The 71,340-nt window shown below is 50.5% G+C and overlaps 1 protein-coding gene across 1 annotated transcript; it reads left to right on the top strand.

Annotated features, from left to right (window-relative positions):
• The first annotated feature begins 30,241 nt into the window (after positions 1-30,241).
• LOC116815076 (integrin alpha-D-like) lies at positions 30,242-64,894 on the top strand. The gene is given in 28 exon segments (XM_075064694.1): positions 30,242-30,377; positions 38,212-38,326; positions 38,495-38,598; positions 38,807-38,871; positions 39,573-39,687; positions 39,946-40,076; positions 40,295-40,440; positions 40,537-40,617; positions 40,619-40,688; positions 45,582-45,732; positions 47,897-47,970; positions 48,264-48,393; positions 52,213-52,361; positions 53,165-53,305; positions 54,300-54,506; positions 54,695-54,825; positions 55,955-56,112; positions 56,272-56,426; positions 56,758-56,889; positions 59,582-59,655; positions 59,985-60,126; positions 60,292-60,425; positions 61,363-61,465; positions 62,905-63,033; positions 63,210-63,323; positions 63,525-63,617; positions 63,793-63,903; positions 64,094-64,894. Coding segments are annotated over 28 exon segments (3,315 nt in total). The 5' UTR covers positions 30,242-30,340; the 3' UTR covers positions 64,217-64,894.
• Positions 64,895-71,340: the final 6,446 nt, after the last annotated feature.

Genomic DNA, 71,340 nt, shown 5'->3' with positions numbered 1-71,340 from the left:
AAACATCTAGCTCAGGCACTATTCAAACCCATTTTTTCCTGTGCATGGGGCTGTCTACATTGTCTGAGCATCTGTCAAAGATGCAGTCCAAAACCTGGGCACATGGTGTCTGAAGAGCAGGACACAGATCCTGTAGGCCTGAATGGGAAAGGGTCACTGTCCTGTGGGCGTTTTGCGGTCCATCCTAGAGCAACAGAGAATTCTCTTCCTGCACCAGAATCCTCTATGGTGTTTCCAGATACCCCTATAAAAACGGCATCACCCCCTACTGACCTCTGTAGGCTGCATATTTCTGTTGCTTGTGTCTCAATTACATTTGACAGACCAGCGAGCCTACTATAAAGACAGGCTGGGCTTGTGGTTCAGGATTTAAACGGGACTCAGGAACCTAGGTCCTGCTCCTGGCTCTGCTACAGACTCCCTGTATGAGATCACAAAAGTTACTGAATCTCTCTGGGCCTTAGTTTTCCCCGCTACAGATAATGAGCCTTCCTGTGTCTACGTAGACTGAGTTCTTTAGGGTAATGGTCGTCTCTCACTGTGCATCTGTGCAGCACCCACACAGGTTGGACCCGGAACTTAGCCGGGCTCCTTGCAGCACCCCAGCCCCACAGGGGTCTCCAGCTCTCAGCCGGGCTCCGTGCAGCGCCCAGCCCCACAGGGGTCCCCGGCTCTTGGCCAGGCTCCATGCAGCACCCCGGCCCCACGGGGGTCCCCGGCTCTCGGCCAGGCTCCATGCAGCACCTGGCATGACAGGGAGCCACTTTCACCTGAGAGAGAGGCACCAAGTGCTTTCAAGACGGAGCAGGAGACAGCTTGGAGCAGGGTGGGGGAGGATAAATAAGGTTTATAGTGAGGACCCACAGACATCCATCGCTAACTGGGGTATCTCTAGCTCCCCCCATCTCTCTCTCACACATGAGTCATATCCATCCTCAGTCTAATTAAAAACCCAGCTTCCTCATGCCCAGCCTTTGAGTGAGAGGGCTGAGCTGAGAAATTCACACATCAATTTCACATCCTTTTTAGGCTGTAGATTTGCAAGATGTGCAGGACCGACACCTTTCTGAGATCAATTCCCCCTCCCCTACACCCTGACAGATCTTAAAATCTATATGTATACAGTGCCCCGTTTACACAAAGCCAGTGTTTGGGTGAGACAGCTCTGTAAAGTAGGGGCAGGCTATACAGAGGTTTTTCAGGTTAAGGGATCACTGTGCCATAGAAAGAGGTAGGAACACAGGACTCCCCAGACCGGAGCACCCTGAGGTACGTTTACCCAGTGCTGGAGTCCTAAAGAAAGAAGTGCTAGAACACCAGGTGTGGGAGGCCCCGGGAAAGGAGCTAGGGTAATGGGGTTGCTGGGAGGAAAATGGTTCCTGGTGGCTCTGGCCCCCGCATTTCTGTGCATGGTCCCAGCTGCAATGGCCTCAGAGGAGACCCTACCCGGCCCAGAGGATACTCTGTAGCCAGAAAGGGAAAGGAGACACCTAGCCTGGGTCTGACAGGGGTTCCGGAACAGCTGTAACACAGAGACACCCAGGCACCTATATTACCCCTAGGGTGACCAGATAGCAAGTGTGAAAAATCAGGACACTTTTTTTGGGGAGGGGGGTTACATTGCATATATAAGACAAAGCCCCTGATGTCCCATGTCAGAACATCTCATTGAAAGGGGTCATGAGAGTCTCTGCTGAAAGGTAAGAACTCACCAATTGTTGTGAGATGTTTGTATAGGAAGCAATTTTAGAGCTATGGGACAGCTAGGCTATTGTGTCCCCAATCTACCAGGAGCGAAACCCACCACTGGAGATGGGTGAGGCTGAGAGTGGACCCAAGCAACATGAGAACAATGGACACCTGTGGCAACAGACAACGGTTGCTATCTGGACTAGATGCAAGCTGGAGATTTCCAAAGACAAACACACACACACACCCGGAGAGCATTCAGAAGAGAGCCCCCCCCCGGCCCCAGCTAAGAGACTGAGACTGTGATTGCATAAAAGCAGACGAAATGGTCCAATATGGAAGAAAGACTCCATCAGTCTCAGGACAGTTGGATCTCAGCTTTTTGAACCGGACAACAACTACAAGATCTAACCAGAGGGCAAGAGCTACTTTAATCGATGGGAAAGTAACTTGTCAATAATCACAGGCTGTTGTCACCTTCAGGGCTGCAATTCAGAGCAGCGAGAAGTTGTGTCATCGCTTGTCCTGTAACCTCGAGAGCCTTAAAATGCTCAACTGACGTAGCTCCCTGTCTGGATGCTCCCAGCCAGCAACTCTGACTCCAGCCCCCTGCGTGTTACAATACAGCCATACTCTGGTCTCCACCAGCCTGGGTTACTGCTAGCCAAGTGACCCCAACATACCCCCAGTCCCGAATTTCCCCAAAACCTTCTGCTTTGAAATGTCCAGCACTGCCCTGGGACAGTCAGAGGAGTAATACAGACCACAGGTCCCTACTTTCTTCTTCCCAGGTGGGTGACCCCCACCCCACCCCATTTCTTCCCACCCCCCCCAACGACCCCCCTGAATTCCCTGGCGTCTCACTTCGCACCCTCCCACAGTGTCTCCCACCAAACAGCTGATCAGCGGGTGGGTGCTGAGCACCCACTTTTTTTTTAAAGCACCCGTGGAGTCGGCATCTAGGATACAGGCCCTGGCTCCTTTAAAGAGATAAAAGCGCAGCAGGTTGTTTCTTTAACTGGTGGCTGATTTAGACTAAAAGCAAAACAAGCTTATTTCATCAAAATGAGCGAGGTTTTAAGCGAGTTCAGGGGTCAGGGATAAAATCAGAAATGGTTACAAGCAAATGAAGTAAAAACCCCTTTCTAGTGACTCAGGTTTAACAAAACTACAGTCTTGGTCCAAAGTAAGATTCTTACTACACATCCTTCCAGCTAGATGGCTGCCCACCCACTAGTCAGGATCTCCCACAAAATCCAACATGCTCAGCTCCTTTGGCATCTTAGATGAAAAATTCCTTGGGGGACTTTGCCTCTCTCCTTTATAGTCTAGGGCATTTTTGAGATGTATCTTCCTGAGAGACCGATTCCCCAGCTGTGCGGGAAGGTGCCAGGGAGTCGGATGGAGAACTTTCCAGCCTGGTCTCTTCCCTGCAGTTGCTCTCCACAATGCAAAGTGGATTGATCTATTCCCACAGCCTCAGATATGCTCATGAGTGGCCACTTGACTGCGATTGCACCTGGATCTCATGGATATCCTGGACCTAGGCAATGGAGCATCCTGAAGATAAAAACCTGAGGTCTCAAACTTGAGTCTGTTCTCAGGGAAACCAGTTAGAGAGCACAGAGGCGTTAGATTCAGACGTAGTATCCCATACTGGGGAAGTGATGTTCTGCAGTTTTCTGGACTAGTTGTGTTTTCCTAAACACCTATGGCTTCATGCCCAGGTGACGGTACATCACATTAGTGTAGTGTAGCCAAGAGGTGGTGAATAGGTGTATAACAGAGGACAGGTTTCTGTCCACCAGGGTGGGACGGAGTGTTCTAGCCTACCAGAGATGGTAGAAAAGGTGACCCACAGATGCTGCTATGTGAGAGATCAGCATCAACAGGGAACCCAAGAGTTCTCCTAGACTATGGACTGAACTGACTGATTGTGAGTGCACTTGTCCAACTGGAGGAGACTGCGCCAGGGCTGTGAACTCTTCAAAGTACTTTCCTTTGCCCACCAGCAACACTCATTGTCTTACTTGGGTTCAGCTTCAGCCCGCTGTTCTTAACCATGAGCTGATCTCATCCAAGCATGGCGCATTTTTGATGGTAGTGGTCTGTTGGTATGTGGGCAAGAATTTTAGAGCTGTATTTCGTCTGCATATTGCTTGTACTTGAGTCCATCTGACCAGTTCACATAGCAGTTGCATGTAGATATTGAAAAGGACTGGACAGAGTTGATCCTTATGGGACTCCAATGTCTTATGGGACTCCAATGTCAAAGTCCCTCAGTCCCCATGGTTTAAACCTCTGAGTGGACTTCCCTTGTCGCTGACTGGCTTGGGCAGTGGCTTCCCATTTCTAGCTCTCACTACATAAAGGGACATTTAATTGCTTCTTCAATTTAGTCTGAAAGAAAGGTGCTTAACACTCCTATCAGCTTTTCCAATAAATCAAAGACCCATTTGATGGCAGCTATTAGCCCTTCCTTGGGGCACATTTGTAAATAGCGGTCTCCTTTGAATTGAGTGGCTAGTCAATATTCAGGGTCTTGTGTTTTTTTTCCATTAGAAGGTAAAATTGATGATGGAGTCAGGTATTCCTTTGATGCAATCCTGTTTGTTTACCAAGAACATATGAAATCCTGTTTCCCTGAACACAGCAAGAACCAAACAGCAGGAGACAGTTTCTTTGCTCCCAACACCCACCCCAACCAACCCTTACCCCACCCCCTTTCTAGCTAGCACTCTGCCCAAAACCTCACTCACCTTTTAGTCAGGGTCAGGCTTTCAGTGCTTCTGTGGCTAGTGTTTCCTTGCTGACTTCTGTTTCCTTCTGTTCACACACAGAGCACCCAAAAACTCCTCCCCCGCTCACAGCTCAGTTTCTGGCTGGCCTTTCTTTCATGACCTGCATTTTGAGCAGCAGCTCCTATGGTTTCAGCTAGCCATTTCATAACGGAGCTTGATGGTTCATTTCTTACTTGTATCCTGAAAGACGGGCAGTTTGAATTAGGGTTTATCCAACCCAGAACAATACCGTCCCCTCTCAGAAAAGCCATAATTTAGCAAATTACCAAGATGCAGTCTTAAGTATTTCTATATTGACACAGCATCTTTCTGTCAAGATGTTTTTCACACCAACTCAGATTTGATCTTACAAAATATTGTACTGGAGATGGAAGTGTTCCTGCTGTGCGCAGACAGCATCACCTCTCCATACTACAGTAAAAACGATCTTCCACAGTGGCTGTGTTTGCCGAATGATTTTCCAGTCTATGCTGATATCATGGTCTTCTATTTGGGAATCTCTCTGTTGTTCTGGAGTCCACTCCTGCAACCCCCCATGCCCCCCTTCATGGGTCCAACAAGCGAGTCAGGAACATTTGCATTTCTGTAAGTTATAGGGAGAGAGAGGAGACAGCCACTTCTTCCTAATGTCACTCATCCTCCTTGAGCACCAATTCCTTGCTCTCTGCGCAGGGCAGTGCTTGCCATTCACATCTCAACAAGGCCCTCTAAACACGCTCCCAGCCCCATGCGGGATTGTGAAATCATATCTCTGCAGCGCTGCTAATCACGCAGCAAATTGCCTCTCAGGATTCCTGACTCTAAGGAGCCATTTCAGAGACACATGGTCTGTCCTGATCGTAAACGTCCTCCCATCCAAACCGGGCTGAAAACGTTCTATAGATTTTACCACTGCCAGGAGCTGCCTTGGGCTGGTGCCGTCATTCCTCTCTGGCAGACTTGGACTTTGGCTGTAATAAACTCCAGCCCTCTCCAGTGCTTTGTGTCAATGCTGCCCTCGAGCCATCTGAGTCCAATACGAAAGGGGCTTTGAAACCTGGGTCGGCCCAGACAAGAGCAGTCACAGGAGCCTTTTTCCAACTCTGAGAAGGCTACGTCGCATTCTGCTGGCCACTGGAATGCCTCACCCAGCCTATGCAATGGGTTTGCAACACTGGCACAGCCACAGCCAAATCTTCTGCAATAGGAGCAGAGCTCTACAATGGGATTTGGGCCATTTAAACACCCCCAACCCAGCCCTTTAGCTCAGAAAGCAGAGAGAGGCTTTATGCTAAAGTTCAGTTCTTGCAGATGACTTACCCCGAAGAAATGCAGAGAGGTGGCATGTAAGGGTGAAGTGCTCCCTGTTCAATACAGGGTCTTAGACAACACTCATTACGGGCATATCTGAGTGCCTTCCACTCATACATTCTGCAATGGGACTGAGAGAGAGGGATGGAACAGATACATAGGGAGCATGTGGGGTGGGGAATGAACAGATGCAAGGAACCCGTGACATGTGCTGTGAGCTCTGCTTGCAGAGGCAACAAAGGTGTGAGACCCTCTCGTATGTGCACGCGCGCACACACACACACACAGCTGTATACTTGACAAGGCAAGATCAAAGAAATGCCCCTGATGCTTGGAATGAAAGGTAGAGAGCTTTGGAATGGTCTGTGGTCACTGGGGAGTTTGTTCCAGCCTAGGGCCAGCCCCTGAGAAAGTTCTGTCTCCAGCACAGATGAGCTACCTCTATTGTATTATTATTTATTAGGAGAATGATAGTAGCAATTAGGACAGCCCCAGGCACGGCCCAGACCCCCATTGCACTGGGCACCGTATAGTATTTATTAGATGTATTATGGTAGCACCTAGGAGCCCCAGTTGTTGACCAGGATTCAATTGTGCTAAGCACTGAACATTATTTACTGGGTGAATTGTGGTAGCGTATAGGCTACCTGCCCATGGACCAGGACCCTACTGTGTAAGGAACTGTACATCTATTAGGTGTGTTATGGTAGCACCTAGCAACCACATCCCCATGGTTTCAGGCACTGCACAGAAACAGAACAAGACCCAGAGGGGCAAACTTGGCAACCCTGATCCTTATCCTGAAGCTTGAGATGTTTCTCAGTTCCCCGAGACCAGGCCTTGGAGCTAAGGACCAAGCCTTTGAACCAGATTCAATATTCTCAGGGTATGGAAACTAAGCTGGATTCAGGTGGGCATGAGTTTAAGGTGCAGTGCTCCACTTTCAGCGTGGGTGAAACCCAACAGGAACAAGACCCTCCTTTTCTGGAATCGGAGCGTCCACACATGGCGTCGTTCAGGAGTTCCTCCATCGGCTTCCCTTCAGGAGCGAGTGGACAGGTCTGATGCACACCCAATATCCTGCACTGCAGCGTTCTGTACCAGCTGTTCTTAAGCACCAGAGCTTTGGGCAGTAAAGCCAACAGGGACTGTCCCTCATGGGCTTCCTTGTGCTGACTGCAGCAACTTCCTGAGTCAGGGCACCCACTGCCCTAGATTCAGTCCTTGCAACCAGGACCAAGCTCTGATTGCAATGGGATCACTGCTGAGATTTCTCCTCGTTGTGGCTTCCCTGATGCTCCATAAGGCTGGAGCTAGGAGCTCTCCCCTGCCTGGATCTGCCCCCTTGGGTTGATCCTCTGGCAGTTAATAAGCTCTCCATTCGAGCTGGCTTCATGGCCTTCCATCCCCCAGTTGGGGCACTGATAATGAACCTAAGCAGTAGCACCAAGGGTCTGCCGTCCTTCCCAGGCCACCCTTCCAGCCCCAGTCTCTCACACAGAATGCTGACCCTCCAGATTGTCTCCCTGGATCCCTAGCTCCTACCAAACTTGGAGTCTGTCCCCCAGGCTAGAGCCTTATTCTCAGTCTGCCTCCAGGCTATCTGCCCCTCCAGGGCCTGCCCCTGGAGTCTCCTTCTCTCATGCCACCTGCTTCCTAACTCAGCTCCCCCAGGGCTGGGTGTGTAGGAGACACAGGAGTGGCTGACCAGGACTGAGCCCAACTCCCCTTAAAGGATCAGCCTTTAAGCCCGTGACACCACTCTGAGCACACTGGTGGGTTTTCTGCTGTCTGTTCAGGATAGCAGGTTGGCTGAACCCTCTCTCATACTGGAGGCATATATAGGAACTCTCCGCCTGGATCCCAACAAGAGCAGTCAGGGACAGGGTTCAGAGCAGGGGCAAACCTGTGTTACCAGATTTGCCCATTACTTTGGGGTACGCTAATTTATTAGTGTTACTCTTCTGGGAGTGGCGGTGGGTTCTGTAATTCTGTCGATGTTCTGCTAGTATCATGTGTGTTCTCATACGGAGCTCTACTTCTCCCTTCTGCAAGTCCCCTCCCGATGGAGCTATCCTGCAGGACCTAGGCTCCCCAGGGCTGGGTTCCTCCAGCCCCAGAAATGGATGAAAACGCGCACACACGCACGCGCACACACACTCTAACAGAGCAAGTTTCAGTGGACTGGGTCAAGCAGCATTTTCAAGCTGCCACCCTTATATGCCAAAGGTACTGCACAGGAATAGAGTAAGCCTGAGCGGGCTGGGTCAAACAGCACCTCCAGGCTGCCCCCCTTATATGCCCCTGTACTCAGCGGACTAGGTCAAGCAGCACTTTCAAGCTGCCATCCTCGTATATCACAGGTTCAGCATGTCCCTATCCCCACTTTCACATCACAATTGTTCTGGTAGTAACCCACTTGATGAGCAAACCCCACAGGATTTTTGGGCGCTACAGGGATCTTTAGCTTAGGTAAGAGAAGCGTTGCTGCAGAGTAAATGGGGAAGCTAAAACCACAAAAGAGTGAAGTTCGCGGCGGGGGAACGATCAGCTTAGCCATAAATGTTATTTATTGGATAGTAGTGATAACTACACATGGAGAGCCTAAACCAACACAACAGTTACATTATTAAAGGTTAATACCTGAGGTAGAAAGGAAAACAGAGAGAGATAGAGAGAGAGCGCGCACGCGCGAGCTGGGATCTCACCCACTCCATGAGGCTTGAACTGGTCAGGGTTCCCAGGTGATGGTGGTAGCTCAGGATCCTGAATGCTGGAGACAGGCCCAGCCCCCAGCATTATCAGTCAGGAGAAGATGGAGTCCCAGTGGAACTGATGAATAGTTTGGATCCAAGCATCAGAACACTTACTTGAACATGGATAGGGGGTTTTGTAGAGAAAATACAGTGGTTCAAGGGAAAACACCATATTTGTTTTTGGGTAGACTGATGACTCAGGGTTTTTCTTTAGGCTAGACAATAGAGGCTGATCACTCTTGGCTATAGGTGGCGTTTTCTTCCAGGGAGCTCACAATGCAATTAGGCTGCTTCCGTATTTTGGATACCAATCAAGAATTCATTACTAGAATTGGTCTGATAACTGCTGAGCTGGGTGTGGGCAGGCATAGGTTCATTAATATCTGGAGCAGAGATCCTCCATGATGCTGTGCTTCCCTGCTTTTCAGGTCCCAGAGTTCAGTGTGGTTCTCTGTTCTCCATTCTGTATGCTAATGGAGATGCCTTAACCTTGCCACCCTTGTCAGGAGGGGTCTAGGTGTGTCTCCCAATGCCCTTCACTGCTCTCTGCAAGTCTTTTCTCTGATCAGTCCTGGTTCAAGCAGAGACTGGTGGTGGGGGTTGGGGGGTGCCTTTCATGAGTCAGACAGGCTGAATACTGTGCCCTGGTTCCCCAAGAATACAGAGCTGACCAGTATTACCTGACGCTAGGAGTAACTGAGGAGTCCATAGTCAGGTCCAGACCATGGCCAATATGGAGGGTCAGGGTTCAAGTCAGGTTTCAGGATCTGAGTCAGGAGGCAAAGTCCAAATCAAGCCAGGGCCAGTCATGGCAGCTACAGAAGACCCACTCTGTTGCCTGGACAGATCTTGAAGTGCCCCTTGGGTTTATATAGAACAGGGAGCCAATCAGAAGCCTTGGTGCTGCCTGTCAAACCCTTGAGGCAGACCAGCCCTTTGTCTGTGTCCACAGCAGGTCATGGGAGGTGGAGCAAAGGTTAGTGTTAATTGCTGCTGGGTAGCAGCCTGAAGCTGTTAGCTAGGTGGTAATGTTAGGACCCTGGGTTCTAGCCCCCACAGCCTTACATTTTACTGCCCCCCACAACTAGGGTGCCTCCTTCTGGCCTCAGTTTGGCAGTTTTGTAAGATTTTATGCCAAAACCTCAACACAAACTGTGGACCCCAAGCACAGAAGGCTGCAATGAAGTTGGGCGCATGGTCTTGGGATGCAGGCCCCCAGGATTGCTCTTCCAGAGCCGTGTCTGATTTTTAAGTCCAGTATCTCATGCACCTAGTACTCATTATGTCCTCAGACTCATACGGGAGGGGGCGGTGGTTGAGCCTGGTGCCCCGCCCTGAACTTTTAGGGAGCTTCCATGGACCCTGACAAAGCCTGCTGTTCCTATAGCAACAGTACATCCCAGCGCACCGGTTACACCCTGTGCACAGCTCTGCACAACAAACAACACCTACAGTCATTTCTAGAGAAAGTTGCTCTGTGTAATGAAGGGCAGAGTCACAGGCAGCAAACAGGACTACAGGACACAATGGATGACAGGTGCCCTAAAATCCTAACCCAGTCCAGAGTTCAGCACACTAACAAGTTCCCCTCTTGGCTAACAAAGTAGTGCTGCCCCCAAAGCCCTCCTCCAGCATGGCTGAGACCCTCCTTCCATGAGCTCTTCCCTGTACTTCTGGTAGTGCCCCAGCCAGGAGCGCTGAGCCGGGAGTCCCCGCTGGGCTGGGAAGGGACAGGATTTCCTCTTCACCTGCATGGCTGCTCGGGGCAGGGAAGGAGATCACACCCATCCCTGGGTACCTTCTGGGTTGGGATTGCCATGGCTGCAACACTGTGAAATTTCAGATGTAAACATCTGAAAACCTGAAACCAACCAATTTTAAAACCCTCTGGCCACAAAATTGATGAAAATGGACCGTGAATTCGGTAGGGCCTAGCAATAAGTGTCTCCCACCTCCCAGCGGGAGAAGCGTCTCAAGGGATGCTGCTTCTGAGAGACCTGCCTTTAAACAACAAGGCCTAGAGAACATAATACCATGTCCCCAGGGAGGGGCTATATTCCACCCCCCACCCCGGCCCACATCCCACTGGTGGGGAAGCCTATATTGGATACATCTGATCTGATTTTTCCTAACTCTGATGCACCGTGGAGCAAAGGAGAGGGTCTGTGCAACTGGGTTCTTCCCCTAGCCCCCAACCCAGACAGCTCCAAGGCAGCACAGGGAAGCCCCTGCAGCTGATTTTCCCTGGTGGGTGCAGAATGACAAGTAGGCCTTTATTATTCCAATCTTGGGGCAGGGCGCCCTCTGCTGGGAGATTAGAGGAATGTAAATTATCAAGGAGATAGTCGGCTTCTCTTTCTGCCAATTCCCATTTTGCAGGTAATACTGGGACAGTATTTCAGAAGAGAAGGTTTATGGGGGACTCACAGCAGCCATCCAGGCCAGATGCAGCTCTCCTGATACAAGAGGAGGTGGAGGGTTGAGCTAGACAGTTCCAGTACTTGTCCCCTTTTGCAGGGTTAAAAATGGACAAGTGTCTTCATATTGGTCTGTGAGCCATCCAGGCCTCCTGTGTGTTGGCATCTCTGACCCTCTCCCCTTGCAGGATCTGCAGCCCATATCCCCCCAAAAAGTCCCCAGGAACATTTCCCATGTTGCCCCAGCAGAGAACAGGGCCAGCGGCTAAAATCAAGGGAGTGCTCTCTGTACAGAGCCCTCCCAAAATCATTTAATGTCAGGCTTTTGTTAAAAGCAAGGGAAAAGATTCCCCAAAATGGCCAGAGAAGGAGAAAGAGGGGATGGCTCAGGGTTAATTCCACATGTCCTGAACATCTGAAGGGACTGGGGGAGGGGAAGAGATATTATTACTGTTGTAGGAGCAACAGTGACCTGTAAGCTCTGTATAACATGTATGTTCAAATGGTCTCTTACACTCCCTCTGCCCCTTTTGTCTCCTATCCCTCTTTGAATACCTGTGAAGTAGCTTTCCCGCTCCCGCTTACTCCTGAATGCATGGGTTACTTGAACAGCTGGAAGATCAGAAGAGCTCCCAGGTAGACAAAGTGTCTCTGACTCTAATTAGGCAGCGCTCACACACCCAGTGCATGGGCACTGTCTGAGGTGAAGTGTGACCAACCAGATGTGGCCAAGTCATCTCTAGTTGCAGGTCATGAGAAGCAGGTCCTTAAAAGGGGAAGGGGCCATTTGTTCAGGAGTGCACTCACAAGCTTGTACCTCCAATGAAGACCCTTCTCCTGGACTGCCTGGCCAGTGGTTTGCCATGTTGCATTCCAACATGCCTTGAGAAGACTCACCTTCATTGCACATCCATTGCTGCACTGTGGGACACTTACCTTGAAGGATCCTGACATCTCCAATGCCATGCCTGTCCTGGGATATGCGTATGCAAGTGTGAGTGTGACCCCTCCACCTTCTTTTGAGCTTAGCTATCAGTACAATAAACGTGCTGCTTTCTGACAAACTCTAGTGGGTCATTAGTCCTCCCTATGCTTACTAGCTGGCCCAATTTCGGGTAACAATTACAATTAGATGTTCTGAACATCTGGAGAGGGCTGAGGAATGATGTCACCTGCATAACATCTGGAGCAGCTGGCGAATGTTGCATGGGCTGAATGTCTGAAACTGCTTAATGAATGATCTGGTGAGCCCCATAGAGTCCCTCTGGGCTGTGGCAAGCTGAGGGTTCCTGTTCATCACACATGTCATCTAGATTCTTATCAGACCACGTGGGATGACTCTGGAGTGGAAGCTATGCCAGTTTATCACTGTATAAACAGGAAAACCTCAAGGAGGAGTAGAGAGGTTATTTTGCCCCTATATTTGAGCACTCCTGTGACCTCTGTTGGAATCCTGTGTCTTGTTCTGGTGCCCCAAATTCAAGAAGGATATTGATCAATTGCAGAGCAGACAGAAAAAAGCCACAAAAATTTTGAAATGACACTCAAGAAGATCAATCTATTCAGTTTAACAAAGAGAAGGTTCAGGGGTGAATTGATCCCAGTCTATAAGTATCCAAATGGGGAAGAAATATTTAATAATGGGCTCCTCAATCTAGCAGACAAAGGTATAACGTGATCCAATGGCTGGAAGTTGAATCTAGACAAATTCAGACTGGAAATAAAACACATGTTTTTAACATGGAGAGAAGAGGAATTACCCAGTAGACCAACTTAACAAGGGTCATACTGGATTCTTTATCAATGACCATTTTTAAGTCAGAATTGGACACTTTTCTAAAAGCTCTGCGCTAGGAATTATTTCAAGGAAGTTCTATGGCCTGTGTTACACGGGAGGTCAGGCTGGATGATCACAATGATCTCTTCTGGCCTTGGAATCTACGGATCTATGAACAAAGCCACGTCTCTGCAGAATGGCTCCAGCATCTATCACCACCATTCCCCAGCTCTCCAGTAGGGCTCTGCTGTCTCTCACCATGCCCTGGCTCTCCTGCACAGCTCCAGCATCTCTCGCCATGCCCTGGCTCTTCAGTACAGCTCCAGCACCCTCCTCGCTGGGGTCCTTCTCCACCTTGTTTCATTCCCAGGTATGTTTCCAGCTGGAGACATCAGCAAGCTCAACTCTCCATCCTTCCCCAGAGCCCTCTGAGTTCACCTGTCCTGAGCCTCCTGCTGCTGCTCTCAGCCTTCATCCCTCTCTGGCCATGGATGTCTGGCATAGGGGAGTTTGGAGGTGACGTTCCTGAAGGCCCTCTGCTTTCTCCAGCCTGATTTTGCTCCACTGCTCACCGGGGAACTCTCTCCTCTCCCTCCTTCCAGACATCCCCTTTGTGAGGCTCCCAGCCCAGCCGTGCTCTGCTCCGCTCCTGAGCTCTGCGTTCATGATTCTGCCTCCCTCTCTGGATTGTCGCTTGCTTTTGGGCTCTCAGTTATAGCTGCCAGGCCAGCCCCAACCTTCTCATTTCAGCAAAGGAGGTGCACCTGGACTGGAACAGGATTTAAAGGTCCAGCTACTTTGCTACACAGCCCATTTAAAATGGACTATTGGGGTCTGAGGGTTCTATGGCAATTGGCTGGAATGTTGGGATCTGAAGATTCCATGTCAGTTGGGATCTGGAGGTACCATGGCAATTGGGCAGAATGTTGGGGTCTGTGGATTCTGTGTCAGTTGGGTTGAATGTTGGGGCCTGGAGGTTCTGTGGCAGTCATACAAAGGAGATATTGGGATCTGGAGGTTCTGTGGCAGTCGTGGGAGGGGGATATTGGGATCTGGAGGTTCTGTGGCAGTCATGGGAGGGGAATATTGGGATCTGGAGGTTCTGTGGCAGTGGGGTGGGGGTGCTGGGATCTGGAGGTTCCATGCCACTTGGGTGGAATGTTGGGCTCTGGAGGTTCCATGGCAGTTGGGCATGTTATGGTTTGGCAGCTCTGTGACAGTTGGGTGGGAGACTGGGGCCTGAGGTGGACAGGGGGTCACAGGCGTGGGGTAAATACCATAGTCACTAATCCTGGAGGGAGCTGACAAGGCAGAAATGTCTCTAGGATTCATGGCCCCTGCTGTCACTGAGCTCACAGTTTTGTGGAGACTGTGGTCAAGCGCATACCTTGGGCTGAGACCCAACTCATTTCACACTAGGCCTAATGAACATAGCAAATGAGATTCACACACTAAGGTCCTGGCCTGTATACCATTCCCCACCCCCCTGAGCCACCCACTCCTCTGCCCTGAGGCTGCTCAGCATCCGTAGAGTGGAAAGGCTGCACGTCCCATTCCCAGGCCTGAGAACAGAGGGGATAGTTCCTGTCTATATAAAACCAGGGAGGCTCCTTTTGGCTTATCTCTGGGTCCCTCAATCCTGGAGAGATATAGACAGATGTAGGGAGCCTAGGGCAGAGCAACAGACATGATCAGAGGCTGCAGGGACCAGTTTACAAGGGGAGAATAAAGGAGCCAGTTCAGCGGGGGCTGAGTGGGAGATCTGCAAAAGGGGGTGGTGCTGGGATCCAAGGGTTTGAATCCCAGTCTGGGGGCCTTTGCCTCTCTTGCTTCAAGAACAAAGGAAATTCCCAGTTCCCTGGTGTAGTGGGGTGACCCCCCGCTCCAGCCCTGGAGGGGTTGGAAAAGCCCTGCTGAGGGCTGGGGCTGGGCAAGGTAAAACCCTGGCTGATTGAGGGAAGTGGCTGCAGCTGGGGCCTTGCCCCAAACTGAGCAACTGGGCCTTATAAGAAGGTCAGGGAAGCCAGAGGGAGCAGGCTCTCTCTGACTGTAGAGAGAGACAGGCCTGGCTGCTGGGGACCTCACCTGGGGGACCTAGAGTGAGGCAGGGCTGGGGAAAGGCCTTAGGATCTAGGAAGCCCTAGACTAGCAACTCCCCAGGCTGCAGGGCCTAGTTCTAGGCCCACCTAGGCATTGGGCTTGCAGAGGGGCAGCTGGAGGGTGGGTAAAGGCAGCTAGTCCAAACCCTTTGTTGCCTGTGATGAGCTGCTGATAGACTGCAGTCTGCCCCAGGGCACGGGGACTAAACAGAGATGGCAGTAGCCACAACTGAGGTGACGTGGGGACAGTGGGTTGGGGATTCCCCAGGGAGGGGAGACCCTGTAAGACTGTGGGGTACTGCAGGTGACAGCACCCCAGTTAAAGGGGCACTGGGGTCCAGGGAGGGACTCGGGGGCCAGAGGACAGGAGAATTATCAGCCTGCAGAGGGTGTTCCTGGGTTGAAGAGCTAATTCCTGAGGACAACCAGCAGGAGGCGCCGCAGCAGTGAGTGTGTGCCATGCTACACCTGGTCATGAAGTTTCACGACACTGAATCATAACTAGATTTCTCTCCTTAAATCTGTGATCCCTGGTTCTCTATTGCCCATCGGTAAAATGACACTGTGACGTTCCCCTGGTGTTATCTAGACCAATAATCTGCTAGGTCACTCCAATCCTTGACTCTGGGAGCCAACCTTACGCTGCTCTGCTCTGAGACTTCCAACTCCTGGGCTGTCTGCTCACAGCCTCTGGCATGTAAGCTGCTTGGATTGTGCAACAAAACAACACAAGCCAACATCTCTGGTCCCAGACACAACCCTAGGAGCCTCTGTCTTGTAGTGTCCAGTTATGCCGGCTGGATGCTGCAAGCCTATATGAGTTTGTCAATTTAACAAAGAAATTGGTATGTACCGGGCTTGTTATCCCAAGGGGTGTCTCTAACACGTTTCAGTTCAAACGCACTGCTTCGGTAGAATAAACAAACAGATTTATTAACTATAAAGATAGATTTTAAGTGATTATAAGTCAAAGCATAACAAGTCGGATTTGATGGAATGAAATAAAAGCAAAATGCATTCTAAGCTCATCTTCACACATTCAGTGCCTTTACAAACTTAGATGCATCTCACCATAGGCTGCCTGGTTGCCCTTCAGCCAGGCTCTCCCATTTGATCAGCACTCCAGTCGTTTGGTGGTGATGTCTGTAGATGGAGGAGGAAGAGCATATCAAATGTCTTTCCCTTTTATCATGTTCTTTCTTCCCTCTTGGTTTTGCCTCGCCCCCCTTCACAGTCAGGTAAGCATTACATCATCACAGTCCCAAACTGACCAAAGGAAGGGGAATGACTTACTCGAGACTCCAACAGATCCTTTGTTCTTGCCTAGGCCAGTGTCCTTTGTTCCTGTGAGGCTGGGCTGGGTTTGTCCCATACATACCTTGATGAGGTGTGAACTGCCTCTCTGCTCTTGGGGAGTTCTTGCCTGGGCTTGCTTTAAGCCATGAGGACACATTTTCAGCCTCATAACTATATACAAGAAATTACAACCTATAACATTACTATAACAACGATTATTGTAACATTACCATAGCAACAATGCTCATTACATCACGAGCCTTCCAAAGATACCCGACATGACAAACTTTGCATCGGATACCAGACGGTCATTTTATAAAGATGAACATGGAGGTGTCGGGTGTTCCCACAAAGTACAGAACGTCACGGACACTACATCAGAACAATTCCTCGAAAGGATAGGGTGGACTCTCCAATCAAGTTTGTACTGGCTTCTGTCAAAGATACAGTGGTCAAGATTTTCAAAAGGGATTAATAATTTGGGAGGGAAATGAAGGCACTAATAAAACTTCATCTGGAATACTGTGTCCAATTCTGATCACATGGTCCAGAAAGATGAATTCAAACTGGGACAGGTGTAGAGAAGGCAGTTAGGATGATCAGAGGTGTAGTAGGAAAAGAGCCTGAGATATAAGCCCTTGTATTAGAGCTGCATCCATTGTCATGGGCATACATGTCTTAGTATCCTCGTATAGTCTACCAGGTGCTATTACCATGCTTTGTCAACAATAAACCTGGTCTTTGTACCTTAACGGATCTTATGGTCATTGGGCGGTTCACTCAAGGCCTGCTGTGTTGGCTGTCTGCACAGAGCTGGGGCAGCACACAGGGAGAACACATACACACAGCTAACAACAAGAGGAATGGAGTACCTACTTTATGAGAGAAGAGGGAAAGAGCTTTTCAGAATTTGTAGTTTTTTTTTTAAATAATTTTGATGGATAATATAAATGTTTATTTTCAAGTAGGGCTGTCAATTAATTGCAGTTAACTCATGTGATTACCTCAAAATATTAATCATGATTTAAAAAATTAATTGTGATTAATCACAGTTTTAATTGCACTCTTAAACAATAGAATACCAATTGAAATTTATTAAATATTTTGGATGTTTTTCTACATGTTCGAATATATTGATTTCAATTACGTCACAGAATACAAAGTGTACACTGCTCACTTTATATTATATATTACAAATATTTGCACTGTAAAATGATAAACAAAAGAAATAGTATTTTTCAATTCACCTCATACATGTACTGTAGTACAATCTCTTTCTCGTGAGAGCTTACACGAGGCACTTTAAAAACTTGTCACTGTTTCTTTGTCTGACCTTTTCTGATGTGTCAGATTCTTTTTTATGTGAATGTTTCTCGTCTGATCTGACCCATACTTTATCCTCTTCCATCCTCTGCTCCTGACTATAACCTAGAGAATCTCTATCAATAGACTCTCCTCTCAGAGAAGTTTCAGTCCGATCTACAGTGCAAATAAGGGGTGGTCACATAAACACTACCCTATACCGGAAACCTACTGACTGCTATACTTACTTACATGTTTCCAGATTTCATACAGACCACATCACACGATTCATTGTCTACAAGCAAGCTCTAAGATACAATCACATTTGCTCTAATTCCTCAGACAGAGACAAACACCTACAGGAACTCTATCAAGCATTCTTAAAACTACAATGTCCACCTGGTGAAGTGAAGAAACAGATTGATAGAGGCAGAAGAGTACCCAGAAGTTACCTACTACAGGACAGACCCAACAAAGAAAGTAACAGAATACCACTAGCTGTCACCTACAGCCCCCAACTAAAACCTCTCCAGCACATCATCAAGGATCTACAACCTATCCTGAAGGATGATCCCTCACTCTCACAGACCTTGGGAGACAGGCCAGTCCTTGCTTACAGACAGCCCCCTAACCTGAAGCAAATACTCACCAGCAACTACATACCACACAACAAAAACACTAACCCAGTAACCAGTCCCTCCAACGAACCCCATTGCCAACTCTGTCTGCATATTTATTCAAGGGACACCATCATAGGACCTAACTACATCAGCCACACCATCAGGAGCTCATTCACCTGCACATCTACCAATGTGATATATGCCATCATGTGCCAGCAATCTCCCTCTGCCATGTACGTTGGCCAGACCGGACAGTCTCTATGCAAAAGAATAAATGGACACAAATCTGACATCAAGAATTCCAACATTCAAAAACCAGTAGAACACTTCAGTCTCCCTGGACACTCAATAACAGACTTAAAAGTGGCAATTCTTCAACAAAAAAACTTCAAAAATAGTTAATCACTAGGGGTATCTCAATGGTTCTCCAGGCGCCTGTGGATCACCATGGGCATTTCACAAGAATTAATACAGGCTGGTCTGGAAAGGTGCATGACACACACATCTTTCAGAACACCTACCTGTTCAGGAAGCTGCAAGCAAGGACTTTCTTCCCGGACTGGAAGATCACTGTAGAGGAAGTCAAAATGTCCATTGTGATCCTGGGAGACCCTGCCTACTCCTTAATGCTGTGGCTCATGAATCCATACATGGGGCAACTTGACAGCAGGAAGGAGTGGTTCAACAACAGGCTGAGCAAGTGCTGAATGACTGGTGAGTGTGCATTTGGCCATTTAAAAGTCCACTGGCGATGTCTGTATGGGAAGCTGGACATGGCTGATGACAATATTCCATAATTGTGAAGGAAAGGGTAAAAGCTTCACTCAGGGCTGGGAGCACAGGTTCACCACATGGAGGTTGAGTTCGAACAGCCGGAGACTAGGGAAATTAGAGGGGCACAGCGCAGGGCCATAGTGATCATGGATGCTTTGAGGCAGCAATTTGAAGCTGAAAGCCACTAATATTTGTTGCTATGCTTGGGATTGCGGTGTTTGTAATGCTAGGTGGTGATTGGTGCACATGATGAAAGAAGGGGCTTTAACATAACTGTATGTTGCTTTGCAGTGCTCTTTTTGCTTTCACTTAATAGAATAAAGATTGCTTTCAAACAAACACTATTTTTTTATTGAAAGACAACAACCAGAGGAGTGAGTCAAATGAAAAAATTCATCAGCAGGGAGGAGAATGGGGGAATGGAAGGTCTCAAAAGGAGGAGGGGTTCTGAGATGGCTATAGATTTGTGTATGTCCAGGAATCATACCCAGCCCTCTTCTTTGGAGTATGATGCAGCAGGTGCTTTACTTAAGCAGGGCCAAACTGCAGCGGGATGGGTGTTGAATGCAGTGGGTATTGGGAGTCCACACTGCTGGACTGCAAGGAGGGAGGAGTGGAATGCTGCAGGTAGACAGTGGAGCCAGGAAGTTGATAAGAGTGTGTTGTCAGAGTGGGGGAGGCACACAGGAAAGAGTTTTGTGACAGCGGCTACAGGTGAGGGTGGGCACGGAGCTGCTCAGTTTGAAGAGCTAGTATTGCCTGGAGCATGTCCGCTTGGCCCTCCATAACTGTTAAAAGCCGCTGCGTGGCTTCTTTCTAGTGTGCCACATTCTCCTTTCGTTCCCTCTTCTTGGTGTCCCACCACTCTTTCAGTTCCTTTTTCTCAGTGGCAGAGTGCATCATAACCTCATACATAAAGTCCTCCTTAGTTCTTCTTGGACACTTCCTAATTCTTCACAATCGTTCTGCCACCAGTAAGGGAGGCTGGCCTCCTGAGGTCATCTCTGTGAAGTTTAAATGCAAAATTTTACAGAAGCAGTGTTGTTTTCAACACAGAAAACACTGTTTCAGTGCTTTAAAACACAGCCAGTACTCTCACACCTGACACTAACTGGCAAACACACATAAACCACAAGACCCCCAAAATGGTGAGTCGCTGCAGGGGCAGGGTAGATCACTCTTCCCAGAACCCTGCTGTACACTGTGCACGTGGCTCCTGGGCACTTGGGGAGAGCCAGCACTGTAGGGGGGCCTGATAATCATTCCTGTCCCCACACTTTCCAGAGAAGGTGATCATTTTGGAAGATATTTTGCTGCTGAGGGTGAGCAGGGAATCAAGGGAGAGTCTTCTCCAAGCCTGTGGCTTCAGCCCTGGCCCCTATGCAGCTCGCCTGTGTGCAGCTGTGGTCCCTCCACCCTGGACGGCACAGTGGTGCCAGAAAGTTACCGTTAATGGAGCAAGAAACACAGTAGGTCTGCCGTGGAACCTGTGGCAGCAGATTGCCCAGTATCTCCATGACAGTTTCCTGGAGATCTCTGAGGGAGAGTCACATGAAGTGAGGGGTGTATCAACAACCAGTTCTGCTGCTCAAACTAGGCATGAAGTGGGAGACAAACCTGATTTCTGCAACCCTTCTGCCCCAACAAGTCACTTCAGAAATTCCTAAAATCAGATCCACTTATCAGGCGCCTCCTCTCCTATTTGCACTTCACCAATGTTCACTTGCTGTGTCTGGCTAGGCTCCTGCAGGGTAGAAAAGAGCTCCTGATTGCATGCATCTCTGACCTCCGAGTCATCCTCTGCCTCTGGTTCCACCTTCCCCTCCTCATCCAAGATTGCCTCCTCCTGGCTTGGTCGACTCTCTACTGGCAATGAAGCCAACGAAGTATCCACAGGGGACTTCGCAATGGAGGTGGGGTTACCACTGAGTATTGCTTCCAGCTTTTTGTAGAACCAGCAGCTCGTTGGTGCAGCACCGGAGTGACAGTTTGCCTCCCGCGCCTTGTGGTAGGCGTTCTGCAGCTCCTTCACTTTGACCCTGCACTGCAATGTGTCCTGATCACAGCCTTTTTCTATCATGCATCTAGAAATCTGTCCATAGGTATCATAATTCCGACGGCTGGAGCACAGCTGTGACTGGACTGCCTCCTCTCCCCAAATACCACTGAGGTCCAGCAGCTTGGCATTGCTCCAAACAGGGGATTGCCTGGTGCATGGAGCAGGCACAGCCATCTGGAAAGATGAGCTGAGACCACTGCACGCATCACTGAGCAAACAGGAAGGGGACTTTCAAATTTGCAAAGGAATGTACGGGGTGGGGCTGATGGTTGGTCACCTGAGGGCCGGGCAGTAGAGTTCAAACCAATGGCCAGAGAGGTGAGAACAGACATTGTGGGACACCTCCCGGAGGCCAATCGCAGTGCTGTAATCACCATGGTGTCTACACTGGCACTGCAGCGCTGTAGCCCCGGCACAGAAAACACTATTCCTCTCGTCGAGGTGGTTTTTTAGAGCGTTGCATCTGCACAGTTTCTGCGCACTAAGTGGTTTGGCAGTGTGTACGCCTTGGGAGTTACAGTGCTCAAAGCTGCTTTACTGCACACACAAACTTGACAGTGTAGATGGGGCCTTAGAGCTTGGCTGTAGACAATGGATCGTATGATGTGGTCTGGATGAAAGCTGGATGCATGTTGGTAAGTATAGCGGTCAGTAAGTTTCCAGTATAGAGTGGTGTTTATGTGACCATCATGTATTTGCTCTGTACTGTCCAGGAAATGGATCTCTTGTGTGGACTGGTCCAGGCTGAGGTTGATGGTGGGAAGGAGTTCTGTCACAAACATAATTAATGCATTTTTTTTTTAACGAGCATCATCAGCATGGAAGCATGTCTTCTGGAATGGTGGCCAAAGCATGAAGAGGCATACGAATGTTTAGCATATTTGGCACATAAACAAATTGCAATGCCATCTTCAAAAGTGCCATGCAAACATCTGTTCTCACTTTCAGGTGACGTTGTAAATAAGATGCGGGCAGCATTATCTCCTGTAAATGTAAAGAAACTTGTTTCTCGTAGCGATTGGCTGAACAAGAAGTAGGACTGAGTGGACTTATAGGCTCTAAAGTTTTACCTTGTTTTGTTTTTGAGTGCAGTTATGTAACAAAATCTACATTTGTAAGCTCTCATGAGAAAGAGGTTGTACTACAGTACATGTATGAGGTAAATTGAAAAATACTATTTCTTTTGTTTATCATTTTACAGTGCAAATATTTTAAAGCTGAGGGGAATTAACCATCAGAAGAACTCACTCAGGGCTATGGTGGAGTCTCCTTCACCGGCAATTTTTAAGTTACGATTGGAAGTTTATCTAAAAGTTCAGCTCTGGGAATTATTTTGGGGACATTCTCTGGCCTGTGTTGTACAGGAGGTCAGACGAGATTACCATAGTGGCCTTGGAATCAATAGTGGTCCATCACATTACTGTAGTCCAGCTGAGAGGTGGTGAATATAACTGAGGCCAGGTTTTTGTCCACCAGGGTGGGACGGAGTGTTCTAGCGAACCAGAGATGATAGAAAAGGTTACCCATAGATGCTGCTATGTGAGAGATCAGCATCAACAGGGAATCCAAGAGTACTCCTAGACTATGGACTGAACTGACCAACTGTAAATGTGCTTGTTCAACCGGAGGAGACTTTACCAGGGCTGTGAACTCTTCAAAGTACTTTCCTCTGCCCACCAGCTATACCCCTTGTCTTGCTTCGATTCTTCATCAGCCAGTTGTTTTTAACCATGAGTTGATCACATCCAAGCACTGGCCATTTTTGGTAGTAGTGGTATGTTGGTGTGTGCCCAAGGGTTTTTAGAGTTGTGTCTCATCTGCATATTGCTTTCACTTGAGTCCATCTGACCATTTCACCTAGCAGTTGCATGTAGATATTGAAAAGGACTAGATGGAATTGATCCTTGTGGGACTCCAGTATCTTTCTGGATATCAAAGTCCCTCAGCCTCATGGTTTAAACTTCTGAGTGGCCTTCCCACTTTACTTTCTGGCTTGGGCAGTGGCTTCACATTTCCAACTCTCACTACATAAAGGAACTTTTAATTGCTCCTTCAATTTAGTCTGAAAGAAAGGTGCTTAACACTCCTAACAGCTTTGCCAGTGAATCAAAGCCCCACTTGATGGCAGCTATTAGCCTCTTCCTTGGGGCACGTTTGTAAATAGCATCCCTTTTGAATTGAGTGGCTAGTCAATAGGCAGGGTCTTGTGGGCTTTTTCTGTGAGAAGGTTACAGTGATGATGGAGTCAGGTATTTCTTTGATGCAATCCTATTTGTTTACAAAGAACATACAAAATCCTGTTTCCCTGAACACAGCAGGAATCAAACAGCAGGAGACAGTTTCTTTGTTCCCATCCCCAACCCCCTTTCTAGCTAGCACTCTGCCCAAAACCTCTCTCACCTTTTAGTCAGGGTCAGGCTTTCAGTGCTTCTGTGGCTAATGTTTCCTTCCTTCCTTCTGCTTCCTTCTGCACCCAGAGCACAGAGCACCCAGAAAACCCCTCCCCTGCCCATAGCTCAGTTTCTGACAGGCCTTTCATGACCTTAATTTTGAGCATTGCTTTCTATGGTTTCAGCTAGCCATTTCATAACGGAGCTTGATGGTTCGTTTTTTACATGTATCCTGAATGAAGGGAAGTTTGAATTAGGCTTTATCCAGCCCAGAACAATAAACCCTTCCCTCTCTGAAAAGACACAGTTTAGCAAATTACCAATGATACAGTCTTAAGTATTTCTATATTAACACAGCGTCTTTCTGCCAAGATGTTTTTCACGCCAACTCAGAGCAGGGAGTCAATCAGGAGCCTTGGGGCTGCTGCCTGTTGAACCCTTGAGGTGGAGCAGCCCATTGTCTGTGTCCACAGCAGGCCATGGGAGGTGGAGCAGACACCCATCATAGCTGCTGCTAGGTGGTAGCCTGGAGCTATCAGCTGCCTGGTAGTACTACTGGTCTGGGTTCTTGACCCAGGGGGCCTCATGTTTGCTTGCCCCCACCCCAGGGCTGTCACCTGCAGGTCTTGGTTTGGAAGATTTATGCCAAAACCACAACACAAACTGTGGACCCCCAATCATGGAAGGCTGGTGTGAAGTTAGGCACATGGTCTTGGGATGCAAGCTCCCAGGATTGCTCTTCCAGGCCAGAGCCCTCCCAGCCTATAAGGAGTTGTGACTGATTTTTGAGTCCAGTATCTCTTGCACTTCGTACTCATTGTGTCCTCAGACCCGTACTGGAGGGGGCGGTGGTTGAGCCTGGTGATTCCAAATATGGCCGAGGTCAAGCCAGGAGTTCCAGAGCATAGAACAGAAACAGTCGTAGCGGCTACCAGAGAGCCATGCTGTTGCCTGGACACGTCCTGGACCACCCCTTGGGTTTTTATGGGACAGGGAGCCAATCAGGAGCCATGGGGCTTCTGCCTCAAACCCATGAGGCAGAACTTCCCATGGTCTGTGTCCACAATATAACTTAATAACATGGGGTACAGCTATTTCAGTGAGACCAGTGCCTGCAGCAACTTACACAAGCATTCCATAAAGTCTAAACACTACACACATTTGTCAAAATCTAGTACCTAATTTATCAATTTTAACACACAAGTGAGCCAGACTGGTTCCCAGCTGTGCATGTGTCAGTGTGCAGTGAGGTCTGGGGGCCTGGGCATGAGCTGGGAGCTGTTCTGCCAGAGTCACAGATGGGTTTTAATGTGGCCAAATGCAGAGCTGTACCTCCAGGACCAACAAGACTATCTTCGACATTTACTGGATGGGGTGACTGGAAAGCAGTGACACTGGAAAGCTCGTAGGGGGTGTGGTTAGGGCTGTAGGCATGTCATGGTACTAAAACAATCTGCTGCGGTGGAGCAGACATCACCAGTGTGGTGCTCTGCTCTGTTAATGTGGCCAAATGCAGAGCTGTACATCCAGGACCAACGAGACTATCTATGACATATTTACCGGATGGGGTGACTGGAAAGCAGTGTCTCTGGAAAGCTCGTAGGGGGTGTGGTTAGGGCTGTAGGCATGTCATGGTACTAAAACAGTCTGCTGCGGTGGAGCCTGACGCTCTAAGAATATGTCATGTAAATTGCACCTATTAAGGAAAATATAGTAGCAGATTCCCTGTCCTGCAATGAGGGTTCTGAGCCAATGCCTACAGATCAGCCAGTGATTGACCCTCCGCAGCTTTGCAAGAGAGAATGGGTGACCCTGGGAGCCCCTCGGTGTCACCTGGCAGAGGACCCCCCATACCATAACTCATACCAGGCCTGATGCACTCACTGCCCGCAACACACTGTTATAATACCTTCCACGACATTTTTTATGTAAACTAGTGACACACTGGGCACAAAAATCCACTGTGTGATGTACATAGGGGTTGTGTTCAGAGTTACAGATGTGTGCCGGAAATATGTTCTTGGAATGTGTTTGGGAGGAAGTGCCTGCCCTGAGTCTGTCCTAGACAAAGGAATATGGATTTACCTGTGCCACCGGCAGGCCAAAGATAATGAAAATACATTGACATAGAAGTTAAATGAACCAATTGAGCTAACAAGCAATGGAGGGAAGAGCTTAGTGAGCTCACCGGGGGACAGAGTCTGGCACTCCTGGCAATCATCTTGGCTCTTAAGGCAGAGAAAATGGGCTTTGGGGAAGTATAAGGAGACCCAAAAGACATTCTAGTTTCCAGCACATTGAGGACAACACCCTCTGATTCTGTGGCCACTGGGACCCTGGACCTGGGGAGAGCTAGAGATGCTGGTAACTGGGCTTAAGTGAGAAAACTACTCAAAGAAAGATTGTAACTCACTATGATTAAGTTTTAGGCCCTTGAAAGTGTGTTTGGTTCATAGCCAGACCTGTCCTTTTTTCTCTTACTTAGTATCACTTAAATCTCTGTTCTTTGTTAAATAATTTAGTTTTACTACAAATCATCTCTGTGCTGTTGTACTGACGTATGAAGAGAGTCCTCAGCTAAGCTAACAGGCTGGTGTGTGCACTCTGTCTCTTCAGAGGCAGCAAAGAAAAATTTCTGTGAGTGTCCAGGGAGAGGGACTGGACACTGCAGAGAAATGTGTCTGGGGAACTCAGGAACTGGGGTCACTGACTATTACCAGCAAGGCAAGGTAAAGACTGGCAGAGCCTTGAGGAGTTGGCTGGAGAGGTGGACAGATGGGTGGCAGGGAGCTGCCACCCAGTCTAATCTCCAGTAAAGCTCACTCCTTTTAAGACAGAGGGGTGACACAGTGGCACACAGTTGTTGGTGTCCTGTAAAGAACATCTCACCCGTAGGCAGCTACATCTCAGAGTAGGGCAAGGGATCCGTGTATAAATGCTCAGCAGGACCAGTGCAACCCATTAGGCGACCTAGGTGGTCACCTAAGGTGCTAACATTTCAGGGGTGGTGACTGCGGCCGGATGTTCGGCCGCCCCGGTCATCGGTAGTATTTCATGGGCGGAACCTCCGTCGCGGGTGCCATTTCAGGGGCAGGACCTTCCGCTGCCTAGGGTGCCAAAAAGGCTGGCGGCACTCCTGATGCTCAGCCTGGAAATTGTGTTTGCTTTTGTGCAAGTTTGAAGGCACAAGGAGATGAATGAGGGTCCTGCTGTCTACTTTTTGAATTGGGAACAGGGTCCTGGCTCTCGGTGTGGTTTTGTTACTTCCCCTTCTGTCGTGCGATCAGATGCCCCAGGCCGGTTTCAGATAAGAATTGGGGAAATCAGAAGCCAGGCTGCCTCACTAGTTCCCCATTTTTCTGAAATGACCGTCTCCCCTCCATGTTTTTCTTTCCATTTCTGCATGTTCTGACAAAATATGTCAGACAAAAAGAACGATCAAAGACAGCCGAGCTCCACAGCTCAGTGGAGAAGATGAGCTGATAACAGAAGATAAGAAGGCAGTGTTGCTCAATGCCTACTTTGCTTCGGTCATCTCACAAAAAATAATATGTGACCGGATGACTAGCGAAGTTACCACAGACCATAAAGGGGAAGGGATGCCAATCAGGATAAGTAAAGAACACATCAGAGCTCTTCTGGCCAATGTGAATGAATTCAAATCAGCAGAGCCAGATGCTATTCACTGGAGGGTACTGAAGCAATATTTCCAACCACTCCTGTTCAAAAATCATGAGGCAGGCTCACCAAAAATTGTGAGATTGTTTTTAAAATCATGAGATTTGGTAAAAACAGGAAATTTTGAGTTCTTTTTATTTGCCTTCTGCATTTTGAACCTTTAGGCTGCACTGGGGTCACATTTTGAAGCTTTCTCCACAGCCACAAGGGCTATAAATGTACTTTTTCTTTAAGAATGAAGGCTGAAATCATCACATATCCACTTGACTCCAGGAGCTGGGGCTATAAGGAAAACAATAATTGTTATGAACCTTATGACAAAATCATAAGAGTTGGCAATTCTGCTGAAGAAATTAGCTGAAGAAACCTCAGTGCCACTAGCAATAATATTTACAAATTTGTGGATGACAGGAGAGATCCCGGAAGACTTGGGAAGGGCTAATGTGGTGCCCATCCTTAAAGAGGGGGAAAAGGAGGAGCTGGGAAACCATAGACCAGTCAGCCTGACTTCGATACCTGGGAAGGTACTAGAGTAATGTATAAAACATTCAATTTGCAAATACCTGGAGGATGATGGGGTAATCGATAGCAGCCAGCATGGAGTTTCCAAGAACAAATCATGCCAAACCAGCTTGATTTCCTTCTTTGATAGGGTAGCTAGTTTGGTGGATGGGGGAATGTGGTGCACATAATATACCTGGATTTCAGCAAGGCTTTTACACGGTACCACATGATATTCTCATAAGTAAACTGGAGAAATGCAGTCTCGGCAGAACTACCATTAAACGGATACAAAATTGGTTCAACCACCACAAACAAAGAGTATCTATTAATGGAATGATGTCAGATTGGAGGGAGGTCTCAAGTGGGATTCCACAAGGATCTGTTCTGGACCCGGTGTTGTTAAACGTCTTTATTAATGATATAGGAATTGAAAGCTTACTGATCAAATCTGCAGATGACACAAAGCTTGGGGGCGAGGGAGGAAGTTGCCAATACTTTTAAGGATAGAGCTAAAATTCAGAGGGATCTTGATAACTTGTTGAACTGGGGTATAGACAACAAAATGAAATTCAACAAAGACAAATATAAAGTGCTACACATAGGGAAGAAAAACCAAGTGCACAAATACAGAATGGGGGGGAACTGGATTGGCAGCAGCATTGCTGAGAAGGATCTGGGAGTTGTGGTAGATCACAACCACAACATGTGTCAGAAAAGCAATGCTGTTGCAAAAAAAGCAAATGCTCTTTTAGGTTACATAGCATGCAAGTTATGGGAGGTGATAGTACCACTCTACTCGGTGCTGAGTAGGCCTCAGCTGGAGAACTGTTCCCAATTCAATTTTGGTCCCAGCTGTACAGAATGGATACAGAGAAACTGGAAAGGATCCAGAGACTAGCAAGAAAGATGATATAAGGGGTGTAATGCAAGTCATACAAGCAAAGGCTGAAGGAACTGGGTATGTTTAAGCTTGGAGAAGAGGAGAATAAGGGGGGACATGATGATGGTCTTCAAATACTTGAAAGGCTGCCATAAAAATGTGGAGAAAACTTGTTCTCTCTTGCCACAGAGGGCAGGACAAGAGGCAATGGGTTCAAGCTACGGCACAGTAGGTTTAGATTAAATCTCAGGAAAAACTTCCTAACTGTAAGAACAGTAGGACAATGGAACAGCCCTGCCTAGGGAGGCCATGGAATCTCCTTCACTGGAGTTTTTCAAAAGGAGGCTGGAGCCATCTGTCCTAGATGGCTTAGACACAACAAATCTTGCATCTTGGCAGGGGGTTAGACCAGATGGCCGTTGTGGTCCCTGATAACCCTATGGTTCTATGTTCCTCTGGACCGCTGAGTGAATGGGAATCAACCACATCTGGGATGGGGCGTGGGGACTGTTTATATAGTCATCACTTGACTGGCGCTGAGATGCAGCCACTGGGAGGGTGGACCACAGGGGCTGGTTAGCCATCACCCAGCAACGCAACTTAGAAGAAGTGAAACCCACTGTGCTGTTAAAACCTACTCTGCTCCCCGAGTTTCCTCCATCATGGCCATGGCCTAGCAGAGCCCTGCTTCACTCCTGTGAGTTGCAACAGGGTGCAGCTGCCAAGGGGCTCAGGTATGAGCTTCTCACTGGTGCAGATCAGGTGGGAGCCCTCTGGCCTTCTCACGCCGAGCAGCTCACAGCCAAAGGGGAGGCACTGGCCCAGAGGAGTTTGCTCCTGTGGGAACGGCTGGGTGGGAACATTTGTCTAGTGGTCATCACTGGGTTTAAGAAAAGTGTGTGTGGTTGTGTGAGTGCAGGAGTGTGTGGGATTGTGACTACCTGTGTCTGGTTGTTTCTGTCATATTGTGAGTGCGATTATAATGGTGTCTAACGGTGCATGTTTTTGGATGACAGTGTTTTGTGTGTGTGATTTGTGTGTCTCAGTATTGTTGTGTGTCTAGCTCTGGCTCAGTACAGTTGTGTATATGTGTTTGTGTGTTTAGCTCTGTGTGTGTCTCACTGCAGTTGTGTATCTCTGTCTAATTGTGCATGTGTCTGTCTATCTCTGTGTAGTTGTGTGTGTCTCTCTCTCAGTGTAGGGGTATTTCTCTGTCTAGATTTCTCTGTCTAGTGTTTTTGTGTCTGTCTAGTTGCTTGCCTCCATGTGTGTATGTTTGCCTTGTGTGTGCATCTCTCTCTCTCTCTCTCTCTCTCAATGTAGAGGTATATGTCTGTATATCTCAGTGTAGTTGTTTGCATCTGTGTAGTTGTGTGTGTCTGTTTCAGTGTAGGTGTGGTTTTTGTCTCTTGGTGAAGTGTGTGTGTGTGTAAGTAACAGGGTGCTCGCTAGGAGAAACAAGCCAGGCCCCTGTTAGCCCTGTTCCAGAGGAAGAAGGATTAGTTGGGCTTGCTGAGGGGCCACGCCCTAATTACCAGAGTGGATCCACATGCAGGCCTGGGTAGCCAGGCTGCACGATAAAGCTGGCTAAGAGACAGGAAGCAGAGGAGACAGGAAAGGGAAGAGTGTGGTCTTCAGATCCTGGCTGGTTGTGATGTTAGCAGTCTCCCAGAGTGTTGGCCTCTGTAAATAATAGGTGGTGGGAATGGACACAAACAAAGAAGGACACAGGTGCTGCACTTCAGTTGGTCTCTGACTGCATTTCTGGAGGGGCTGAGAGCAGGCACTGCTACAGTGTGTCTGACTAGTTGTTTGTCTCAGTGTCACTTTCTTATCAGTGTTGCTTTCTTTCTTCCACCTCCTCATAACACGCTCTCCTTCCTCTGGTCAGTGTTTCTCTCTTTTTGGGTATCACTTCTCTTTCCTCTGCATTCTGCTGCATCCTCTCCAGGCAGTGTCCTTGAACCTCTCACTCCCTGCTCCACACACACCCCTCAGCCAGCACAGGATGGATGCCCTGCCTCTGCTCTTCTACCTGTGTGCAGGTAAGTGCCAGCCAGAGGGACTGGGAAAAGCTGGACTCCTCCACATGGGTGCCTGGTGAGTAACCCTCTGGCAGGTGGATGGGAACAACTGGACAGGACTCCTGGGTCCTATCCCCAGCTGGCTCTGGGAGTGTGTGCGGAGTGGGGTATGGTGGGTTACAAAAGGGCACCTGTGCATCAGGACTCCTCCTGGATTCTCTCCTCAGACTGTGGAGGGGAATGGGGCTGTCATGGTTTAGAGGGGAGATGGTGTGGGGCTGATAAACAGGACTCCTAGGTTCTGTTCCCTCTAGACTCTCTGGGATGGGAGTGGGTCACAGGTGTGACTCCCCTTCTCTGTGTGTGTGGGTGCTCTGTAAGATGTGGGGGCAGGTCCAGCAGATGTGATGTGGATGCAGTGTTTGCAATTGTGCAATCCTGCTATAAAACCACAGCTGCTTCCTCCTGCTTCAATGTCACATCTCTTTTGTCTGTGTGGCCTGGACCTATCAGGGAATGGAGGGGTCAGACTTTGAGGTGGCTGAGAGTGAGGGGGATGGACTGAGAAGGGGGTACAGACTGGGAGTTGGGGTCTGAAAAGGGAAGAATGGGGGAGGCTACCTCACTCCTTCCACACTCCTAGGACCATCTCAGTCCCCGTCTTTCCTCTTTACCCCTCCAGCCTCACCCACCTGCCCCATAATTCTGCACCCACTTTGCCCCATATCTGCTCCCCCTACAGCTCTGCAGAGTCTTTGCCCACCTCTCAGGGTTGGTGGCACCAGGGGGATTCTCCTTCCCAGGGCAGGGCTTGCAGGGACGGAGGGGGCAGAAGGGAGGAGAGCTGTGCATCGGAGAAGTTGGCTACGCTGTACATTTGGGATTCACTGATTGGCTGTTGGGTCTTTCTTGTGTGACATAAGTTTGGTGGGTCTCACGGCACAAGCTTACCAGGCCACCTTGCACTCATTGACAGACTTGGCAGAGAGATTGAGAACTGCCTGGGCCCAGGAGCTCCCAGCGCAATGCTGCGGCCCACCCTTAGATGCATGAATGGGGGAATCTCAAGTAGGAATAAAGAGGGCCTACTCCCTCTGTATTTGGCAGTGGTGCGAGTGCTGCTGGAATCCTGTGTCCAGTTCTGGTGCCAACAGTTCATGAAGGATGTTGATACATTGCACAGGGGTCAGAGAAGAGGCATGAGAATGATTAGAAAATTTGCCTGATGGTGATTGTCACGGAGTCTGGGGGAGTCCGGCCCTGCACCCCTCTTCCTGGAACCCACAGTGACTTTTAGCCAGCCAGTAAAACAGAAGGTTTATTGGACAACAGGAACACAGGTTACAGCAGAGCTTGCTGGCACAGTCAGGACCCCTCAATCGAGTCCTTCTGGGCTTTCAGGGTGCTTGGATCCCAGCTAGGATACCCTGAATTCCTCCCCACAGCCCCAAACCCAAACTGCAAAACTACTCCCCTCCTCCCACACACCTTCCCGGGCAAAGGACTTGATCTTTCCCCTCCCTTACCTAGCTCAGGTTACAGGTTCCGGTATCGTCCATCCCCTAAAGTCCTCCCCTGCTCTCCCATTCCCCACACAGACAGCCCCTACTCCATCACATCTCTTCCTCCTTCGGAACTGAACTGAGCGGGGTCACTCTGCCCAGTGGCCTGGGGAAGTTCAGGGTCCCCTCTCCGGGACAACACATCCGCTATCAAGGTTGGCACTTCCCTTCACATGGACCAACGTCCATGTCATAGTCCTGCAGAGCAGGCTCCACCTCAGGAGCTTGGCGTTGGCTCCTTTCATCTGGTGTGCAGCCAGGTCAGGGGAGAGTGGTCGGTGTACACGGTGAAGTGTCGCCAAAGAGATATGGCTCTAGCTTCTTAAGGGCCCACACCATGGCCAGGCATTCCTTCTCGATGGCCGTGTAGTTTTGCTCCCCGGGTAGCAGCTTCTTGCTCAGCGTACACGAAATGGGTGTCTCTCCCCTTTTCATCCTCCTGCATTAACACCTGCCCCCAGTCCGTGTCTGAGGCGTCGGTGAACACCATAAAGGTTTTGTCAAAATCTGGGTTTGCCAGAACTGGGCCACTAACCAGAGCCTCCTTCAGCGCCGGAAAGCCTCCTGGCACTGCTCGGTCCAGATTCACCTTGTCTGGCTTCCCCTTTTTGCACAGTTCAGTGATGGGGCCGGCTATGGCACTAAAGTGGGGCACGAACCTTCGATAGTACCCCTGCCATCCAATAAAGGCCTGGACCTGCTTTTTGGTTTGGGGAGCAGGCCAGTCTCTGATCACCTCCACCTTGGCCTGGTTCCGGCTTCAGGCCAGCCGCTCCCCACCCGATGGCCCAGGTAAGATACTTCAGCCATCCCCCCACCTTGCACTTCTCAGCTTTACGGTTAACCCAGCCTTTCGGAGTCGGTCCAGGACTTGTTAACCTGGACACGTGGTCCTCCCAGGTCTGGCTGAGACGCAGATGTCAGTCAATATAGCCACGGCAAAAAATCTCCATCCCCCCTCAGTAGCTGATCCACAGGCGCTGGTAAGGTGGCCGGCGCTCCCTTGAGGCCAAAGGCAGGGTCAGAAAACTCGTAGAGCCCCAGAGGGGTGATAAAGGCCGATTTCAGCCTGGCATCTGCGTCCAGCGGCAATTGCCGTAGCTAGCCCTACTTTGGTAAGATCCCTGGTGGTGAGGTACGAGCACCTCCCAGCTTGTCTAGGAGCTCGTCAGGCCTGGGCATGGGGTAGGCATCAGAGGCCATGCGGTGATGGCATTGAGCTTTTCGTATATCGTCCACTAGAAGGTCGGATTGACCCATCCTTCTTGGGGACCAGCACCACTGGCGAGGCCAAGGGCTGGAAGACTGCTGGATCACCCCCAAAGCAGCATGTCCCTGACCTCTCTGTTCAGATCCTGGGCAGTTTTACCAGTGACCCGAAAAGGGGAGCATCTTATAGGGGGGATGTGACCCGGTCTCCACCCTGTGGACAGTCAAATTAGTGCGTCCAGGCTGGTTGGAAAACAGCTGTCGCGTACTATGTGCAGCACCCCCCTGATCTCAGCGTGCTGGGCCAGGGTCAGCTGATCAGAGAGAGGGAATCGCCTCCAGGGGAACCAGCTTTTGTCCCAGGAATAGATCCACTAAAGGGTCATCTCCTGCCCCTCCCAGTGTCCACACATATGGCCAACACCCATTCCCCTGTCATAGTATGGTTTCATGTTCACATGTTAACACGACGGTGATTGTGCCCGTTTTGACAGCTCCACCACATAGTTTACCTATTCAGTTGCTTGATAACCTTGAGGGGCCCTTCCCAGGCTGGCGTGTGTGTTGTTTCTTCTCACGGGGGATGAAAACCATCACCTGATCCCGGCTGGCAAAGGCACGGGCCACGGTGTCCGTGTGCGGTCCATACCAGACCTTCTGCTTCCTCTGGCTCAGGGCCAGCTTCTCACTGGGCCAGGCCCTGGAGCTCAGCCAGTTCTTTCCCGGAAAGTCAGGGACATTACATCCACCACTGATTCTCCCTCGGGAGTGGCCTCTCCCTCCATTCGTATCTCTCATTAGAGTCTAGGGCCCCCTACCCGCCTTTCCAATTACATATTCTAGTTCGAAAGTGCAAAAATCCGGTAGATTCCTGGGTACCTCCCTGTATGTCTGAATCACAGCGTGGGGTAAGTACTTGTCCTCCAGTCCGTGGTGCTGGGTTCATCGTAAATGTTTTATAGCATCATCTTCAGCATCTCCATTGAACCTTTTTCCAACCAGCCCGTTGGACTGGGGGTGATACGCTGAGTCTAGCTGTGCTGGACCCAACATTGTCGTGCCATATGAGGAACCGGAGCATTTCCTCGACATTGAAATTGGACCCTGATCCGTTAAGACTCCTTGGGAACCCCACCCGGCTGAAATTGATCAGCAGCGCATTCTGCCACCTGTGCTGGCTTCGATAGAGGACAAGGCCACCGCCTCCGGGTTCGCGAATGGCAAAATCCAACTACCACCAGGGATGTATTTCTTCCCTGACCGGGTCGTCTTGCTGAGAGGTCCCACTATGTCCATGGCCAACCTTCTGGAAAGGTTCTTCTATGATGGGTAAAGGCCTCAAGCCGGTTCCCCTTTGTCCCGGGCCTTCCCCACCTCTGGGCAGGGGGTCAACAGGATTTGGCAGTACTGTTCGGACCTGGGTAAAAGACCCCAGGCCAGTAAAAGTTCTGTAGCAGCCTCTGCTGGTGTTGCCAGATTCCCTGGTGCCCTGCAGAGAGGGATATCATGGGCCAGCGTACAGCAGTGCTTTTGTGACACAACTTCTGGGGACCACTCAGACTGTTCCTCCTGATCCCCCATGACTCTACTTCCCCTGCGGGGTGCCCATTCTTGGTATATAGGAGCCCCTTCTCCACAGGAACCTCTCCTTGCAACCTTCTCCTCACTGGTCTGCTTACCACACTAAGGTAGCCACGGTCCCTTGGCCTTCCGCAAGGAGGGATCTTTCTGCAACTCGGCCTGGAACTCACAGCTTGGACAGGGATGGGGACCCAGCTTCTTCTCTTGCTGGGCTGGGTTCTGAGGCCGCTCGCCCTCTCTGAGCCGTGCCTCTGGGCGTTCCCCGTCCCCCAGGTTTAGGGGTCCTTGCACCTCGGGCCGAGTACCCTCCCCGTTGTGGGGCGCGAGGGCCCCTTTGCACCGACTCTGGACTTTGAGTAGTTCACGACCAGGGGCCACTCTGGGTGTACTAGGCCAGGTCCTCGATGTCCCCTCCCATTAACACGTCTGTGGGCAAATGGGGGTGTACCACCCCTCACGTCCTTTGGGCCCTCCTTGGCCTCCCACTTCAGATGCTTACTCTGCGCCACGTGGCACCTTGAATGGGGTCCCGCCCATGCCCATCAGGGTCAGGTAAGCTGTCGGGCACCATCCGATCTCGGGCTACCACCTTGGCCGGGCAAGCCGTCACCTCCGCCTGGTGTCCCAGTAACCCAGTTGATCTCCCTCCCATCTACCTCCAGGAAAACAAGGGCACTCTTTCCGGAGGGGCAGCCCCGCGCCCACCCAGCTAAACCCAAAACCCGGAGGCCTGGAGCATTCCAGCTTCCCCCAGAGGAGCTGAGCTGGGGACCTCATTCCCTCCTTCACAGGTGGTATGCTGCTAGCCCCCCTTTCCTGGGAATGTATAAGGCCCCTTCCTCCGATTGGGTTTTTACCCAGTCCACCCTCTTGCGGGGTGGGTCTGTCTTGGGTCTGTCCCTGAGCTTGCGGCACTGGGCCCGTATATGGCCTCGTTGCCACATTATATAGCAGGCATGTCTCGTGGGTCCCTTGAGTGGGTCAGAGGGACCTGACACATGGATGTTCCCCTTTTTGGGGAGGTTTCTCCAATAGGCCCTGCTTGGCGGTCCCATTGATGACTCCTCTGGCGCTGAGCGGGCCTGCTCCTTTTGAAGACTCCTTCCCTTCTCCCCTGCCGAGCTGTTCCACAACTTGGATCTGCCAGGCTGGCCTGCTCGTTGCTGCGGGTTCTTCCGGCTTCTGGTCCATTCAACCACAGCCTCAGGTCGACGGGCACTGGCTCAATACAGGTGCTCCCAGTACCTGAATTAGGTCAAGCAGGTCCTCTTTAGTTTGGAGCCCAGGTCTGTTCCATTGCGTGGCCTACCCCTGCGCTCGGTTGGACCAGTTGTAGGTATGTGATCTCACGGGTTTTACGCTGACTCCGGAACCCTTTTCTTTTCCGGTACATCTCAGGAGTCAGCCCAAACTCGCGGAGCAGGTCCTGTTTGAACAGTTTGTAGTCCCCCGCCTCCACCCCTTTCAGTCGGCTGTACACCTCCACGGCTGTGGAGTCCAGTAAGGGGGTGAGAACTGCGATTCTGTCTGCAAGGCCAACCCTGTGCAGCTCGCAGGCATTCTCAAAGGCCGTCAGGAAGGTATCTATGTCCTCCCCCTCCTTACGCCGGCACAGTAAGTGCTTATCAAAGCTCTTTGTAGGCTTGGGTCCCCCCTCACTCACCGCAGCCGGGGCCTCACTGCTCTTCAGCCCGGTCAGCTCCAGCTCATGTTTACGCTGTTTCTCCTTCTCCTCCAGCTCACTCTGGCGCTGGTTCTCCTCAAGCTGGTGCTGGTTTGCCTCATGTTTGCGCTGTTTCGCCTTCTCCTCCAGCTCTTGCCTCTTTAACTTGAGCTCCTCCCATCTCAGCTCCCTTTCATATTCCAGCCGCATCCGCTCCACGGATGCCGAGTGTCGCCGGGAGGATCCCCTGCTGGGGGGTGAGCTTCTCTGGCTGGATCCCCTGCTGGCCGGGGGGGTCACAGTGCCCTCAGTATTCGCTGGGCTCCTCCCCACCCTTCCCCTAGGCTTAGGAAGGGGGGGTCTCGGGAAGCCCTCGTCCACCGGCTGACCACTCCCAGCGGGGACAGACTCTGGTGCCTGTGCTGCATCTGCCAGGCTGCTTCGCTCAGAGACAGGGCTCTGTTCATTCATGCGGTCTCCCTGCTCCAGCTGGGCAATCAGCTGGTCCTTGGTCAGCCTCCCTGTGCGCAGCCCCCACTGCTTGCACAACTCCAGCAGGTCACACTTGTGCCGCTTGGCATACATCTTCCTGCTGGCCACTCACAGGTCGGGGTGCTCACCGCTCCCCATGGTTTCCAGGGGGACCCCTAGTGCACTAGCCCTTCTTGAGGTCACCACCTTTCTGCCAGGGTCGAGCTGCAGACTCCTCCGCCCTGGGACTGCTCACTGCAATCCCCCGGGGGACCCTGTTACTGCAAAGTCCTCACTGGGCACACACTCCCCAGGGGTTAACCACCCCTTTGTTTTACTGCTCCCCAGTCACTTACTGCAGGAAGCGCCGTCCACGGGGTGCACTATATCCCATTTTTACCACCAGTTGTCACGGAGTCTGGGGGAGTCCGGCCCTGCACCCCTTTTCCTGGAACCCACAGTGACTTTTAGCCAGCCAGTAAAACAGAAGGTTTATTGGACAACAGGAACGCAGGTTACAGCAGAGCTTGCAGGCACAGTCAGGACCCCTCAATCGAGTCCTTCTGGGCTTTCAGGGTGCTTGGATCCCAGCTAGGATACCCTGAATTCCTCCCCACAGCCCCAAACCCAAACTGCAAAACTACTCCCCTCCTCCCACACCCTTCCTTTGTCCTCCTTCCCTGGCAAAGGACTTGACGTTTCCCCTCCCTTACCTCGCTCAGGTTACAGGTTCCGGTATCGTCCATCTCCTAAAGTCCTCCCCTGCTCTCCCATTCCCCACGCAGACAGCCCCTGTTCCATCACAGTGATAAGGAACAAATATTTGGCGACAGGCTCTTCAGTCTAGCAGAGAAAAGTCTAACATGCTCCCATGGCTGGAAGCTGAAGCTAGACAAATTCAGACTAGAAATAAGGTGTAACATTTTTAACAGTGAGAGTTATTAACTCCCAGAACAATTTACCAAGGGTTGCGGTGGATTCTCCACCACTGGATGTTTCTCTACATGTTCTGGTCTGGTTCAGTTCAGGGAAGTCTTCTGGCTCGTGTTACACAGGATGTCAGGCTAGGTGACCACAGTGGTTCCTTCTGGCAGTACATTCTGTAAATCTATGAAGGCTGATTTGCAAGAAATGGCAATCAAGGGCTAGACATAAGGGAAGTTTTACTGAGCTGCTGGGGGAGGGGTGCTGGGAGTCAGGACTCCTGGGTTCTATCCCCAGCTTTGGGAGGGGAGTGGGATCTAGTGGCTTAAAGCAGGGGGTCTCAGAGTCAGTCCTAGAAACAGGAGGGGCTGGTCCCTGAGCCCCCACCACTGCCCCCACTCTGCATAAGGGGAAGCTCTAAGGCATGGGTGTTTAACCCCTGCAGTGCTGGCACCGAGCCGTGGATTCAGCGTGGAGGTGGAGGGACCCATCACCTTCCAGAAGGCTGCCGCGGGGTTCGGGCAGACCGTGGTGCAGTTTGGGAGTGCCAGCACCGGGGGGTAAGGGCTGAGCATGGGCTCAGGACCCTACAGCTTTGTGCTTCACACCTAACCCATGAGGCCCATCTGACTGGGCTTCCCTTCCTGGGTCCCGCTTCCCTTCCTGGGTCCCACTCCCCTGGGTTTGACGGGGCATCCTCTGAGCCCCTCTCTGCTCTCTCTCTGCAGGCTGATCGTCGGGGCCCCGCTGCAGATGAGAGACATGAATGAAACCGGCAAAGTCTACAAGTGCGACCCGAGCTCCGGACAATGCCAGGAGATCCAAATCCAGAGTAGGGGCACCCTGTGCTGTGGGGTGCAGTGGGTTAGAGCAAGGGGTCTGGGAGTCAGGACTCCTGAGTTCTATCTCCAGCGCTGTGAGATCTAGTGGGTTGGAGTAGGGTGGTGATGGGGGGGCAGAATTGAGAGTCAGGACTCCTGGCTTCTATCCAGGGGGTGGGGTTTATTTGCTCACCCTGGTGTGCATCTTTCCCCTCTCAGGGCCCCCTGATGCTGTGAAGATGTCCCTTGGTTTGTCTCTGGCTGCCCGGGGCTCCCAGATCCTGGTAGGTACCGTGCATGGGGGGTATGGGTGCTGGGACTGAGGTTTGACACCATTCCATGGGAATGTCATGGGGCAGCTCCCCCCAAACGCCACTCCTCATGGCTGGTACTAACTGGGCCATGTCAGTGCAACTGGGGCACCTGGGCAGAGTTCATGACTGGGTGACATCTTTGTGATGCAACTGGGAGGGTGGGGAGGGGGGTCTTTGGTAACTCCCGTCTCCCGTAATTAGCAGCGTTGCGTAATGCTATGCTGGGGAAAGGTGGTCACCGGGTGATGTCGCCAAGGCAACAGTGACTGAACTGACTTAGCAGTGAGCATGGTGACCAGCTGACATCGCCATGGAGACAGTGGCTGTGCAATGATGTTGTGAGAGATGGAGATAACTAGGTGATGTTGCCATGGCGACCTTGACTGTGCACTGCCATAGCAGGGAGAGCTGTAAATGGTTGATGTAGCCATGGTAACAGTGATATTGTGCTGCAATAACAGGGAATGTGGTAACCAGGTGAAGTCCCCATGTCACTCCCCTGTGCCTTCTGAGAAACAAGTGCTGGGTCTTGGGGTCCCATCTGCCCTATGTGAGTCCCCTGTTCTGGCAGGAACTCTTTCTGCATGTCCATGGGGGAGCAGGCTCTGGGTCTCCCACACTGGGGCTCTACTCAGGAGAGCCCAGTGACCCCATTCCTCTCTTGTGCTTAGGTGTGCGGCCCCACAGTGCACCAGGCCTGCGGGGAGAACATGTATGTCAAAGGCTATTGCTTCCTCCTGGACCAGAGCCTCCAACAGCTCCGGCACATCCCGGACAGTCTACCAGGTGAGGGGCAGTCCAGGGGGTGGGGAACCAGAACTCAGGGGATGTGGAGGGGGGGGGAAGAGGGAGGAGGAGGAAGAGGTCTGATGTGGGGCAGCAGGGAGGGGACCCGGCTAGATGGGTCCATGGGCCTGTTCGAGGGTGGCGGGGAAGGGGTGGGATACCAGGCTATATGGGCAGATGTCTTGGCAGTTTCACTGCCATTTGGTGTCTCTTGGTCCATTTAGCTGAATTTTTCTGTGTATTCCCCCTGTTCCCCAGAGTGCCCCAAACGCCCCACAGATATCGTGTTCCTCATCGACGGCTCAGGCAGCATTAATTCCCGTGACTTTGAAACGATGAAGACGTTTGTCATCGAGGTCATAAGGCGTTTCCATGGCACTGATACGCTGGTAACTGGCAGCTGCTAATTCCAGATCCTTGAGCCACTGGCATTCCCTGCCCTGGGCAGGCAGGGCAGCATCAGAGGGTGCTGAGCTGCAGGGAGCGGGCTGGGGGAATCATACGGGGCCCTTTCCACTCACAGTTGTGTTGACCCCAATGCCCCAGCATCTCTTCTATTCTGACCACTCTTTCTCCACCCTACCCTGTTCCCCTTCTTGTCTCCCAGTTTGCCCTCATGCAGTTCTCCAGCATTTTCCAGGAGCACTTTGACTTCAACAAGTTCAAGAGCACCCACAACATAGATTCACTCGTCCATCAAGTTAGACAGCTCGAAGGAGCTACCTATACAGCCAAAGCCATCCAGAAAGTGGTGTAGGTACCTCCCCTTCCCCTACATGTGCTTTCCCTCCCAACCCACAGACATGGAGGCTGAAAGAACTAACCCCTCTGCCTGTGCCCCATTTCCAGGAAGGAGCTGTTCGTCTCATGGAAAGGATCCCGGGATGGAGCTGCCAGGATTCTCATTGTGGTAACAGACGGCATGGAAAAATGATTACCTTCAATACTCAACTGTGATTCCAGAGGCAGAGAGAGCTGGGATCATCCGCTACGCCATTGGGGTGAGACCTATCTATCATCATGCTCACCTGCAGAATCAGAGATTTGTTGGGACACTGCAACAAATTCAGCCATGCAGACATCGCTTGTAGTTGGATCTAAATGACCGGAAGTGCAAGGTTCATGTCCTCTAGGTCAGGCCTATCTATTGTGGACAGACTGTCTGCTGAAGATGGCAGTGGGCTGAGGTCCCACACACACCCTGGCAATTCCACCTCCACAACTGATCTCCCATTATGAGCTACCAGAACCTGCTGGGATATTTCTAAATTTTCTTCTACATCCCTCTGGGATAGTGGTTGAGCAGCCTCCTGGTTTGCCCTCCTTTCTCCTTCAATTAATCTGTTTGCCGACTCTCAATGCATTACAAAGGGGCACACCCTTGTGTCCTATATGAGAACAGACAAGTTATTTAGTTTCTTAATCACAGTGTAAGGTCCCCTCCGAAAAGAAGGAAGTTGGTGTTTTTATTCAGGCTGCTTTTTCCAGGTGTGTAACCAAAGCTTTTCTCCTTTGTGGATGGGCACAAAATTTTCCTGATGTCTTGTGCCTGTCTAGTAAGGCACAGCACTCACAACCTCCTGCTCGTTACCTTGGGAATTAGCTCTTCCAGCACTGGGGTGCCTTCTGCTGGCTGGTGTCTCTCCTGCTGTCACTACTTGTCTTACCACATATGTCAATGTAGGCCCCGTGTCCTCCCTGACTCACAGTGCCCCTTCTCTGGGGTACTGCCCCACAGCAGTGACCCCACACTCTGGGTCTCCCCTCCCAGAGGAACCCCAACCCCCTATACCCATCTTGCCTCAGTGGCTACTGCCAGTCATCATCTAGCCCCTTCTTTCAGGGGCAAACTGCAGTCTGAAATGGCTGCTCATCACTGGCAAGGGCTGAATCTGTTGCCTTTCTAACCCCACCTGCCTCCCTGCAGCCCTAGTACCTCCCCTGGACTTTAGCCAGGCCTCAGCCTGGGACTCACCAGGCCAGAGCTCCTCAGCTCTGCCTGCCCTTCCCCAGCACTGCTCTGTCTCAGGTACCCTGCTTGTTCTCGCAGGCAACCTGGTCCTCTCTGCTCCCCAGCTGGAGCAAGAGTCTTCTCTCAGCCTGCCCTTTTAACAGGGCCAGCTGTGCCCTAATTGGGTGCAACCACACTTGTGGCTGACCACCCAATCAACCTCCCTTGGCTGCTTTTAACCCCTTTCTGACTGGAACGGGGTGACTGCCCTGCTACCTCCCTCCCCCCACCTCCTCGAAATGCTCCAGCCTGTGGAACCCGGAGATGTCCTACCAGTCGCACTCGCTTCTCTTCGCTTTCCTTCAACTTCAGGGGCCAGGTCTTCCTTCTCCTTGTGGGCTTTCTGCAGCTCCACCTCCACTGTCCAGCCAGCCTGTTCCACGGCCGCCAGTCGCTTATGTAGGCTAGCATTTCCCCGGACCGTCAAACCTCAGAGTCTGGGTCCCCATCATAGCCTGCTCCCTCACAGCCTGGGTCCTGACCTCTGTCTCCGTTCCTCTGTCTGTGACCTCCCATGGGGCATGGTTCCCTGGCAGGTCTACCACCATCACCGCGTCATTGACCCTGCTGGTATTGGACCCCCCTGGGTCCTTAGGCACCTCTTCCTTCACCCCTTGTCCCTTGAGGGGGCAGTGCCTCTTAATATGGCCCTGCTCATGGCAGCCAAAGCAGGCTTCCTGCCTCTTCGCTACCTTAGCCCTTCACCTTGGGCCTGGATATGCCCACTGCATGTGTTCTTGTCACCCACAGGCCCAACATGTCCGTTGCCCCCTGGGTTTCCTCACCCAGCAGGCTCTCCGAGGCTTTTGCCCCTCCCACCAGTTGACTTGGTGGTCCTCCCCATAGGGGAGGAGAGCTGCGTTCCATCCAGGAGGAGCCTTTTCTCCCTGCTGCCACTAACCCTGCTGCAGCTTGCTTCTCACCCCTCCTCCCTGTCTCTCACCAGAACCGGGGGTTTTTAAAGTCACTGGCAGCCCTTAAATTGGACTCCGGGTGTCTGTAGTTAACCTGGGATAACCTCTTTTCAGTTCACAGGGAAAAGGGCCTTCCCCATCCCAGGGCTGATAAACCTGCCTCCCACCACTCTCCTATAGCCAGCAGGTCGGACTCTTTCACATATTCCTCCCTCACCCTGCTCCATGCTGTGGGGTTAGTCTACTTGGGCCGAGAAGCAGTGTACTCTTGACAGGTCATCACTGTTGCTGGGCCCGACGCCAGCCCTACGTTGCACCCTGAAGGAGAAGGGCTGTTGCGACAGGAACCATCTGGTTACCCTGGCATTTTGTATTTTGTTCCGGTGCATCCATTTCAGGGCAGCCCGGCCTGTAATGAGGATCAATCTCCGTCTGAGCAGGAAATAGCAGAGGCTTTCTGTGGCCTGTTTTACTGTGAGGCATTCCTTCTCCACTAGGGTGAACTTTCCTTCTCTGTGAAGGAGTTTCCTACTAAGGTATCAGACTGGATGTTCTTTGTCTCCTACCGTTTGAGACAGTATGGCTTCCCCACCTTTCTTCAGAGACGTCCATTTGTAGTACGAGCACCTTCTCAAAGTCTGGGGCTACTAGCACTGGGTTACCCACCAACACCACCTTTTGATTCTGGGCCAAGATTTTAGTCTCTAATCTTTTAGTAGGGCCATTTAGTATGAGGGGACTCCTCGTTTGGAGGGAACTAGATTTCTTCTGGTGTCAGCAGTGGCTGATAATTAATAGTCACCAATTTAACTCCTGCGATACAAATCTTCCCCTTCAATTGTTCTCCGTGGATCAGACTTAGTTCAGATCCTGAGTCTAACAGCATTGTAGTTTCCCAGCCGTCTGTCTCCAGACACATGGTAACAGGTATCGGGGAAGCTCTTCACAAGGGCCATGCTAGTAGATGTTGATGCAGTAGGTCCATCAGCAGCAACTTTCAGTTTCCCTGGTGTGGCATCTCTCTGCCTGGACAATTCCATCTCCAGTGCCTTTCTGCCCATATTGCCTGCAAATGCTATCTGGTCTGGGACCCACCTGGGAAACCATCTCTCTCATCTGACCCACAGGAGGCTGAAAATAAACAGCTGATATTTTTAAGGAAACCTCCATTCTGCTTCCTCATTCTGAACTCTAGGTTTATCCAGTTTATCCAGCAGGCTAGGAAGTTCCCCTTTTAAACCATTTATAAACTGGCATTTCACACATGATTTTCTCATGGTGTGACACTGGGCATATGCCCCTCTCTGCATTGCCACTCCCAGATTTGGAGAAACAGGTTCTGCTTCACTTTAGTCATCTCCCAGATAGGGTGATGCAGGGAAAACTCTGTCAAACAATCTATGTAATGCACACAAATAACTGTGCAGGGATTCCCACTCCGCTCACTTACCATTCCTTCCGGCATTTCAAAAGGACCATTCCCCCCTCCCGCAGAGCGGCAGAGAAGCATTTGCGTATTTGTCTGTAAGAGCCTGAGCCGCAGTGGGAAGCTAATGGTAAAATGCTTTGGCATCTCCATCCAAGAGCACTGCTAGGTACTGAACTGCTTTCTCATCCGTCCAGACATTCACGATGAACAACAGCTCAGCGTCTGTCAAGGGCTCACAGATTCCAGTTTCATCTGTGTGCCCAGTACATTTCTTCTCAGGCAAAAGTGTTTTGTGCCATCTTGAAGCTGCTGCTGCCACCAGTTGTAACACTTGCTTAAAGAAGCACAGAGACTTATTGGGACACTGCAGATACCAACACCAGCACACACAGGCAGGACTGAACTTCCAATCCCCCACCTCATTGGATCATTCAACAACATAACATACAAGACAACAATGTAACACTAAGATAAAGATCTAGCAGCATCTACTGGTGGAGATGCTGTCTACACTAATTATCTATCCCCATACCGCTCCGCACCCCAGTTCGTACCAGCCCCCTAATTCAAGGAAAACAAAGTATATCTTTAATAATGAAGAATCTCCCTGGTGGGAGCCCAGCAAACCTGGCATAAGTGCCAGAAAGGGAACAGAAAGGGATATGAGCCAGGAAACAAACAAACTGGATAAAGTGGGATTCATGTATAATTTAGTTCTGTGACAACCAGGGGGAAGCTGGGTCTGGAATCCTGGCCCTGTAACTCTGTGAAGATATGAGCTAAAAGGAGATGCTCCCCAAGCCTTGTAATAGAGCAGTATTAGGTCTTTTATACTGTCCAGGCACTGCAAGCACTAGGGGATGATAAAATAGCCATGTGTACGTGCGCACACACACAAACACTGGTGGGTATTTGTCCAGGGCTGTTGGCTGTGACTTACTGTGGTGACTGTGAAATGCTCGGGGAGATTAGAGAGGCTACAAAAACAGAACACTCAGTAATAATGGGGGATTTCAACTATCCCCATATTAACCGATACATGTCACCTCGGGACAGGCTGCAGAGATAGTCTGTAGACGCCATAAATGACTTATTGGAGCAGCTAGACCTGAAATCTGCAAAGGGATCACCTGATGAAATTAACAGGTAGCAGGTTTAAAACAAACAAAAGGAAGTATTTCTTCACACAACACACAGTCAACCTGTTGAACTCATTGCCAGGGGAAGCTGTGAAGGTCAAAAGTATAACTGGGTTCAAAAAAGAACTAGATAAATTCATGGAGGATTGGCCCTCAATGGCTGTTAGCCAAGAAGATCAGGGATGCTAACCCATGCTCTAGGTGTCCCTAAGCCTCTGACTGCCAGATGCTGGGATGGCACAACGGGATGGCTCACTTCTGCTTCCCTCTGAAGCATCTGGCAAAGGCCACATTTAGACAGGATACGGATCTAGATGGACCATTGGTCTGACCCAGTCTGGCCATGCTTATGTTCTTCTGTTTCTGTTCCCTGGTCTCTCCTGCACCTTTGCCTCATGAAGGTCGGCAATGCCTTCTCCTGGTATCATGGCCAGCAGGAGCTCCATGAGATCGCCTCTAATCCCACCGACGAGCACATCTTCCAGGTGAATGATTTTGATGCCCTCCGGGGCATCCAGAACCAGCTGCAGGAGAAGATCTTTGCCATTGAAGGTACTGGACTAGGGAGAAGCACTTCACTTGCCCTGGGGCTGTGTAAACAGGTTTCCGGGGTAGCGATGGGCCAGGGAGCTGCTTGGATTCTGTATCGCAAAGGGACCCAGGAACTATCCCTCTGGTGATAGGCAGAATGGACTCCTTAGAGTATCTGAGCTCCAGGGTGAAGTGCTAGCAATTGCTAGCAACTCTGGCTGCTCCTGTAATGTACTGCTCAGGGGCAGGAGCGGCTCTAGGCACCAGCAAAGCAAGCAGCTGCTTGGGGCAGCCCATTTGCAGGGGCAGCAGCTGGCAGGGATCCAGCCTGGGAGCTGAGAACCAACAGGGGGCCCTGGGAGCTGTAGTTCCTTGGTTAGCTCCCTGCCTATAGAGCCAGCCCTGGAGCAGACAAAGAACTGCCTTTCCCAGCATTCCCTTGGCAGCGATCAACAGGAAAGGGAGGGGGAGGGAGGTAGCTGAGACCTCATGCTGCAGCTAACTGTGAATGGAGAGCTGGCTGCTAGAAGGGGGGCAGTGTGAATGGGGGACAAGTGTGCCCAAGGAGTAGAAGGCTTTGGCCCAGATACCCCTTCAGAAGACACCCCAGCCTGGATAGGGATACTGAGTGACCTCACCTGGTAGCCCCCAAAGAAGGAATTGGGTGGACTAAATGGACAGTGCCCCTCTCTATCTGAAGCCAGCAAGGGAGGTTGTGGATCGCACCAGAATTAAAATGAAAAGTAAGGGAGGGGAGGCTCTGGACCTGGGCAGCTTTAGATACAGTACCAGGCACGCAGGAGGATTCCACTTCTGAGCCATGGAAGCGAGAATTGACTTTCCTTTCCAGATTTAGCTAATATCAGAAAGGAAATCTAGCACTGCCTTCCAGATTTGAACCCCTCAAAATTCAGGAGGGCTCAAGCTCAATTTGGGCAGCTGTTACTTCATTTCTCCCAAATCAAATATACTGATCCACTGTAACTTGCTGTAGAAAAAGTAGGATAAAATTGAGCAAGAAATGCTTGCCAGTGGTTATTAGGACTGGAATTACTATTTCAACAGCCATTGCTCTTTGTTAAAAGGAAGCCAATGATATTTCATTGTTTCTATGGGGAATTTGCCAAGAAGTGGAACAAAAGATAAATAAAGGCAACTCAAACTTTTCCTCATTTATAGAGGACAGTCTTTTATATAATGCAGGGCTGGTGCAAGGAAGTTTCATGCCCTAGGCAAAACTTCCGCCTGCACTCCACCTTGCCCCCACCCCCGCAGCAGCTCTCCCCCTGCTCTGAGACTCTCCCACCCAGGAGCCATGCAGCACCTCCCCACCAGCTCACCTCTGCTCCGCATCCTCCTGAGCACGCTGCGCGCTCTTAATCTCCCCCAGGCTTGCAGCACCAAACAGCTGATTGGCGCTGCAAGCTCAGAGGTGGGAGAAGTGGAGCAGCGACCGTGCGCTTGGGGAGGAGCCACTGTGGGGAAAAAAATTGGGGGTACCGCTTTTTGGCACCCCCAAATCTTGGCACTCTAGGCAACCGCCTAGTTCACTCTATATGATGCCACCGGCCTTGAAAATATGCATCCAGATATCCTCCAACACAAGCTGAATTGTTCCACTTTACTGCAGTCTGTAACCATATGGAACCAGTCCTGTCTGTTTTGTGTTACATCCGAAATTCTTGCTGAATGACCTGCCCTGGGAGTGAGTTACCAGTGACCCAGGGCTGCGGTGGAAGGAGGCGGGGGACACAGAGCCCAGGGCTGTGGCAGCAGGGGGTGTGGGGGGCACTGGTTGCGGGGAGCCCAGAGCTGGGCGGCATAGGGTGTGTGTGCGGGTGGGGGAGGAGGAGGGCCCAGGATGGGGTGCAGGGGGTGTGGGTCATGGGGAATGGGGGCAAGCCAAATTTTTTCGCTTGGGCAGCAAAAAACCTAGAGCCGGCCCTGCTCAGGGGGCCAAATTAACTCAGCGGGGCTGGCTGGCTCAGCAGGGAATGGGACATGGGACCTTTCCCCTCTAGGGTCTTGGGCTCCAATCCAGCCCCAAGCTGGCTCAAGGGGGTAGGGAATGAGACATGGGGTCTTTCCCTTTTGGGAGCACTGGGTTGGCTCATGAGGATGGGGATGGGACACAAGGCCTCTCTAGGGATGATCTCTCCTGTGTCTGTCCTTCTCTCCCTCCCAGGCACCCAGTCCCAAAGCGGCAGCTCCTTCCAGCTGGAGATGTCTCAGGATGGATTCAGCTCCCTGCTGTCCCCTGTGAGTGATGCCTGGCCCCGGTGCTTGTTCCATGCTGTGACCCTAATGGATTTTCCTGGATAGTCTCACTGGTTTAATGCCCGGATGGGAGAGACCACCCCTTAGTAGTCCACAGCAGTAATTGGTGCTCCCCCTTTGCAGTCAGTGCTGGCCAAATGCAGCTGAGGGAGAGGGGGAGCAGGGGGCTGTGCTGCAGTAGGTGACTCTGTCGGCTAATTATTTCTCCCTTGCTATATTTTGCTGCACTGTCTGATTTGTGCAATCCATTCCCTTTGCCGTGCATGTTGGTTTAGGATGGGCCTGTGCTGGGAGTGGTGGGAGCCTATGACTGGTCCGGTGGGGTATACGTGTACGGGAGCAGCAGGGAGCCGAGCTTCATGAATGTGTCCAGAACCTCTGGGGACATGAAAGATGCTTACCTCGGTAAGGACAGCCTGAGAGAAATCTATCAACACAGCTCTAGCCCAGTGTTCCTAGCCGATGATTTACAAGCTGCTGTGCCCCACCCCAAACATATCTGAATCTCAGTGCTGGGGGAAGGATCCCTGTACAAACAGTCCCAGCACCCCACCACAGAGGCAGCTGCATCTCAGCACTGGGTGAGGGATCCATGCATGAACAGGGCCCGTGCCCCACCCCAAAGGCAGCTAACACCTCAGTGCTGAGCAAAGGATCTCTGTATAAATAGCCCTGGTGCCCCACTCCAGAGGTGGTGCATTTCAGTACCAGGGGTGGGACCCCCCCTTGTGAGATCACCCCTCCCCCAGTAAGATCACATCCCCCTCCCCAGAAGCAGATGCATCTCACTGACAAGTGAAATCTGTCAATTTAGAAAAGCTTTTATGTCCGTTCTTGATGATAGATGAGCTGCAGTTGCTTTTTATTGTAATAACTATTGTCATTGTATCACTGTAATTATTGTAATGACTGTAATTTCCTCCTTGTAACTTTTCATATTATCATTGTAACTTTTCATATTAATGTTGACAAATGCAAAGTAATGCACGTTGGAAAGCATAATCCCAACTATACATATACAATGATGGGGTCTTAATTAGCTGTTACTACTGAAGAAAAATCTTGGAGTCATTGTGGATAGTTCTCTGAAAACATCCACTCAGTGTGCAGCAGCAGTCAAAAAAGCGATCAGAATGCCGGTAATAATTAAAGGGATAGAAATATCAGTTGCTGCTATATATATATATATCCATGGTACGCCCACATCTTGAATACTGTGTGCAGATGTAGTTGCCCCATCTCAAAAAAGGTATATTGGAATCAGAAAAGGGCAACAAAAATGATTAGGGGTATGGAGCGGCTTCCATATGAGGAGAGATTAATAAGGCTGGGACTTTTCAGCTTGGAAAAAAGACGGCTAAAAGGAGGTCTGAGGGCCTTAAAATTATGACTGGTGTAGAGAATGTAGATAAGGAAACGTTGTTTACTGCTTCTCATAACACACAAGCTAGTGGTGATCAAACGAAATTAATAGGCAGCAGTTTAAAATAAATAAAAGAAAGTATTTCTTCACATAACGCACAGTCAACCTGTGGAACTCCTTGCCAGAGGATGTTGTGAAGGCCAAGACCATAACAGCGTTCAAAAAAGAACTAGATAAATTCATGGAGGACAGGTCCCTCAATGGCTATTAGCCAGGATGGGCAGGGGTGGTGTCCCTAGCCTCTGTTTGCCAGACACTGGGAATGGGTGATGGGGGATGGATCACTTGATGGTTACCTGTTCTGTTCATTCCCTCTGGGGCACCTGGCACCGGCCATTGTCAGAAGACAGGATACTGGGCTAGATGGACCTTTGGTCTGACCCAGTTGGGCCATTCTTGTGTTCTTCTTACCTCACTTACATTAAGATGTCAATATTTTATCTTTGTAGCATTTATTCTGTCGGTCACTCTTGCTATTATAACTAACATCCTTGTTGTCACATGACCATTTAAACGCCCCCACGGCCCTGGGGAGTTCGTTAAAAATTGGTGCCTCATTTCGTATTGGGATTTGTCTGGCTTCAACTTCCAGCCACCAGTTACCTGTTTTGCCTTTCTCTGAGAGATCAAAGAACCCTTTGGTGCCCAGTGTTTTCTCCCATGAAAGTTTGTTTACACTAGAATCCAATCACCTCTTCTTTCTGACAAGCTCAACAGACTGAGCCCTTTAACTCTTACCTGTCAGACATTTTCACCAGCTCCTGAATCATTTTTATGGCTCTTCTCTGCACCCTCTCCAATTTTTCAGTGTTGTTCTTGAAATGTGGACAACAGACTAGGACACCGTGTTCCAGTATCGGAATATGGGGGAATCACTTCTCAGCTCCTACTCGTTACTCTCCTCTTTATACACCCAAGGGTCGCATTAGTTCTTTTGCCCACAGCATTGCGGTGGGAGCTCATGTTCCCTTGTGACCCCTGAGTCCTTTTCAGAGTCAATGCCTTCCAAGACACAGTTCCCCTCTGTGCACATATGGGCTGCATGGCTTGTTCCTAAATGGACGACCTTGCATTTGGTTTTGTTTGAATGGGCCCAGCTTACTAAGCCATCCAGATGCTCTGTATGACTGCTCTGTCCTCATCATTATTCAGCACTCTGTCAATTTTTGTGTCATCCGCAAATTTTGTCAGCAGTGGTTTTAGTATTTACTTCCCAACCATTGATGAAAATGTTGAACAGCTTCAGGCCTTGAAATGATCCCTGTGGATTTTTCCTGACATTCCAAAATTAACATCAGTGGGCTAGAGCAGTGGGTTTCAAACTTTTTTTTCTCATGACCCAATTGAAGAAGATTGATGCCCGTGATCCATCGGAGCTGGGGATGAGGGGGTTGGGATGTAGGAGGGGCTCAGGGCTGGGGAAGGGGGTTGAGGTGCAGGCTCTGAGGTGGGGCCAGGGATGAGGTGTTTGGGGTGCAGGAAAGAGCTCTGGGTTTGTGGGGGACTCACGGCTGGGGCAGGAGATTGGGGTGTGGGGATGGGGCATGGGCTTACCTCGGGCGACTCTCAGTCAGCAGGAGTGCTAAGGCAGGCTTCCTGCCTGTCCTGGCACTGCTGAACATGCTTCACCCTGGAAGCAGCCAGCAGCAGGTCCGGCTCCTAGGCAGATGTGTGCAAGCAGCTCCATGTGGCTCTCGCCTGCAGGCACCACCACTCCCAGATCCCATTGACCGGGAACTGCTGCAGAGCTGGTGCTCGGGTCCGGGGCAGTGCGTAGAGCTCTGTGGCCCCCCCATCTGGGAGCCAGACCTGCTGATGGCTGCTTCTAGGGCCAGCTTGGTGTGGAGGGGGGGCGCGTGGCTCGGCCTGACACTGGGGCTAGCCTGGTGCTCAGGGCAGCTGGCTGGGGCAAGCAAGACAGGTACTTGGAGGTGGGGGGATGGGGCCTTGGTGGAAGGGGTTGGGGGACAAGCTAGTCTCCCCGAAGTGGGGGTTCACCCCTTGCCCATGCTTCCTGCCTCTGCTGTTCTGAGTTATCCGTACTCTAAAACGGGCAGTGGTGTCTGTCATGTTGAGTCTTTCTTGTCGAGTGCCACTCTTTGCCCCTTTTACCCACTCTGGGTTGGAACCAGGGATTTTTGTGTCGCAGCCATAAGAATTGTCCCACCAGGTTCCAGTAATGACAATGCCACCTGAGATTTTTCTTGTGAATGAGAATTTCCAAAGCCCTCTTGCTTGTTACCCAGAAGGCTAGCATCATGATGGAAGCATTTAAAAATGTCTTTTCTTTGCCTCCTTTGCAACCTCAGGACAACACGTCCCTGACATCTTGAGCTGAAGTGATATCTTTAAATCTGGGGCTTGGATCCCATCAGATGGCATGCTAAGCAGGGATGCCCCCAATGGGGCACTAAGGATGCTGTGCTTTAGGGGTGTGGGGCCTGGGTCTCACTAGGGGGCGCTCTCCTCTCACAGTGAGTGCTGGCCCCAATGCCCCAGTGAGGTACTAGGGGGTGCTATGCTGCATGGAGTGGGGTGGGTCTCATTCCCTGTCAGCCAGTGCTGACCCCATTTGCCACCTTAGCACTCTCCCCTGGAGTTAAGTTTAAAATCCTCCTGTGCAAGGTCCAGTGATGCTGATCTCCCACATGGGAGCAAGGGTGGCTCCTGACACCCACCCCCCATGCAGGCTCAGCAAGGCTCATGATCAAGCCCTTATACTGATGTAAGGCTGTGTGAGGCCCTGTGTCAGGAAATGCTTGCTCCCTCCTCTCACCCTTGTGTGTCTCTGTCTCTTGCAGGTTATTCAGTTCAGGTCATCACATCCCAGGGGCGGAGCAGCTATGCGGTTGGGGCCCCTCGCCACAATCACATTGGCAAAGTCATCCTATTCAGGCAAGATGACAAGCATGGAGGATGGCGGATGGAAACCGAGGTGCTGGGAGAGCAGGTAAGGGGAGGACACGGGGAGCGATGGGCAGAGAATGAGAGGGAGGTGAGGAAGTTTGCAATATTTCCACATGTTGTGTTCAGATCTCAGCTGTAGGCAGCACCGGGAGGTTTCAGTCAGAGAGACTCAGGCAATGGATAAATGCTACTGGTGTAGACATCTGCACCACAGCTAACAATCACCCCAGTGATGATCATTTATTTATTTGTTTTGAAGTAGTGCCTAGGAACACTACGGACCAGCTCAAGATACAGACCAGGACCCCATTGTGCAAGGCACGGTACACAAACAGACTACAAAGATGGTTCCTGCTCCCAAAGAGCTGACAGCCTCATAGCCTATATGTTCAGTTAGATGAGTGATCCAGACAGAGAAAGGAAACATTTAACTTGTGCAAACATGGTAGCTGTGGTGCCATTATTTAAGCTAGCAGGAAGCACCTCTCTCACATGCAGCTTCCTGTGCTCTCAGGCAAACAGAACTGGAAAGACAATTTCAGCCAAGTAGACTCCATGAATAAACTTCACTTGTACAAACACAACAGCTAAAAAGAACTGAACCACGGTGAACAATCAGCATTTCTCCAAGACCTGACAGCCTGTACGTTCAGTGGAACAGAAAACTGACAGTAATAGCACCACATGCTGTGTGTAAAGGGAGGGTGATGTTGAGGAAGGAATGAACATGGGGACTGAATCCTGCTCCCAGCAGGCTGTGTGTGTGTGGGGGGGGGGGTGGGGGGGGTCCCAGTCGGAGAAGGAGGAAGTGACTAAAATGAAAGGGTGACTTATTTGCCCCTCCAGGTTGGCTCATATTTCGGGGGTACACTGTGCGCTGTGGACCTCGACAGAGATGGGAACACGGACCTAGTTCTGATCGGAGCCCCCATGTACTATACACCTCTGAATGGAGGGCGCGTCTATATCTGCCCGATTAACCAGCAGGTAGGAGAGGGGAAGAACCAGGGTTATGATGTAGCTGGACAGATTTAGGGCTGGGATCCCATTAAATGGCTTGCTAGGCAGAGATGACCCCATGCTCCAGTCCAGGGCTGAGGGGCGCTGTGCTGCAGGGACCAGGGTGGGGGCTTAGTAGAAGATGCTCTCTCCTTGCAGTCAGTGCTGACCCCCATGCCCTGTGTGCCACTGGGGGGTGCTGTTCTGCAGGGAGCAGAGAAAGGTCTCTGTAGGGGGTGCTGATCCTTTCGCCCTTTGTATCTTTGAATCATTAAAAAGGGGATAGAGAATAGACTGAGAATATATTATTGCCCTTATATAAATCCGTGGTACTCCCACATCTTGAATACTGTGGTCTCCTCATCTCCAAAAAGATATACTGGCATTAGAAAAGGTTCAGAAAAGGGCAACTAAAATGATTAGGGGTTTAGAACGGGTCCCATATGAGGAGAGATTAGAGGCTAGGACTTTTAGCTTGGAAAAGAGGAGACTAAGGGGGGATATGATAAAATCTTGAGTGATGTGGAGAAAGTAGATAAGGAAAAGTTATTTATTCCCATAATATAAGAACTTGGGGCCACCAAATGAAATTAATGGGCAGCAGATTTAAAACAAATAAAAGGAAGTTGTTCACACAGCGCACAGTCAACCTGTGGAACTCCTTGCCTGAGGAAGTTGTGAAGGCTAGGACTATATAACAGGGTTTAAAAGAGAACTGGATAAATTCATGGAGGTTAAGTCCAGTAATAGCTATTATCCAGGATGGGTAAGGAATGGTGTCCCTAGTCTCTGTTTGTCAGAGGGTGGAGCTGGATGGCAGGAAAGAGATTACTTGATTGTTACCTGTTAGGTGCACTCCCTCTGGGGTACTTGGCATTGGCCACTGTTGGTAGACGGGATAGTGGGCTGGATGGACCTTTGGTCTGACCCAGTACGGCCGTTCTTATGTTCTCATATTATGTTCTTTGGATGGGGCCTGCAGAGGATGACACTGATCTGCACCAAGACACTGCAAGGACAGGCGGAGCAGGCATTTGGGCGCTTTGGGGCCAGCATGTCTGAAATCGGGGACATCAGCGGGGACAGACTGATGGACGTGGCCATCGGGGCCCCCATGGAGAATGACAATCATGGGGCCTTGTACATCTTCCATGGGGAAAAAAGAGGCCTCAGTCCCCAGTACAGACAGGTGAGTCTAGCTCCTGCGCGGAGGGGTCACCACAGATCCTGAAAGAGACATCATGGGGCCCCATGGCCCCCTAGTGCCTATTAGTCTGTAGCTGCTGCTTTCCCTTCCCTCACCCTCTGCTGCCTCCAGTGCCCATTATACAGTACAGCCACCCTTCCCCGCCCCTTACTGCTGTCTCTGCCCCACAGCGCATCGAGGGGTCGCTGTTTCCCAGCAGGCTGCACTACTTTGGCCAGGCCGTCAGTGGCGGGACAGACCTGACGAGGGATGGACTCCCAGACATCGCAGTGGGAGCACAAGGGCAGGTCCTGCTGCTGAGGTGAGTTACTCTGTCGTTGCACTGCTCCACATGGCAATCACGGACAGCATGTGTGTGCGCGCGCTCTGTCGGAAAACGGCAAGAGCAGAAACCCCAAACTGGCTGTGTGCTCTGTAATTAGATTTCACCAGCCAAGTTAGAAGTATGAATTCCTCAGGCACTATAACAACCTCACCATGGTGTCCCAGAGAGCCCCTTCAGGCACTCTGGTCTATCTTGCCACCCAGATAAGCCTGACTTTGTGATAGATGGTCCCTTACACCAAAAACCACAACAATATTCAGGTTACTCCCTGCCCCAAAGGACTAGTCACTTTAAGGTGACCAGATGTCCCGATTTTATAGGGACAGTCCCAATTTTTGGGTCTTTTTCTTACATAGGCTCCTATTACCCCCCCATCTCTGTCCCGATTTTTCACATTTGCTGTCTCGTCACCTTAAGTCACTTACCCCAGAGCAACTGTATATCAGATCTCAAACCTAGGACAATGCTGGTAGCCAATCCTGTAATAAACTAGCTAAAGATTTAGGAACTAAGAAAAAGAAACAAGAGTTGCTTATACTGTTAAAGCAGGTAATGTACACATGCAAATGAGTTACAGTCTTAGATTCCAAAAGATAAGAGAATCTTCTGTAATAAGCAAATTCCATATGTCCTTTAGGGCTAACCCAGACTAAGCACCTGGGGGTCTTTTGCTTATACCTAGTGATTCTTCCCCTTCTAACATTCAAGTGGCACAAAGAAACAAGTTTCTCCTTGTCAGGGATTTGTATCCCCTTCTCCCCAGAGCCCATGCAGATGGGACAAGTTCATGCACAGAGTTTTTCTTCCTAGAAGGGGTAAGAAATGCAATTAACCAAGTTTGTTCTTCCATGTATCACAATGGCTCAGTTGGTCTCAATGGCCTTCTCCTTTGGCAGAAGCTAACCCCTTCTGTAGGAAACCACAGAAACCACAGTCTCCTTCCCTGTTTGAGTTACACAGTTACAGAGGTTTAAAAGGCAAAGACTCCCTGGGATGCTGTGAGTACATCCAGGCTCGGTGGGAGGCTCTGGGGAGGGAGGGAGGGAGGGGGTCTGGCCTCATTGCAGAGAGCAGCTGGGTGATGGTTCTGTTCCCCCCATGGCAGGTCCCGGCCGGTGCTCAAAGTTGTGGTCTCCATCAGCTTCCAGCCCCCCACCATCCCCACCTCGGCCTTCGACTGCCAGGGGCAGGAGCAGCTCAACACCGAGGCCAGCATGGCAGAGGTCTGCTTCACCATCACTAAGAGCACCAAGGACAGCCTAGGTCAGACCAAACCCACCCACCGCTCCCCTTCCCCCTGAGCAGTCAAGCCCCTGGCCTGGGGATGGATCAGAGCCAGGGCCCCATGGAGGGAAAAGGCCCCGTGTCCCATTTCCCCTTAAAGTTCCCGCTCTCAGTCTCTCCTTTTCCCCTCCTCCATAGGCAACAGTATCTCCAGCACCATCCAGTACAGCCTGGCCCTGGACCCTGGGCGGACGAAGATCCGAGCAGCCTTCGACACCACCAGCCCCGTCCTGAGCAAGGAGCTGCAGCTCGGCATCGAGACAAGATGTGAGAAATACCGGATAACGTTACCTGTGAGTGTGTGTGTGTGTGGGTGCAGTCCTGGCTCCTTTCCCTCCCACTGTGTCTGCCCCTCCGACCCTGCCCCTTGCTCCCAAATCACCCAGAGAACAAACCTCTCTCTGGGTCCCACCCAGCCCCTGGGGTCCCATAACCCCATTTCCAGGGTCCCCTAACACCAGGGGCCCCAAAACCCCATTTCCAGGGGCCCCAGCCCCTGGGGTCCCATAACCCCATTTCCAGGGTCCCCTAACACCAGGGGCCCCAAAACCCCATTTCCAGGGGCCCCAGCCCCTGGGGTCCCATTACCCTTTGGGGGCTCGACTTGCCTCTCTGTCTCCCCAGCTGTGCCCAGAGGACACCGTGACCCCCATCACTCTGCGTCTCAACTACACCTTGACGGGGGAGCCCATCACTGCTGCCGGCAGCCTCAGACCCATCCTGAGTGAGGACTCCGCGCCAGTGTCTGCAGGCTCGGTAAGGTGCCAGAGCCAGGCCCTGAGGTGGGTCTGCTGGAGGGATCAAACCAGTGACCATTTGAAAGCAAGAGTCTGGAAAATTCAGAGGCAGGAGCAGCCTCCTAAACTCCTTTATACAGCGCAGCCACTAGACGGAGACAGAGATGGATGCTGTGTTTGCCTTGGCGATGGATCCATCTCTCCTCTGTGGGAACATTCCAACTTCTCCTCAAAACTCCCAAAATATCCATGTCTGAAAATATTGAACAATTTTCATCGAAAATCAAAATTCATTTTGGCCAGGGCCCCCTAGAGGGGAAAGGCCCCCTGTCCTGTTGCCCATCCCCCTGAGCCAACCAGTCCCCCTGCCCTGGCACCGCTAGAAGTGTGATACTGCTGCTTGCCAGAGGGGGAGATGGAAGATGGATTGTGGGGGGGAGGAGGGGTAGGTGCAGGGCTGATGATGGTGTGATGGCATCCCAGGGGTGAAGCCTGGGACTGTTGTGTCCCCTTAACCCTCCAGCCTGAGCTGTCTCTCACAATGCTTTGCTAGTGACAAGCAGCAAACTCCTCCAGGCACTGTGATCGCTCAACACAACTGCATGTGGAGCCTCACCCCCAGCTAGATTGCATGAATACTCCCAGAGCCACTCATGAATCACATACAGAGAGAGGTACCAGCCAAATCCACCCCCAGCTCCCAGCCTCGCACCTCAGGAGTATACCATCTTGAACTGCATTAATTGGTTCGCCACTTCATGAATGGAAAGTGGATATACACCAGCCTTTGTAACCTGAGCAGATTTACCAAACACTTCAGGCAAATTCACTGGTAAAGAGAAACAGTTAAACAAATTCATTGACTACAAAAGATAGATTTTAAGTGATTATATGTGACAGGCAAAAAGTCAGCGTTAGTTACCAAAAGAAAATATATAAGCACAGAGTCTAAACTCTCAACTCTATTTGACTGGGCAACATCTAGATTAAGCAGTTTTCCTCACCCCACTGGATATTGCAGTTCACAGGACGCAGGTTTCACCCTTGAAACCTGGGCCAGTCCCCTCTGTTGGAGTCTTGTGTCTTCTGAGTGTCCTTGTTGCTTGCAGCGTAGGTCAGGGCAGGAGAAAGGCCCAGTATGGGGCCCCTGTGTTCTGTTCTGTACCCTTACTTGCCCCAAAGCTGCAGGTTTACCTGAAAGCAGCTAACAGAAGTGTTCCTGTCTTTAATACTCAGATGCCCAACTCCCAATGGGGTCTAAACCCAAATAAATTCGTAAATTGTTGGCCCACTATAACACTGATAGAGAGATGTGCACAGTTGTTTGCTCCTCCAGGTATTAATACATACTCTGACTTAATTAATAAGTAAAAGGTGATTTTGTTAAATACAGAAAGTAGGATTTAAGTGGTTCCAAGTAGTAACAGACAGAACAAAGTAAGTCACCAAGCAAAATAAAATAAAATGTGCAAATCTATGTCTAATCAAACTGAATACAGATAAGATCCTCACCAGTTCCAGAATGCTCCTTTTTACAGACTAATCTCCTTTTAGCCTGGGGCCAGCAATCCCTCACACCCCTTGCAGTCACTGCCCTTTGTTCCAGTTTCTTCCAAGTATCCTGGGGGGCGGAGAGGCTCTCTGATTAGCCAGCTGAAGACAAAATGGAGGGGTCTCCCAGGGGTTTAAATAGACTTTCTCTTGTGGGTGGAGACCCTCTCCTGTCTCCTATGCAAAGTTCTGCTCCAAGATGGAGTTCTGGAGTCATCTCGGCAAGTCACATGTCCGTGCATGACTCAGTCTTTAGAGGCAGAAGCCATTGCCCACGTGGTATCTTGTATGTCTCCAGGAAGACTTCTTATGTGGATTGGAGCATTCCAAGATGCATTGTTCCTTAAGTGCTTGTTGATTCGGCACTTAACTTTGCAAATTCCTTTCTAGAGAAGCTGACCAAATGCCTCACAAAGCTTATTTAAAAATCAAGCAAGTACACAGCCAGTATTCTTAACCTCAACTACAAAATGACATACACCTTTACACCGATATAACGCTATCCTTGGGAACCAAAAAATCTTACTGCATTATAGGTGAAACCGGATTATATCGAACTTGCTTTGATCCGCCAGTGTGCGCAGCGCCCGCCCCCCCCCTGCCGATCACTGCTTTACCACATTATATCTGAATTCATGTTATATCGGGTCGTGTTTCTATCGGGGTAGAGGTGTATGTGTACAAATAGGATGAATAGATATAGTAGAGAGGGCCGGCACAACCTATTAGGCAACCTAGGCGGTCGCCTAGGGCACTAACATTTGGGGGGCGGCGGCCGGTTGTTCGGTGGTCGCCGTCGTCGTTAGTATTTTGGAGGCGGGACCTTCCGCCACCTCTTTCGGGGGTGCCATTTTGGGGGTGGGACCTTCTGCTGCCTAGGGCGCCAAAGGCTGCCGGCACTCCTGATAGTAGACTGTAACCTTTAGAGAGAGATTACATGGCACAGGCAGCACAAAACATACTCCAGTTATGTCATACTCCCATAAAGCGTTATGGGGTACAGCATCACACACGGTGCTCCCCCAAGATGTAGAATGTCCAGGTGGGTTTAGCTGTCCCCCAGTGCAGGGTCCCTGAGTCCCTGCGTTGTTGCTCTGCCAGGTGGTGCTGCAGCCCCCTCCCCACCCACTCTGATCCTGCTCTCCTGGGTCTCCCCCCAGCTCCCGTTTCAGAAGGACTGTGGCACAGATGGCCGCTGCGATGACCAGTTAGAAATCTCCTTCAGTTTCTCTGGGTAAGTCACTGAATCCTCCCCTAAAACACTTACCATGGTGGGATGCATCCGGCTTGATCATGCCTCGAATCTTCAACATCCAGCTGGAGGTCTTGTCAGATTTCCAGGGCTGATGGATCCTGTGTCTGGGGCCCTGCTGTGGGGAAGATGCACCGCTAGGTACCCTCGCTGGGCACTGTTATGAGAAGCTCACAGCAGTGGAGTTCCCTGCTGGACACTGTTATAGGAAGCTCACAGTGCTGGGGTCCCTGGCTGGGCACTGCTAGAGGAAATTTGAGGAGCAGCCAGGGCACTTCCTGGAGGAAGCTCACCCCTTTCTGTCCCCTTAGCTTGAGCATCCTGGTGGTGGGGGTCACCCCTGAACTCAACACCACCGTCTCCATCCAGAACCGAGGGGAGAATTCCTACAGCACCACAGTGCGGTTCTTCTACCCGGCTGCACTGTCCTACCGCCGAGTCGTGCTACTCCAGGTACCCCAACATAATCAGGCATGAGGGGCAGGCTCGGCAGGGGGCGCTGTGCTGAAGGGGGCAGGCAGGGGGCTTGGCAGGGGGCGCTGTGCTGCAGGGGGCAGATGGGGATTCGGCAGGGGGGTCTGTGGCCCGATCTTTCACTGGCCGGTTCCCTGTGCTCAGTCTAACAGGAGGGCTGTGGCCGTTAGGTGCAGCTCGGCCGTGGGCTCGGAGGAGCAGACTCAGAGGAACAGCACCTGCCATGTCAACCACCCCATCTTCTGGAGCGGGGCCGAGGTAGGGACGGGCCCTGGCCTGTGAACTCCCCAGGGGTGAGCCCAGCTGGGAGCAGACAGGAGAAGTTCCCTGGGGTCAGCCCAGCCCGTGACAAGAGACGTGCTGGGGAAAGCGCCCAGGGAGCCCGGCGAGTCAGTGCAAACAGAGCCCTGAGGTCACTCCGGGGCTGGGGTCAGGCCCTGCCGGGGCTGCAAACCAAGGGCCAGACCGCGGGGCTGGAAATCAGGCCTCACTGGGGGAGAAAATAACGAGGTGAGGGGCTGTTTCCTCCCCCTTTGGGTCCTTAAAAGAAGCGACTCGGGAGGGAAGTGAACGTGGCTCAGTCAAAGACAAAGGGGAAGGAGCCAGCCTCGTTGTCATGGCTGCCCCCACGCCTGTCCCCTTGGACCCAGCATGACACCACTGGGCCTTCATCATCCTGATCCTGAGAGGTGTCCTGACCCGGCCAGGTCCAGGGAGAGGGACCCACCTGCCCCTGCCCCTGGTGAGATCCAGACACTACCTGGGACAGGAGACTGTCTTCCCACCCCTGCCCCATGGGCTCCTTCCCTTCCCCGCCCCCCCACATATTTCACCTCTTCCTGCTCCCCTCTGTCTAAGGAGCATCTGGCTGAGCGGACCAAGTCCATGTGTTGTGCTCGCTGCTGTGAGCCTGCACCCAGGAGGGCAGCTAAATGCAGTGCCCGTGTCAGCCCAAGGCTGGTACCACTTGCCAGCTCTCGGCACGGCTGATCCGGGGTCTCTCCAGCAGGGAGGCTGCCAGCAAGAGGCAGCAGTGGCAGCAGAAGCTGCATTTTCTCTCTGTGCTGCTCTTTGCTCTCTCTGCTAGGGCCTTGCCTGATTTTGTCCCCTGGGAACCAGAGCTGGACTTTAACCACAANGGACAGACAAGGCCTAAGATTGACACCTGTTATCTTGATATTTAAACAGATCATGTTTGGCATTTGTGTTCAATAGGGTTCCACATCACTACTTTATCGTTCCATTATCCTTGTTTGGATTCCCTCCAGTGTACAATATCTCTATCACAAGGAAGCACAAACTGTACACAGGACTCCAAGTGAGGCTTCAGGATGGCTGTATGAAGATGAATTAATATCTACTTATTTTTACATACAATGAATGAACCACCATCTGTTTTGCTTTCTGAAAATATTTTGTTAGAAAAAATTAAAGAAATTGGCAGTGACAGAATGTGTGATCTTTTGTTTCTTCTTAGATAAGTGCAGGAACCATCTATTCCAATTTACTCACCTACCCCTGACAGCTTCCCTTCACTATGTCCAGCAACAACATTTCTAGAAATAAGGATTCTGAAATATGGATTGATGGATATCACCTATTCCAGTGAAGGCTGAAAACTGTCAAAATGTGGTTTGGAACTGAGAATATTACTAATGTTCAACCAGCACAAAATTTGATGATAACAACGACACTTTTGTTTAATCCTAACCATTAGTATAGACCAGGGATTCTCAGACTATGGCTCAGATGTAACCTTTTGTTCACAGTCCTCCCTGATGAGTCACAGAATGGAACATTATGAAAACTGTGAAGTAGGGCAACAGGCAGTGGTCCAATGGTGGATTTATATTTTATGGAGAGATCCACAGGATGAAACAGTTGAAGGACTGCTTGCAGATAGTGAGTTTCACGAGACAAATACACTTTAAGAAAAGAACCTTTCAACTTGTTGACTGTAAGTTTACCTTATTAAGAAGTACACATCTAGCTCTTAACACCTTTCATGCGTTTGTGTATGATGGCATTTTTACAATATAGTAAATAGTATACAATGTCACAGCTCTTATCAAATCTTATTCTCTCAAAGATCACATTCGTTATTGCCCAGAGAAGCCCTGAAGCAAGACAAACCCAAGTCTGAGCTCCAATTCCAAATCATGTATCTCTAATAAAACCCAAACTCTCAGATCTGAGCTAAAACCTTTAGTGCTGCATATTATAAATCCTTACATATAGTTTTGTATTTCTTAATCTTTTTAATTCTTCTGTAAACTCATTTGATCTACAGTTGAGTGCTCAGTCCAGTATTGGGTATAATCCTCTACATCATTCAGTTGGCAAGCTCATCACACAGTCCTTCATCTTTGAAGTTATCCCTCTGAGAAAGAAATTATCTGATCTTAAACACAGCATCATTCATTTGGTAAACTGAATGAATGCACAATATCCATAGTTAGCATTTTCAGTCAGCCCCTCTCTGAACTGTTAGACAGCAGTGTGAGATCTTGTTTTTTTCTTTTTATCTTCTCTTATTTGGGATCCAATTCTTTACCTTTGTTCTATCAAAAGGTTGGGAGTTGTAACTGCCTGATATTGCAGAGAGAACAAAGACCCATTGTATTAATTTAAAGCTATCCTCAGGTAAGCTGCTACAAAAATGCTAACAAAGTATACAGCAGTTCTTGACTGAACTGAGAATTTCCCACTTTCCTTGCTGGTTACTCACCGGAGGTCCTGGTGATCCTGGTTTACCAGGGAGTCCTGGTTTACCTCGCCTTCCCTGGAAACAACAACACCCAGCCCCAGCTGGCTCAGTGCAACAGTGAAGCTGAAACACCTGGTTCAAAGGACTTTGTGAAGCAGATGAGCGAGCGTCCTGTGCTGGTGAGTTCAGGCTGGTACTGGTCCCAACAGCCCTTTCCCCTTGACACTAAGACAGACAGCGAGTAGGGGACTGGGCTGGGGGAGGGACCCTTGCTATAGACAGACCCAGACCCTCATGGCCATGCTGGGCCCCTGCACACCCCCTGCCTCACCTGGCGATATCCTTCCACCCCCAGGACTGCTCTGTGGCCACCTGTAAGAAGATCCGGTGCAGAATCGCCTCCCTGGAAATGCAGCAGCCACTGGAGTTCATGATCAAAGGAAGTGTCAGCTTCCAGTGGGTCTCCCAGGTACGAGAACTGCCTCTGCCTTCCGGCTCTGGGTGAGAGATCCCCCTGTGTGAACAGCCCCTGAACCTCTCCCCACAGGTGGCTGCATCTCAGTGCTGGGCAAGGGATTGCCCTTGTGTGAACGGCCTGTGAATTGCTCTGGGTCCCTCTGGGCTGGTTTGTGTCATTTCCGGTCAGGGACAGTGAATTTCTCTGTTCTAGACTCAGCAGCAGAAAGTGAGTCTGGTGAGCGAGGCCCAGATTGACTACGAGGAGAAGAAATACACCCAGAAGGAGGGATTCGTCCAGCGCCAGGTACCAGAGTGACTGTGCCTGGGATAGAGAGAGCATTGGCTAGTGGTTAGAGCTGGGAGCCAGGACTCCTGGGTCCTATCCCTGCTCTGGGAGGAGGTGGGGTCGTGTGTTAGAGCAGGGGTGGATGATGGTGCCAGGACTCCTGGGTCCCCATCTCACAGCTCCTCTCCCCCAGGTGCAGACGGTGGTGGAGCGCTCCGAGGTCTATAACTACCTGCCTATCATCGTGGGCAGCAGCGTGGGGGGCCTGGTCCTGCTGGCTCTCATCACTGCAGCCCTCTACAAGGTGAGTCTGGCAGGGCTTGGACCCCTCCCCCATAGCCCATCACCCTGGGGGCGGGGCCTGTTTCCCCAGCTAGTGGGGGAGGGGAGAGGGTCTTTCCTTGGGAGTTTCCCACAGCCTGTCCCTCCTGCACCTCCACCAAGAGCCTGTGTCCATCTGGCTCTCACCATCTCTCCTCTCTGTCTCCTTCCAGCTTGGCTTCTTCAAGCGCCAGTACAAGCAGATGATGGAGGACGGTGTGGAGGGCGAGGGGCCTGGCCCGACCCAGAGCACTGCCACTGGAAACCCCCCCGTTTCCGATGCCCCCGAACAGTAGCCCCCTCCCATGTGCCAATGACCCCAGCTTTGCCTCTCTCTGGGCTGCTCCAGAGTCACCCCGGCCCCCTTATGTTGCCACCTCCAAGATGCAGAAAGACTGGCCACTGGCCACCCTCCCACCAACAAAACACGTCCTAGTGCCAACTAGAGCCAATCATTACTCAGATTAGACTTGGCCGAATTCTACTGATCTGTTTATAATTTTGATGGAGAATTATCCAGTGTAATTGTCCTGAAAGCAGCCTTAGTGACACTGGTATTCCCACGAGTTTTATACACACTATGTCGGGACTCTAAGTTCTCCCACAACAATTTTGGTTTGCTGTATAGAGGCATGTTTTGATTATCGATGGAAATATTGTGTCGCTTGTTTGTGTGTGTGTGGTGAAACTGGTGTTTGCTGGCAATTACCCTCTGCCCACCCTCCCCATGTAGTTCACTCTTCCTGAAGTGAAAAAGGCAATATTCGCTTGATTGCTGAGGAAGCAGGCCTGACCTATATGGTTTGGTCGGGAAGGCTGCTGAAGGCATGTGGTGAGACTCTTTGGTTGACTCTGATACAGTTTTGTTAAATTAGGCGCTAGTAAACTTTTCATCTTTTATTTTCTTTGTAACTTCCTGGCTTTTATGCCTCATTTCTTGGACTCCCTTAAAATCTCTTTGTAGTTAATAAACTTGTTTTATCTAATCCAGTGTGTTTGAATTGACATGTCTGTTTGGTAACTCTGTTTGGGGTGACAAGTTGCTTGCATGGCATGATCTTTAAGGAATAATGGATTTAATATAATTTGTTGTGTCCAGGAGAGGGCTGGGCAGTACAGGACATAGATTTCTGGGAGAAAATCTAAGACTGGGGGTGTGTTGTGGTCACCCTGCTGTATAACCCAGGCTGGTGAGAGCTCGAGTGTAACCCTTAGGCAGGGCAGAGCAAACAGACAGTCTGACCTCCTGGCTTTGGCAGTCAGCAGACGCAAACAGGCCTCTTGGCCTAAGGTGGGGAGGCTGCCACCTCAACGTGGAGGTTGACGACTGCGGGAAGGGGGACCCAGATCTACTTTACTCCACTGGGTCCCAGCCCAGGCCCTAACAGTGGCAGAGGGTTCACCCACTAGGTCAGCGGGGATCCTACCACAACACATCGACCTGGATTCAGGCAACAACCCAACCAGACTATAGTCTAGTGTCCCTAGGCTGCTTCTGACTCGCCCATTGTTATGTACCTGCGGCTCAGGGTTGTCTCCCCTCTCTTAGGGATATAAGGCATGTGGCAATCCTGGCACTTCGTTACCTGAATCAGTCTCCTCCAGGGGCAGGGTATGGCGCAGCACAGGTTCAACTCTGCGGATCTGCAGCAGCCTGGAGACATCTGCTCCCTTTCCTTGCTCACTCAACTGGGTTAGGGGCTTCGCCTTTTATACTTCCTGTCCCACCCCTTATCTTCCAGCTGGAGGGGCATGCCTGGCCTAGTGCCGCCCACCAGGGATCAGAGAGTGGCTCCTCGCCCCGGCTCAGCGGCAGGCCACTCCACCTCACCCCCATTTCTATGCCATTAGCCATAGCCCATACACTGTTGTGCACCTTCCCACACCAGTAATGTGCCTTTTAATGTCATTCAGATCTTTTCTTTGTCTGCCTGAGATCCAGACTCCCATCCGGGAGACTTTGTGCTTTGAACCATGACTTTAGTAGTCTGAGGCATGCACCTAGTTTCTATATGTTCCATCTCACCACATCTGCTGGAGAGAAGATTACCATCTCGACCAAACTTCTTAATTGTCCTATGATCCATTCCAACTCCCCTTGGCCTGCGCCTGTATTCTCTGGGTCCCAGGAGCTCCTGTTTCAAATCCAGTCTCACATGTTCAATTTCTCTCCTTCTGTCATCGAGTGTTTTCTTCAAATCCTCTGTCTCCCTTTTAAATTCGCTCTGAAAAGGGTCTTCCATTCCAGAATTACCATTCTCTGACATCGGGCCAGCCTGCCCCACAAAGTACCCAGCATCTCTAAGGTTACAAGGCAATGACACATTTTCAGCCATGCAGTGGACACGCCACACCTGCCCTGTCTGGTTCTTCACCTCCAAGAAGTTTTATAGTCGCCTCCTTAAAGCCTAGGAAGGAAATTTTGGGATTCTGTCTTAGTCACAACCTTAGTTCCCTCAGTAAAGTATCCTCATGTAACACCTCAACAAATTTGCCTTTCAACATTTTATCCATATGTTGGGCTTCATATGGTTCTAACTTTTTCTATTGCTTGTAAAGCCTCTTGTAATCCCAATGCATAGTCCCTTAGTCTCTCTGCTGGACTCTGTATTCTGGAGAACAACTTCTTCAGTTCTGACAAGGTGTGAGTGTTAAACATACAGCCTAGTCTTCTAAATATCCTACGCTCCCTTTTTCATTTTCTGGCCACATCGGCCCTTCCCTCCTGGTGCTCTCCTTGCCCCGGCAGATTCTCTATTTCTTGTCTTTCCAGCAGTTCATGTGATCTATACATTGGCTGAAGCATTGTCTTAAATTCCCCAAATGAAACAGCACTACTTTCATGTTTTTCTCCAGGAAATCTAGGAACTGGAGTGCTCCAAAGAAATAAGGCATGATTAAGGTGTCTGCATAAGTGGAGATTAGGTCCCTTGGTTGACTGTCCTCCTGCATTTTCTCCTGACTGACTCATGTTCTTTTAAGATGGTTCACTCCTGCTTTGGACTCCACGTATCCTGTTTGTGATGCTAATTAGCATAGCCTGACCTAGGCGGGTCACTGCAAACTGTGAGGAGAGGCAGAGGCAAACCCAGAGAAAAAGGATAATTTTAAATGTTTAGAACTTGAAAGGGAAACCCCAAAATCGCACCAGGAGAATAAATAATATAGAACATTACCAAGTACTTACTACTTACAATAATATATTATAGGTTACCAGTGTTGTCTGTCTGGGGTGCCCGTGTGTTCTCTTCATGTGCTGTCCTGGTCCTGTGCAAGTAGCTGGCTCAGCAGACCTCCATGGAACTGCCCAGAAAGACCACAGATTCTGTTTGGTGGCGCCGGTGCTCAGCCAGATTTATTGTCCGTGAAGCGCAGTATTAGACCCCCAGGTCAATGGTTACAAAAATACTAACATGCATGGTCGTCACAATGGACCAGCTCAATCTGCTCCCGTCAAGGTCGGGCACAGGGTTAAAGTGAGGTACCCCAACATTTATGGACAGAGACCAACGATCTGCAATAAACAACTTATGTGTCACCTGACATGTTTCATGACACGGTTGTTACCTCCCATGGTACCTTGCTCCTGATGCTTCAATCATAACATCCCTGTTCATCGCTTCTGTCAAATCATCTTATCGTGTGCTAGCTTGAGGTGTACTTGTGCTAACCTGCTGGAATGTGTTTCCATATTTGGTGTGTTTTAGCAATGTACTGGACAGTGAACTTGCAGGCAAACATCTGCTTTTTAACAGGGCCTGATCTTTGCTCATAGCACAATTTTTGCTGACTTTTTGGTTCAAGCCTTGTACCAGTGCCTGTACTCCAGTCTCTTGCTTTCTACTACATCCCCTTCCTCATCCTCCCTGAACCAATCAGACCCCCTACCCTGGGGCTGGATTGGTGCTGGTGCACCCTGGAAGGGAAAGGCCCCATGTCTCCTGGCCCGCGTTAACACCGTGTCTTTCTTCCCGCCCACCCCCAGCTGACTCAGCGTGCCAGTGAGGTGGGAACACCTGGGTTGGAAGGACTTTGTGAAGCAGATGAGCGAGCGACCCCTGCTGGTGAGTACAAGCTGGTGCAGGTCCCAGCTGCTCCTTCCGCTTGGCACTAACAGACAGTGAGTTGAGGGGGCTGGGCTTGGGGAGGGACCCCTGCTATAGACAGACACAGACTCTCAGGGCCATGCTGAGCCCCTGCCTCACCCAGCGATAGCCTTCCCCCTTCCAGGACTGCTCTGTGGCCACCTGTAAGAAGATCCGGTGCAGAATTTGATCATGAACTCCAGTGGTTGCTGCTGCTTAGATATGCAGCAACCACTGGAGTTCATGATCAAAGGGAACATCAGCTTCCAGTCAGTCTCCCAGGTACAAGAGCTGCCTCTGCCACTGGGCAAAGAATCCCCATGAGAACAGCCCTGCCTCACCCCAGAGGTGGCTGCATCTCAACGCTGGATGAGTGATCCCATTGCTCTGGGTCCCTCTGGGATGATGCTCTGGGCTGGGTTATGTCATTTCCGGTCAGGGATGGTGAGCAATGGGGAGGGACCTGTTCCTGCTGGCTCTCATCACTGTTGCCCTCTTCAAAGAGAGCGGGACAGGCCTTGGATTTCTCCCTCATACCTATTGCTGTGGGTTTGCTGCCTGTTGTTGTCAGTGTGCGTGTGTGTTCTCTCCATGTCCCAGTCCCGCAGATAGTCAGCCCAGCAGACCTTGAGACTGCTACCCAGAAAGACCACAGACACGGTTTGGTGGTTAAGGCAATTGGCCAGGATTATTGTCAACGAAGCTCGATCCTAGTGCCCCATAGACTCTACAGATATATGAACACATGTATGCCCATGACAAAGGACTCAGCTCAGTCAGCAGTGGGACTGTCTGTTGCCCCCTCGGATGGACGTGGATACGAACAAGTTACATATCACACCTCTGACGTGGTTGCTCACCTTCACTTGTACCTACTGGTTCAAACCAAACATCCCCATACGTCACCATGTCCTCCCATCCTTGTCTGACTCGGACTCCGTGTGCTCCCGTACCATCGCCAAGGAGTGTGTTTATACTGTACCTCTAGGTTGGGGTGTACCTGTGCCAGCCTTCTGGAATGTGTTTACGTGAATACCCAGTGCCTGTGTTTTAGCAACGCTCCCCGTGTTTTTGCCAAGTTCATGTACCAGACAGTGAGCTTGCAAGCGTCGGCTTTGTGACAAGGTCTGGCTTTTGCTGACTTCAGGCCTCTCAGGTCCTCCAGCAGGCCCAGTGCCCCCATCTGGCTCTCGCCATCTCACTCCTTTCTCCTTCCAGCCTGGCTTCTCGCCAGTACAAGGCGCTGCTGGGGATACCAGGAAGGGTGGCGGCTGTTGTTAAGTGCTAAAGGCTGGAATGTTGTTGCCGTGGTAATGCTATCCAGGCCGCTCAGCTGCTCACTGCTGCTGTCCTTGGAGCTCCGGTGTTAGTGTCACAAGCGGAGAGTGCATGCTCTTTCAGCAGACCTCGATGTTACTCACAAAACAGCCCACAGGCTCGGTTCAGTGGCAACGGCGCTAGGCCAGGTTTTTTGCCCCCTAGAGACAGCCCTGGCACCCTGGCTCCGCGGGAACAGGTACGCTAACACGAGTGCCCATGGGCAAGGAGCAGATCAGTCAGCAGCAGAAGGCTCAGCTGCCCCCTCAGCCACATGGACGGTTAAGGGGAGGTACCCGACATTTATAGTCTGGGACAGACAACTTATGTACCACTTTACCTGACATCTGCTTGTTACCTCCTCTTGGACCTGGCTCCGGACTGTGTCAGTTTGGGGTGCGTGTGTGCTCTCTCCATGTGCTGTTGTCCCCACTCTGCGCAGGTAGCTGGCTCAGCAGACCTCGACAAACCTGCGCAGAAAGACCACAGACTCGGTTTGGTGGTAAAAGTGCTCAGCCAGGTTTATTGTCAACAAAGCACAGTGCCCTGGCTCAATGATTACAGGAGCACTGACACATGTATGGCCATCACAATGGACTCAGCTCAGTCAGCAGCAGGACTTTCCTCTCCCCCCTAGGCCGGAAAAACGGTTAAGGCAAGGTACCTCAACACTTATAGACTGAGACAAACGATCTGCGATAAATAACTTGCATATCACCTGACATGTTTCATGACATGGTTGTTACCTCCTCTTGTACCTTTCTCCTAATTTTTTTCAGACCAAACAACCCTATTCACCACTTCTGACTTTGTACTTTACTCCTGATGTTTCAAACGATTCATCACTTCTGTCAAATCATCTTATCTTGTGCTAGAAGATCTTAAGTGCTGGACCCATGACTAGAAAATCATCATCTGGAACCTGTTTGACTAGTCGACGGAGATTCGTGGTAATCCTTGAATTCAATCTGCTAGTTGGATTGCCCGTTTCTCCAAATGGCAGACAAGCTGCAGCTGGGTAGTTACGGGGGACGCATCGGGAACACTGATCCGTTGTCCTCCAAAATGACTCAATTTCTTGGAGATCTGCATGCATTGAACGTCATTGATAAGAACATTGTGGCTTGGCTTGACCAGATTGCATACGCCAAATAAAAATTATCTTGGGATAGGTTAGGTGTACTTGTGCTAACCCGCTGGAATGTGTTTACATAGTCAGTGTGTTTGAGCAATGCTAGCAGTACCTGTGCCAAGATCACGTACCAAACAGTGAACACGCAGGAAAGCATCTGCTTTTTAATAGCGCCTGCCTTTTGCTCATAGCATAACTTTTGCTGACTTTGGTTCAGGCCTCAAGCCTTGCAGCAGGCCTCATGTCCCAGTTTTTCTCTTTCTACTATGTTCCCCTATTTATGTCTTTTTTTTTTTTGTGGGGAGGATGTTTACTCGTCATCCACTAAAAGGATTATGCATAGGCTCAAGATGACCCAGTGGGCTAAACATGGTTATATGGCCATCTTGCATTGCCATCCACACAGTCATGCCCCATCTGTCCTTTGGTCTACACATTCCTACATAAGATCAATAGGCAGATTTTCATTTCCAATTGTTCTTAGTTCCATATAGTGGGTCTGGGAAAGTTAGGTCCAGGACCTTGACTGAGGAATTAGTTTTATGACTGAGCCTACTACTCTCAATTGGTTAAGAGCATATTAGCCATTGAGGGAAGAGAGAAGGAGCAGATGCCCCCTCCCCCCCCCCCCGTTTCTTGGGACTTGTTTAAGTAATTGTTGAAACCGGTTAAGGGGTTAATTATTTAAGAAGGAACGTCTACATACGTATAGTGTAAAGTACGAACTAAACTAGCTAGTAGAATTTAATTAAGCTCATTTGAGGTAGAAGTTGCAGGTGAGTAAAGTAAAGTTACCTGAGATTTCTGGGAACCCAATTGTGGTCAATCAAAATATAGCACGAAAATACATTAAAATTCAGAAAGGAGGTTTTGTACGAATGCGACA

This window comes from Chelonoidis abingdonii, chromosome 4 (genome assembly GCF_003597395.2).
Source record: "Chelonoidis abingdonii isolate Lonesome George chromosome 4, CheloAbing_2.0, whole genome shotgun sequence".
NCBI lineage: Eukaryota > Metazoa > Chordata > Testudines > Testudinidae > Chelonoidis > Chelonoidis abingdonii.
Note: the sequence above shows the minus strand (reverse complement) of the source record. Positions and strands in the feature narration are given on the sequence as shown.